Below are 72,089 nucleotides of genomic sequence, written 5' to 3'. Positions count from 1 at the left end.
ACATCAAAAATATAGTCGATTCCCATATACCCCACCCCCTTCCCTTCCCACACTTTCCCCCACTAACATCTCTCATTAGTGTGGTACATTTGTTTCAACTGATGAACACATGTAGAAACTTTGCTACTAACCATGATCTATACGTTACATTATGTTTACACTTTACAGTGCACAGTTTTATATGTTTTGACATAATGATTAATGGCCTGTATCCATCATTGCAATATTGTGAAGAACAATTCCAATATCCCACAAATGCCCCATGTTACACCTATTCTTCCATCTCCGTCCCCTCAGAAACTTTGATGACCTCTGCCTTTACATCAAGGTTACAAATTCTTCCATTACTAGAATAATAATGCCTACTTTGGTCCATAGTTGCATTCCCTCCTTATATTTGTTCATTCCTCAATCTTGAGGATTTGGGGATGGTGATGCCCACTCTGCTTCCATTGGAGAGGGGGCTTAGATCCCATGGGGCAGAGGGATGGAAGTGTCTTGCTTGCAGTTGTAGATAACACTCTGCTTTTGGGGATGGGCATTGTCCATCGTCATCCTTTTGTCAGTTGTCCTGGTGTGTCCAATGAACAGGATACTAAACATTGCAGTTCTGCTGAGATTCAGGACTCAATTGGCATATGAACAGACCAAAGATTAAAGCCTCTGGGACATATATTTAATGTGTATAGTGCTAACTATAAGTTCAAATAAAGGGCAGAAGAACCATGTGTAGGAAACTTATAAAGGACTCTTACTCTGATCTGTGGGGAGATAGGTTATCATATATTCAATGGTAAGGCCCACTGATGGGGTGCCAATTTGCTGAGGTTGTCTGCCCTGCCTGTACTGTCCACAAGTATCTAGAGCCCTCAGTAACCCCCTGCTTGAGGCACAGTTTACTATGGCAGTCAATGAGAATCTCCTGAGATTCTAGAGCAAAACCCCCTAGAATGACATCCCAACTCACTTTGAAATCTCTTCACCATAAAAACCCATTTCTTTTTAATATTTCCCCCTTTTGATCAAGGTCTTCTTACAAATGCATCACTAGTTGGCACTCGGTAATAATCTCTCGGTGCCAGGGAGGTCTATCTCCAGGAGTCATGTCCCACATTGGGGGAGGGGGGCAAGGGGAGGAGGTAGTGAGTTTATATCCTGAGTTTGGATCAGAGAGAGGCCACATTTGAGCAAAAAGGAGATAAAGTTTTTTTTAAAAAAGCCATTAGCCCATGAGTCTTTCCTGTAAACTCCAAGCCTTCTAAATATTTTAATGACCTTTGATTTTCATTCTAAATTTATTATTTCTTTATTCCAAAAGATTTAGAAATTTACAAAGGCACAGAATAGAAAAATAATCACCCATAACCATTCATCTAATTATAGCCACATTTAATATTTTGGTGACTCTATGTATCTCAAGTTCTTTCTTCTAAAAGATATACTTATTTCTTTATTTATGGTTGTTGAAATTGTCATTTTTCTGCTACTGTGTCTCTTTTTTTTTGTATGTTCATCTTGCTGCATCACCTCTCTGTGTGTGGGTTGCCATTCCTGGGTGGGCAGTACTTTTTATCACGCAGCAGTTCTCCCTGCAAGAGGCCCTGCTTGCGCATGGTGCAACCCCCTGTGGATATAATCCTGCATGTCACAGCACTCCTTGCACACAGCAGCTCTGCTCATGGGCCAGCTCAACACACGGGCCAGGAGGACATGGGTATTGAACCCTGGACCCTCCCAGATATTAGGACGAACTCTATCAGTTGAGATACATCTGATTCCCCACATTTCCAATCTTTAGCAAATGTCAGCCCCCAGGGGCTCTGAGTGGGCAGGAACCTTGGGTGGGAGAAGCAGCAAGGCTAAGCAGGAGGAGTAGGGGCCTTTGAGGTCTAGCCTAGCAGCATGACAGAGAAAAGATCATTTCCCATCTCTGGGTGCCAATTTCCTCATTTGTAAAACAGGGAAATGCCACTAGATCTTTGCCTTAACATTCCAGGAATCTTTGAATGTGGCAGGGCCTGTACTCAAACCATCTTCCCTCAGCAATGCTGGATTGGAAGCTGAGCAAAGCTACTGCAGAAGAAGAGTGATTCCCTTTTCTCCACCTATCGGGGGGGGGTAGGTGTCTAACTCCAAGAGGCTTGTCCTTTCAAAAACCCTTTGCTGCCAAATTCCCCTTAGCTACCAGATTGTAGCTCCTGGCTTGGTGCTGTCCCTCAGCACAGAGAGAACCCTCTCCTGAGGGGCCTCAGGCTGACACAGCCTCTGGCTCTGGCTACTGCTCTGCAACTCCTGGGAGCTGGGCTGTCCTGGGCCAGCCTCCTCTAACTAGGTCTCCCAGAGCCTCCCCAGCCCACTCCTGCTTCCACCTCCCTGATGCTCCTAAGATTAGGCAGTGAAGCAAGAGCCAGGGCTTGCAAAGGAGAGGAACCCAGGGAACCGAGGCCAGTATGGAGCTGGAGACAGTGGGGCTGGATGGAGGAAGCCCAAGGCTGGAGAGGAAGCACAGTCCTGGCAGGTCTGGTTGGGGACAGGAGGGGGATCAGGCGCTGTAGCACCGTCTTTCCCTCACACAGGCCTGAGGTCCACATGGTCACCTCTACACACTCCTCCACTGGCTTCCTATTGATCCATCTTCCTGAATCTTCAGAGCAGCCGTAAGAAGCCGGAAGCCCTTGGTACTACCCAGCCCCCACTTCACAGTGGAACAGCACAAGGGGATTCAATGATTCCCCCCAAAACAGGTCATCAGGCAACTCACACCCAGCCACAAATTCCAGACAAGAGCATTAGCACCCTCAAGTGCAAGAGCTTGAAGATATCAACGGCCTCTTCCTTCAGAGACATTCCCTCCAGTTGAGAAGACAGTTGCTTCAGGGGGAGGCAGGGGGGAGGAGGCTGTGAGAAGCCTCAGGGAGGGAATGAATGCTCCTGGCCAGCTGCGGGAGCAAAGCAAACCTGGCCTCTCAAGTGCAGTAGTTCCACCACCAAGCCAGGCTTCCCTGGAAGCCGTGGGAGACAGGGAACCTGGTTCTTCTTCTGGTTCTGAGAGTGATGTCAGGAGAGACTGTGGGAAACAAAGGCATGCTGTTTCCATGGAAGCAAGTTACTTTCTGACCACTGGGTCATGCTGTCCCTAGAGATATATGTGCAGGTGGCTAATCTCGATGGGAAACATAACATTCCAGCAGAACCCAGACTCGATATCTCAAGTAGCCTGGGCAACAAGATTGATGAGTATATTTGTTTCAATAATATAATAGAACATTATGAGTTTTAGTAATTATCTTATTCACTGTGCACTGTGTTATTTAGAATGAGGTAATGGGAATAGTTAGCTAGAATAGTTGCTGGTTCTCACAATTGCTTGGGGTATATAAAGAAGCCCCTGAGATTAATAAACTTGTCTGATGAGCTTGAGGCTTCAATGCTCACAGATCCCCTGAAACCAATCTTTCTTTATCTTTCATTCCAAATACCTTCGGGTCCGTCAACTCTAACAAGTGGTGCCTAAACGTGGGGCCCAAGGCAATAACTTCAGCAGAGATTCTTCCATGACAGTATCGGGAACATGGAAACAGAAAAGCCTTCTTTAAGGTGGAGCATCAATCAGTAAACCCCCATTTGGCATTGCCGTGTATAAATATATTTTAATATTGTTTCCACTAGCATCAGGGTATGGGTAATCAGCCAGGATGCTTGGAAGAATATACACAAGTTTTAAAAGTGCTTTTACATACAGTTGGTGTCACAATAAAAACAGCAGATTTACTTGAGCTTTTTGCCTTAGTTCAGAAACATGTTACTGGTTTCAGCCTCAGGGGCACAATGTTTTAAATTTGAAACAGTGGAAATGTGTAATGAAAGCTTTACGTAGAGTATATCAAAGAGGGGGATCCATTCCTTTATTTGTGTGGGCTTTGTGCCAGCAAATTGCTGCCACCTTAGATCCTTTACAGTCTGAAGAAGGAGACAAAGATGAAATTACTATATTTTCTAAGCCCATAAGTAAATTTAAAATGAAAGAAAGTAAATTGGAACAAAAACAGGAGGTTGAGGCGAATGGGGAACCATCACTTTTTTTTCCCTCATCCTGCTATTAACCCTTTCATCAATAAAAGCTCAGTGAAGTGTCCTAATGAAATATCTTCTGTGTATCCAGTACAACCCTCTGCACCTACTGAATTGCCTTCTGTTACTAAGCCTAAATTAGGAATGTTTTCAGATGTTGCCAATGCTTTGTCTTATGTTAAACAATTATTATCTGCTTTCCCCATAACATTACATATGATACCACCAGATACAAATAATTTGCAAGGGGGTGTCATGTTTCATCCTAAGCCAAAAACTATTAAACGATTGAAAGATTTAAAACGGGCAAAGATACTAAATAAAGTCCTTGTTAGTGATATCAGGCTTGTAAGAAAACTCTCTGTTAAAGTGTTAACTAAGATAAGGAAACTGTTCTGGCAGCAACTCTGCAAACCCCCTGCTGTCTACATAATAATGTAGCTGTGGGCTAGTGGGGGTTAATAGAGTTAAGCCCCTGAAAAAAGAGAAAAACATGTCAACATTGGTGTTCTGTTTTATTTCCATGCTAATTCTAATTGAGCTTATTTAACCAAGATATTAAAATTAGTACAAAATTTTTATCAAGGTTTAAAAAGGAATTTTCAGTTTTAAATCAATAGTTTACTACTGATCTTCAAGTCTCAGTATAGTCTTACAAAGTAATAATCCAAAAATGTGTGTTAACAGTCTGTCTAAACTGCTAAATAAGAGCTTAGCTATATTTATGCTGCTAAAATTATCTTAACTGATTGCTGATAACTAATAAAAATGTTTCCAAGCACAAGCTTGCATGTTACAGGCAACATGGATTCCAGAAGAAATCTTAATAAGAACTTAAAAGCAGCTATACCAAGAAAGTAAGAATTATGAGTTAATTGTAAACTGTATGTTTCTGTTACTGTGTTGTGATTGTTCTGTGTTTGTTCGTTCAATATCAGTGTATATTTTGATACCTCTGGATGGTAATATAAATTAATAAAAATTTATAAAAGGGCTCTATTCAAATGGCCAAAAATTAAATAAGCGCTTATATTAATACTTAAGTTTAAATGTTAGTAAGATCTCTACAATGATAAAAATTGTGAGTCTTGATTAACAAAATTACTATAAGTCATTTTATAAAAAGTTGTCCTTGTCTAGATTAAAATGAATAGCTTATTTTTCTTCACAGGATAATATGAAGGATGTAAAACTTAAATGAATATTAAAAAGTTTAAAAGTTCGTGAGAATGCTAACTGATATTTAATAAGTTTTTGCAAAAAGGTGTGTTTTGTCCTAAAGTAGGATGGCTAATTTTCATAAACTCTTGGAACTTAAATGCATGTGGCAAGTTATAGAAAGTATTGTAGTAACTTTAAGTAAGGAAATGTGTTCTGTAAAGGTAAAATTTGTCTTAAAATAATATAATTATAGCCAATATGATTATAAAATAATTATAAAAAGTCTTATGAAGCATTGTTTAAATTAAAGTGCTTAAGTGGCTAATTCCAAAAGGTCATTATTAAACAAACCTGAATTAATAATAATAATAATAATAATAAAAAGTAAATTTATAACAGAAAAGCTTGGCTGCAGCCAGCCTCCCTTGACAACTTGCTTCTAGGAAACTGTTTCTGATATTGCATGCTACTAAGTATTTAAATTGAAGAAAAGTTTATTATTTTAACAAGCTTTTTTAGTGTTTATGGTATTATATTATAAGAAGTTTGCTTGATAACTTTGTATGTGGGCTATATGAAATGTGTTTTTATATTAAGGAAACAGGAAATGATTTTGTCCTAAGATAAAATGATTGGTTATTAAGAAAGAGTAAAATATGGAACAAAACCTGAGTGAATACTGAAAGTGCAGAAGTTTCATGGAAAAGGAATTTTTATGGTTAAAGTTGAGTAAGATTTGATGGGTCTATCTATAAAGTCTTAAAGGCTTTAGTATCAAGTAGTATACTAATGCAAAGTTAAAATTTTGTTCTTTCTCAAAGCCTCTCAAATTATTAATCTGTTTTGGTAAAAGCTTTTATCCTCAATAATCAGTATACAAAAAAAAGTCTGTTTTATCAAAATAGCTTCTTGTGCTTTAACCTCATCATTTCCTCAGTGTTCCAAGAAGGAAAAGTTTTATCTCTTTTAAAGGAACATAATGTTCAAAATTGCTTTCTCAAAATCAAATCCTGAAAAGTAGCCTTTTATTCCAAACTAATTATAAAACATTTGTTCTTTTACCTTGAAAGAAAAATTAAAGTAATAATTGAGTTCATTTAATATGTTATAAGTTGAATAGAAGGTGTTTTAAAGTGCTATAAAATTAACAAGTTTTTTCTTCTTCTTTAACCCTCTGTTAATTAAAGTTGTATGAGTAAAAGGTTTCTATGAATGCTTAAAAGTGTATAAAGTTACCAATATTTCAACATAATATTAAAGAGAAGTACAATGTGGTTAATTATGGTTTTAATTATTATAAAAGAGTATGTGTCAGAGAAACAATCTCTTATCATAGATTAAAGTAACAACACTGTAGTATGCAGCAATCCCAAACACTGCTAGTTTGTTGTGAAAAGTTAATGTCCAGCTGTATTGCTGTCACTTTGTTTTAAAACTTGCTAAAACTTTCTTTAGTGTCTTCTTAAACAAGTCAAGCCAGCTGCATTCCTCTATCTGTAAAAACCCAACAATAGACTTTTGCAGTGCTTTTCAGGGCTATGTGCATAGCCCAACCATCTTGTACAGTATTTACTGATAGTAATAGTAATAAAAAAGCAGCATATGTTACTTCTCAAAAAACAGGTTTGGCAAACTCCTTATTCATCTGCTCAATGCACAGAGCTTTCAGCCGTCATTTACAAATGTTTTGAGAGCACTTGAACATTGTCTCTGACTCTGAATATGTATGTCTTACTGTCAAGCATATTGAAACAGCTCATATCTTTGCTTGTGATGAGTTATCTCAACTTTTCGCTACCTTGCAACATCTCCTCAGGTTAAAACAGCATCCTATTTACATTACTCATATACACTCTCATACCTCTTTCCCTGGTCCTATGACAGCAAATAATGCTCGAGCTGATTTATTAGTAGAATGTTTACAAAGTGCTCATGATTACCATGCTTTAACTCACATTAATGCTAAAGGCATGCAAAATAAATATCAAAAGTTAACAAGACTACAGGCACAATAAATTATTCGCACTTTTCCTACTTGTGGACCACTAAGAGTGGTGCCTTTTCAGGCTGGAACTAATCACAGAGGCCTGACTCCTAATCAACTGTGGCAGATGGATATTATTCACATACTATCCTCTGGTAAACTACAATATGTTCATGTTTATATTGTTTATATTGTTTATATTGTTTATATTGACACTTATTTTCTCATTTTATGTGGGCTACTGCTCAAAGTGGGGAATGGTATCATCATGTTCGCACACACCTCTGGTCTGCTTTTGCTGTAATGGGATGCCCTCTAAAAATTAAAACTGATAATGGACCTTCTTACATTAGCAAATCCTTTGAATCTTTCTGTCTAAAATATGGTATTGAACATGTTACCGGCATTCCTTATAATCCTGCAGGTCAAGCCATAGTTGAATGCAGCCATCATATCCTAAAAACTATGCTTTTAAAACAAAAAAGGGGAGATGATGGTATTATAACACCAAAAGATTAATTGGCAAAAGCTTTGTTTACTTTAAATTTTCTTAATGTTTATAATTCATTGACATCTGTGGAATGTCACTTTGGAAAATGTCAAACATCTACAGTAGATGCAGGAAATGAAGATCAACCAATATTCTGGAAGGATATTTTAAGCAATGAATGGGAAAAAGTCAGGACTAAAGTATGGGGGTGAGGCTATGCTCTTATCATTTCAGAAAATGGAGAAAAATTTGGTTACCTGTGAAGAGGATTAAACCCCAGAATGAAGAGATGGGGTCTCCTGCAACTTCTGATGATGGTGATCATAAGTAATGAGGAAGCTGCTGGTAACTACACTTATTGGAACTATATACCTAACCCCCCATTACTTAGAGTGTTAACCTGGAAAGATCCATTCTTTCATATATATCTGGATAAGACCCATATATTCCCTGGACCAATTGATGATCGATTGCCAATTAAACCCTATGAAGAAGGACAAAGAATTGATAATCTTGTATTACCATTTGATTATCGGCCATTATGCATGGGTAACCATCCTTCCTGTATGTATGTTAAAAATCGGGCCATAATTATCTTCAAAAATAATAATACTCAGTTTATTGTGACTTTGTTTCCCTCTTCCAATTTATTAATGACCTAAAATCCTGCGTATGATTTTCCACAAAAAGACAGTAGGGATAAAGAAGGATGGCAAGAGTGCCATATAGGAAGAGGATCTGTCATTTTTAATGATTCCTATGGAATAGTGTGGGAAAGTGCCTGTAAGGGGAGTCCCATTGAATATAATGACAGATTTATTTGGCATTGTCTAAATAGTAAAGGACAACAAAAAATAATTTTTACTAAAAATAATAATATTTGGAAACAGAAAGGGAAATGGATTCCTTCTCCTTGGTGTAATATTACATCTATACATAAACAAAAGAATCTGTGGAAAGTTTTTCTAGGAATAGCTCCTACTATAGAATAGATTGGGAATAATAGTAAGAATGGTCAATATCTGCATTTAGATCAAATTCATCATTTTCAATCATGTGTAAAAGATTCTTATGTGTTTGTGGTCGGAAAATTAACTATAAACAAGAATGCTCTATTTTATAAAAGTGGGACCTTGCATACTTGTTTGTCTGAGAATATTATACAGAATGGAGATTTCATTACAATGGCTCAAAGGTGGTAAGGAGTGTGGATCCCAGTGTGACTGAACCAAATTTGGCAATTGTCACCTGAGAGTCAACTGCTGTTCCATATGGCCTCAAGAAATCCTGAAGCACTTGAAGAGATTTGTGACACTGATAATAGCTGGCATATTAGGATTGATTGGTGTCATTGAAGCTGCTGCTAAAGCTACCATGGCCTTGCATGAGACAGTGCAGACTCAACAATACGTGTATGAATGGCATAAGAATTCTAATGACTTATGGCATAGTCAAGAACATATTGATGGAGAATTAAGCAGTAGAGTTAATGATTTAGAATCAGCTGTTTTGCATATTGGAGATCAATTGAATAATTTAAACTTAAGGGGATTGAAATGTGATTGGAACGAAAGTAACTTTTGTATTACTCCACTTGCTTATAATAGTTCTATGTTTGATTGGGATAAGATTAAAAATCATTTGATAAGTCATAAAGGTAATATGACATTAGAAATAGAAGAATACAGAAAAAGATATGAGAAATGTCTCATAATCAGATTTATGTAGCTGAAGATAAGGATATCTTTAATGATTTAATTTCTCATTTTAATAAGTTTAATCCAGTAGATTGGTGGAAGTCTCAACATTTTTTATCAGCATTAGGAATAGGATTTTGTGTATTAATCTTGTTGCTCATTGTTGTCACTTGCCTGGGATGAGAAGTATGCCGAAGACTGCACCATATTGACACGATGGGACAAGCTAATAATTTGGTACTTGCTAAAACCCTGATATAATTCCCCATGGTCAGAACACTTGGCTGGTAGGCAATGACGGGTAAGACTCTCAGAGGAGGGCAACCTAAGACAGGCACAGTCACCCTGACTAAAACAGAAAGGGGGAAATGTGGGAAACAAAAGCATGTTGTTTCCATGGAAGCAAGTTACTTTCTGACCACTGTGTCATGCTGTCCCTAGAGATATATGTGCAGGTGGATAATCTCGATGGGAAACATAACATTCCAGCAGAACCCAGACTCGATATCTCAAGTAACCAGGGCAACAAGATTGATGAGTATATTTGTTTCAATAATATAATAGAACATTATGAGTTTTAGTAACTATCTAATCCACTGTGCACTCTGTTATTTAGAATGAGGTAATGGGAATAGTTAGCTAGAATAGTTGCTGGTTCTCACAATTGCTTGGGGTATATAAAGAAGCCCCTGAGATTAATAAACTTGTCTGATGAGCTTGAGGCTTCAATGCTTGCAGATCCCCTGAACCCAATCTTTCTTTATCTTTCATTCCCGGTACCCTTAGGTCTGTTGACTCTGACAAGAGACAACAAAGGAAATAAGCAAAAGATATCTAGGGGGAAATGCCTTTGCCCTTGTGTACAAAGGTCTAAAGGATTTCTGCTCACAACAACTTTATTTCATTAAGCATTATAAAAACCATTAAATGCATCACCACTGAAAAGAAGTATAGATAAAATTTGATAGACAGATGATAGATAGATGTTTAGTTAGATATAGCAAAGTGGAGCCTGACCTACAGGAAGACTGAGACAGAGACATAGAGAGAGATACTTCTGATTGGGTATTAAAAAAAGAGTGGGAATAAATGAATGTGTAGGGGAGTTAACTTTTTACTTTATATTGTTTTATACTATATAAAATGTTTCTATGAGCATATGCTGCTTTTATAATAAAAAGACATTGTCATTTCCTCCCCACCATCCCATCCACATTTGTTTAGGGACAACCTCATTATCTCTTATGTGTCATTATAATTTTTGTGGCAATTCATAGAGCCTTAACAACCTGTTCATATCCCATTATAGCACTAACCAGATTAGATTAGAGGCATGTGCCTGCCTGACCATCTTCCCCAGTACACTGTGACCTTCTCTAGAATGGAAATCATTGGTTGTGAGTGTGGCATTGATGGGAAGCTGGGATGGACTAGTGATGGAGGTTGGAGAAGAAAAAGGTCAGTCTGAGAAAGATGTGAATAAGGGGAAAGGAGTGTTTCTAGTGCTTCTAGAATTCATGCAACACTGAAACAATTACTTATCAAGAACAAGGCATTTTACTCATGGTGGAAATAAATAGTAAACAGGACTAAACAGGTAATGTTATATGTTTTTATAAAGAGAGAAAGAGGGTTTATAGAAAGACAGAGTGAATACATTCATTACAGGTGTACATATATAGTGTCTATGTAGAATATGTGTACATAAATTGAGTGTGGGAAACAAAGGCATGCTCTTTCCATGGTAGCAAGTTACTTTCTGACCACTGGGTCATGCTGTCCCTGGAGATGTACGTGCAGGTGGCTAATCTCTCTGGGAAACAGAACATTCCAGCAGTACCCAGACTTGGTATCTCAAGTAACCTAGGCAACAAGATTTATGAGTATCCTTGTTTCAATAACATAATAGAACATCTTAGGCTTTAGTTACTCTCTTATCCGCTGTGCACTGTGTTTCCATTAATGAAGTTATGGGAGTTAGCTAGGATAGTTGCTGATTCTCATGGTTGCTTGGGGTATATAAAGAAGCCCCTGATATTAATAAACTTGTCTGATGAGCTTGAGAAATCAATGCTCTCAGATCCCCTGATCCCAATCTCTCTTTGTCTTTCATTCCCAATACCCTTTGGGTCCATGACTCTGACATCTGGCACCCAATGTGGGGCCAGAAGTAGTGACTGCAGCAGAGATACTTCCATGACAGTATCAGGAACATGGAACTGAAAACCTTCCTGAAAGTTTGAGGCATCCATCAAAGGATGACTCGAGTCTGACCACACAGTGGTAAGAATTTTAATTAATCCTGTTTTCTGCTAGCATCAGGGTATGGGTAATCAACCAGGATGGCTGGAAGAATATTCACAGGTACTAAAATATCTTTTAAATACTGTCAGAGTCTCAGTAAAAACTGCTCATTTACTTCAACTTTTTGCTCTAGTACAAAAGCACTGTTATTGGTTTCAGCCGCAAGGGAGAAATCTTTTAAATCTTAAACAGTGGAAACAGGTAATGAGGGTGCTACATAGAGTATATCAAAAAGGAGAAACCATACGTTATCATTTTGGACACTAGGGCAACAGATTGCCAGCTTTAGAGCTGCTGCAGTCTGAAAAGGGGGAGGAAGAAATTATCATCTTTTCCAAGGAGCCCCATGACACAGGTCATCAGAGTGAGGACAGGGAGGAGATAGAGGACAAGGAGGAGGATGAGCCTTCTAATGAAAAAGAAACTAATCCTTTTCTGCATAAACAGATGGCTAAATTGAATATTTCAAAAGCTAACATTTATCCTAATTTATGCAATATGGCCCCTACAGCTCCATCAGTTACTATGCCTGTAGCCCCGGGGATATTTACTGACCCCATTGACACCCAACCATATATTAAAAGCATTTTTATACCTCACCCAGCTCCTATAACTCAATGATGCATTGCTTACTACAAGGATCCTGACAAGGGGATACTGAGGCAATGCAATTATTGTCAGCTTTCCCAGTAAATATTCAACAAATTCCCTCCAATGCTGATCACCCCCAAGGAGGAATATATGCTCATCATGAACCATTGCCATTTAAAATTTTGAAAGAACTTAAACAAGCATGTGCACAATTTGGAACTAATAGCCCTTATACTTTTGGTTTGGTACAGGGGTTGGCTCAAACTGATCACCTTATTCCATGGGACTGGGAAATGTTCACTAGAACAGTTTTAGTCCAGCTGAATTCTTACAATTTAAAACCTGATGGACGGATGAAGCCAGTATGATTGTGCACCGTAATGCTGTGCAAAATCCTCCTTTTCTTATTTCTGCTGAACAGTTATTAGGTATTGGTGAATGGGCTGGCATTCGACGGCAGCTTCATTATGATGATTAGGCCATAACCCAGGTGTGCAATTCATGTTTGGCTGTTTGGAAATGGATTTGTGTTCCTGGAAAGCCAATGCAGTCTTTCACTAAAATAATACAGCGAGTTAATGAAACTTATGTAGACTTTGTAGCCTGATTAACTGACATTCTGATGAAAACAATTGAGATACCAGAAGTAAGAGAGTTAATTTTGTTAACACTCACATTTGATCAGGCTAATAGTGAATGTAAAAAGGCAATTTGACCCTTAAAAGCAGCAGGAGGCCGTGTGAGGTTGCTACAATTAAAGGGGTCTGATCCAGATAGAATTATTTGTAATCTTTCTTATGAAGAAATTCAACATTTATATATAACTAATCCTCAATGGCAAATGGCTATCAGTGATTTTCAAGGCATTATTGATAATCATTATCCTACTTCCAAACTGTTAACGTTCTTAAAAAGAACCACTTGGATTTTACCAAAGATAGTGAAAACTGTTCCTATTGAAAATGCATTTACAGTATTTACTGATGGTAGCAGTAATGGAAAATCAGCATACATTACCTCTCAAAAAGAAAAAGTTTGGCAGACTCCTTATTCTTCTGCTCAATGCACAGAGCTTTCAGCCATCATTAAGGTTTTACAAATGTTTCAAGAGCCCTTGAATATTGTCTCTGACTTCGAATGTTTGTTTAACTGTAAGCCATATTGAAACAGCTCATATTTTTATTACTGATGAATTGTCTCAACTTTTTGCTGACCTTCAAGCCCTTATTCAGCAAAGAAGTCAGCCCATCTATATTACTCATATCCAATCTCATTCTTCCCTTCCTGGTCCTTTAGCTACCCAAAATGCAAGAGCTGATTTATTAGTAGGATGTTTGTAGGATGCCAACAAATATCATGCATTAACTCATATTAATACTAAGGGACTTAGACATAAATTTCCTCAATTAACAAAACATCAAGCTCAAGAAATTTTCACACCTGTCCCACCTGTGGACCCATAACTACAGTGCCTTTTCAGGCTGGGACTAATCCCAGAGACCTGGCTCCTAATGAACTGTGGCAGATGGATGTTACTCACATACCATCATTTGGTAAATTACAATATGTCCATGTTTGCATTGATACTTACTCTCATTTTTTGTGGGCTATTGCACAAAGTGGTGAATGTTTTCATCATGTTCAATCCCATTTATGGTCTACTTTTGCAGTGATGGGATACCCCTTGAAAATGAAACCTGATAATGGCCCTTCTTACACTAGTAAATCTTTTACTTCTTTTTGTTCTACGTATGCTGTTGAGCATATTACTGGTATTCCTTATAATCCTACAAGTCAAGCCATAGTTGAATGCAGCCATCATACCCTAAAAACTATGCTTTTAAAACAAAAAGGGGGAGATGATGGTATTATAACACCAAAAGATCAATTGGCAAAGGCATTATTTACTTTAAATTTTCTTAATGTTTATAATTCACTGACACCTGTGGAATGTCACTTTGGAAAATGTCGATCATCTACAGTGGATGCAGGAAATGAAGATGAACCAATATTCTGGAAAGATATTTTAAGTAATGAATGGGAAAAAGGCAGGATTAAAGTATGGGGGTGAGGCTATGCTCTTATCATTTCAGAAAATGGAGAACAAATTTGGCTACCTGCAAAGAGGATTAAACCCTGGAATGAAGAGATGGGGTCTCCTGCAACTTCTGATGATGGTGATCATAAGTAATGAGGAAGCTACTGGTAATTACACTTATTGGGCCTATATACCTAACCCCTGATTACTTTGAGTGTTAACCTGGAAAGATCCATTCTTTCATATATATTTGAATAAGACCCATATATTCCCTGGACCAACTGATGTTCGATTGCCAATTAAACCCTATGAGGAAGGACAAAGAATCTATAATCTCCTATTTCCATTTGATTATCGACCCTTATGCATTGGTAACCATCCTTCCTGTATGTATGTTAAAAATCGGGCCATAACTATCTTCAAAAATAATAATACTCAGTTTATTTTGACTTTATTTCCCTCTTACGATTTAATCATGACCAAAAATCCAACTTAAGATTGTCCACAAAAAGACAGTAGGGATAACGAAGGATGGCAATAGTGCCATATAGGAAGAGGATCTGTCATTTTTAATGATTCCTATGGAATAGTGTGGGAAAGTGCCCCTATGGGGAGTCCCATTGAATATAATGATGGATTTATTTGGCATGGCCTAAATAGTAAAGGACAACAAAAAATAATTTTTACTAAAAATAATAGTGTTTGGAAACAGAAAGGGAAATGGATCCCTTCTCCATGGTGTAATATTACATCTATACACAAGCAGAAGAATCTGTGGAAAGTTTTTCTAGGAATAGCCCCTACTATAGAATGGATTGGGAATAATAGTAGGAAGGATCAATATCTGCATTTAAATCAAATTCATCATCTTCAGGCTTGTGTAAGAGATCCTTATGTGTTTGTGGTTAGAAAATTAACTATAACTGGGAATGCTCTATTTTATAAAAGTGGGGCTTTGCATACCTGTTTGTCTGAGAACATTTTACAGAATGGAGATTTCATTACAATGGCTCAAAGGTGGCAGGGAGTGTGGATTCCAGTGTGACTGAACCGAATTTGGCAATCGTCACCTGAGAGTCAACTGCTGTTCCATATGGCACGAGAAATCCTGAAGCACTCAAAGCAATTTGTGGGACTGCTAATAGCTGGCATATTAGGACTGATTGGTGTCATTGCAGCTGCTGCTACAACTACCGTAGTCTTGAATAAGTTGGTGCAGACTCAACAGTATGTGCATGAATGGCATAAGAATGCTAGTGACTTATGGCATAGTCAAGAGCATATTGATAAAGAATTAAACAGTAGAGTTAGTGATTTAGAATCAGCAGTTTTACATCTTGGAGATCAAGTATATAACTTAAACTTACTTAGGGGATTGAAATGTGATTGGAATGAAAGTAACTTTTGTATTGTTCCACTTGCTTATAATAAGACTATGTTTGATTGGGAAAAGATTAAAAATCATTTGATAGGTCAGAAAGGTAATATGTCATTAGAAATAGAAGAATACAGAAAAAGATATGAGAAATGTCTCATAATCAGATTTATGTAGCTGAAGATAAAGATATCTTTAATGATTTAATTTCTCATTTTAATAAGTTTAATCCAGTAGATTGGTGGAAGTTTCAACATTTTTTATCAGCATTAGGAATAGGATTTTGTGTATTAATCTTGTTGCTCATTGTTGTTGCTTGCCTGGGACGAGAAGTATGCCGAAGACTGCACCATGTTGACATGATAGGACAAGATAATAATTTGGTACCTGCTAAAACCCTGATGTAATTCCCATGGTCACTTGGCTGGTAGTCAATGACGGGTAAGACTCTAAGGTAAGGCAACCTAAGACAGGCACAGCCACCCTGACTAAAACAGAAAGGGGGAAATGTGGGAAAGAAAGGCATGCTGTTTCCATGGTAGCAAGTTACTTTCTGACCACTGGGTCATGCTGTCCCTGGAAATGTACATGCAGGTGGCTAATCTCTCTGGGAAACATAACATTCCAGCAGTACCCAGACTTGATATCTCAAGTAACCTAGACAACAAGATTTATGAGTATACTTGTTTCAGTAACATAATAGAACATCTTAGGCTTTAGTTACTCTGTTACCCACTGTTCACTGTGTTTTCATTAACGAAGTTATGGGAATAGTTAGCTAGGATAGTTGCTGGTTCTCACGGTTGCTTGGGGTATATAAAGAAGTCCCTGATAATAAACTTGTCTGATGAGCTTGAGAAATCAATGCTCTCAGATCCCCTGATCCCAATCTCTCTTTGTCTTTCATTTCCGATACACTTCAGGTCTGTGACTCTGACAATAGAGTGTGCGCCTATATATACACATATGTATAACACAGCCTATTGAGCATATATAGCATGTGTACATATTTATTCTATGTAATAGAATTGCACATATATGTGTATATTATATACTTTGTATATTATTTATTCATATATATGACATATACACATACATATAACTCATATGAGAGTAAATGATCATATAATAGTATGCATACATGTAGTTTGTGTGTATATTATATATACAGCATACATATGCTCATGTAAACAGTGTGTGTGCATAAACATGGTTATTTGTGTTGTTTGTGTGTCTGTGAGCTACAATGCAATTGCAATGCAATAGGATATTTACAGGGTGCATTAGGAGATGGTAAGAAGGAAATGCATTGCATATATTGCATAGTACATACAAAGTTATAGATAATTTTGAAGAAAAAGGAGAAGCACCTTGAGGCTTGCTTCCATGCTATGGAGAAAGATGACTCATTGAAGGGAGAAGAAACAGCTGGAGAATTAGGAATGAAAACAGTTTAGAAAAACATCAATGAAGCCAAGCAAGAAGTATATTCCAAGAAAAGAACAGTCAGCAAAAAACAAATATATATAAGAAATAAAAAAGAGAGAAAGAAAAGCCAAGGAGTGGAAAACCACAGAAGAAATCATTAGATGTCATTGGTAGGGATATAGTATTAAAGCAAGAAAGAAAAGTTTGAGGAAGAAGTCGGAGCAGATGATTCAGAGTTTAGGAAGTAGAAACAGACAAACACAGCATTCTGTCTCTTTCCAAAACTTTAGCTTTGAAATGCAGACGAGATGCTTATGAAAGAAGCAAGATGAAAACATCTGCTTTATTTGGCTCCACGCTTCACTAGTTAGGGTCCTCCAGAGAAACAGAACAAACAGGATATAAGCATGTGTTCCTATGTATATGTGTGTGTATATATATATTTAAAAGATTTATTATAAGGACTTGCTTCACACAAACATGAAAGCTGGCAAGTCTGAACTCTGTAGCACAGGCTGCAGGCTGGAAACTCCAATACAGGTGATAGTGGAGTCCTTAGTTTGACTTCCCCAGGGGAACTGGCTGGCTGGAAATTCCAGAAAGAGCTAGTGTTGATGTTGAGGCAGAAATTCTTCTGACCTCTGAAAACCTCAATTCTGACTTTCAGGACTCCAACTAATTGAATTGAATACTCATATTGCTAAGGGCAATCTCCACTGTAGATAATAGATGCAATCAACTGATTATAGAGGCAAATCCCATCTATAAAGCACCTTCAAATTAGCAAACAGGCCAGTGCTTGACCAAACAATTGGAAACCATTATCTATCCAAGTTGACTCATGAAATCAACAATCACACTAGTTATATGGGAGCACTCAGAACTGAGGACAGGAGGTTAGATTTCTGAACTGCACGCTGGTGCTCACATCATGAAGCAACAATCATAGTGAAGACAAATAGAGCCACATCTTCAACCAACCTAGCATTTTATATAAAGTAACTTAAAAACCTGCACAACAACCCTGTCAGATAGGTTCTTTGATTATCCACATTCTATACATGAGGAAACTGGGTCACAATGGTTAAGTATCTTGCCCAAAGTCACGCAGCTACTAAATTACTAAAGCTAAGATTCCCACCTAGGCGATCTAACTTGTGAACACCTCTTCTCTTCATCAATCTGCAGTGAGGGATGCAGGAAAAAGAGTCTTAGACCTGCCTCCCTGCTCGGCCAGCTCCTGCCTAGACTGACCGCGGCCTTGTTTCCCTGGCTTTCTCTACTGCACAGGCAGAGGCTGTGAATCCAGGGACAGCCATGTCAGAGCAGTTGGGCCACGTGGTAGCCATGTTTGAGGTTCAGTGGCTTAGGAGGGAACAAGTGTTGCAGGGAATGCATCTTTCTCACTGCTGTGATGATCACAAGAGAAGTGTGAAGGACACCATAAGAACTAAATTCAGGAACTGGCTTCAACACCCAGTATTTTATAATATGGAAAAACTCACTTAACTTCCTCATTATTATTACTTTGTTGTTCTGATTGTTATTGTTAGGGTTCAAATATGTGAAAAATTGTTCATCCTCTCCTCTCTCTCACTCCCACCCTCCCAAATCATTACAAACTGATAAGAAGTGATTTTGAGAAACAAATACTGTTCATATGGACAATCTGCCTGAAATCCCAAACTCCCTTTTACAATGAGGCAGCATGACACATTTTTGAAAAAGTCTCTGAAGGTAAGCTGTGAAAAACCCTCATTATCCAAGCTTAAAAAGGCAGTTTCAAGGTTCCTGGAGCTGCTCAAAATGACTAATAGCTGCACTTTCCATATATTCCGCACCTCTTGGTCCTGCAGGGGGCAGGCTGCTCATATTGACATACTGCCTCCAATATAGCACCCACCCCTCAGAGCTCACTTCCTGTGTCTGTGGATTTCACTCTCACACCATCAGTGCATGAAATCTTTAGCTACCAGCATGGTCCTGTGCTAACAGATGAGGAGGTGACCTCAAGCACAGAAGCCAGGGGAGCACATCCAGGGGGGTGTGAGGAATCAGGGGAGCAGCTGGGCAGCCTGGCTGACTTCCAACAACCACCTGTAGGGACTAAACATATTTCTAAGGAGACTCAATGGCAGACTGTGGAGACCAGCATTTTACATGGACTTCTTCACCTGGAAACAGGATAGTTTGGATCATAAGGAATAAGCTGAGCTACAAACCGGCCTTATTTACACTTTTCTATCTTAACTTCCAACTTTCCACAAAATAAGCTATATTCAAATGTGAGAAAAATTCAAAAGTGAGAAAAATTAGGCAGCAGCCAGATGTACTGTGTGCTGTGTGACACATGTGTGCTCTGTAATAGAGATATTTACAGTCAAGAGTAATCCATGAAAACATCTTGGAACCATCTTTAACAGACGAGGAATCAGAGATCTAGGGTCAAATTTCACTACATCATTTGCTCTCCTTTCTTTAAAAGAGAGATATGCATTTTGAATGATGTCTTAATTATGAAAGTTGAAAATTACAAAAATCCTGGATTGCAGACCCACAGAATTCAGTTATCGTTTGTATTACCCAAGGATGCTGGCTTCATGAAAAGAGGCTTACCACTCTAATGCACACATTTGACTTATCTGTTTTGCAAAGCAAGGTGCTTTTCTAATTCTCTTCACCTCCCCAGAACATGATCCTTCCACCCAGACAAAACAATCAGATGGCTGCCCAGTGTTTGTCTCTTTGTAAAACTTTCCAGATCAAGTCTACCAGTTGCCCCTTAGGCATAAGTCAGTTGAAAAGCATTCAGAACAATAGGAAATACAAATACTTACTGTTTTTCCCTCTGTGAAATCTTTAGACCAAAACAGACAACCCAGGCCTACAACCACCCACACGAAACCCAACCCCCATAGACAGCTGCTCTAGGCTCTAAAGGACACCCCACTCCATCTCCCTCTTCCTTCTGTACTTTTTATCAGTCAAAATGTTGGTGAAACAAGAGCCAGTGCTTGTTTTCTTCATGTTTTGCTGAAGCACAAATAACATTTATTTCATATAAATATATGTCTCTATGAAAAAATAGAAAGAATTACTATAATCTTGGTCACTGTCCAGCAGGAACATATTTCACAGTTTATAAAGTCAGAGGTCAGATCCTCTATTAAAATCTGTTCTCTTAGTCTGATGCTAGGACACTTTCAAACCTAGGACATTCCTTGTTCTACAAACAAACCATTTTAGAGATGATTTAAATATGCCAGTGACAATTAGCTAACTAACTCTTATCTAGGAATAAAAGCTACTGAAATGAGCTAGAATTCAACACCTAGAATACAACTGCATTGACATACAAACATGATATAAATTGATTGCCAGGTAGCAAAATAAATCAGATTTTATCTACAACAGTTTCCATCAGTTAAGAAGTGCCTGTTCTTTTTAGATGCGTAAGAAGAGAAACAGCTTAGTGTTCTTCTCCTGATGCAAGAGTGAAATGCACAGCCATCCCGGGTCTGAGAGGGCACCACCCCTGCCAGGCACGCAGCTACTTGGCGTAAGCAGACTACAGCGTCCCCAGCATTTTGTCCCAGGGTGTGAAGGAAGGTGCGAAGTTGCAGTTAAAGCGGGAGTGGTCGTGGTGCGCTACGCCCCCGTACCACCCAAAAGGCACCAGTCTGTGCGTGGACCAGGAGAAGTCGTAGCCCGAGTGGTCCTCCACGGACAGCCAGATGTTGACCACGTGGAACACCAGGACGGTGAGCGGGTGGCACCCGAGCAGCACCACGTTCACCATGTCGAACAAGCCCAGGGAAAACAGCTCCCCCACGCTCGTGTCCTGCGTGGCCAGTGCGAAAGAGGACACGTTCTGGTGTTGCACCTTGTGGAAGGTGCGATACAGCCAGGGCACCTTGTGACGCAGCAAGTGCCACACGAAGAACTCGACGTCGAAGAGCAGCAGACAGACCATGACGTGGCGCGTCAGCTCCAGCACCGCGGGGGCGTCGGCGGGCAGGCTGGGGGGCTGCGGGCCCAGTGCAGCAGCGTCGCGGGCAGCACGAACACCGCGTGCTGGTAGAGCGTCTGCCCCAGGCAAGGCAGCAGCTGCCGCGCCCACGGCGAGAAGTCGGGGTGGACCTTGTAGCGCCGCAGCGCGGGCCCCCAGGGGCACACGGCGTCCAGCAGCATGAATGGCAGGCAGAAGCCCACGTAGGTGATGATGGAGTGGACATCACCATCCCAGGGTCCACAGAATGGAGGAATAAAATATGGATTATAGTGACCTTACTGACATTCTACTACAAAACTGTTGTGACTAGTAATTAAAGAAATTATAGCTTTGAGGTGGAGAAAGTGGCCACAGTCGTGGCTAAGGGCAGGGAGAGGGAAGAAGAGATGTGATGTCGGGGCATTTTTGTGACTTTCAGCTGTCCTAAATGACATTGCAGGGTCAGATGCTGGACTTTATATATCCTGCCATAACCCACTGAATGTATTGGGGGAGAGTGTGAACTACAGGGCAAACTATTATCTATGTGGTACAGCAGTGCTCCAGGATGTGTTCACCGAGTGCGATGAGTGTGCCACAATGATGGAGGAGGTTGTTGCTGTGGGAGGAGTGGGGGGGTGGGGGAGTGGGAACCTCTTATATTTTTAATGTCACATTTTTTGTGATCTATGTATCTTAAAAAATATAAATAAAAAAATTAATGCCCATTAAAAAAAATGACCGGGAAGAAGGGCGACTGCAGGAAGGTGTCTTGGCTTCTCAAGTGCTCCCAGAGGGGCTGCAGGAACAGCTGGCCCGAGCTGCAGAGGACCTGGACGTAGGAGCTGTTCCAGTGGCTCATGGTGGGTCCGGGCCAGGCTGTGCCTGCCCACAGGACCCCCTGGCTTTTCTTGGGACGTGCAGCCTGGCCCCGAGTGGTGGCAGCTGCATTTTCACTTCCTGTCCTGGCTGTGCAGAGCTGGGATGAGCAGGTAACTCCCCAAAGAAGCTTGGCTATAAACACGTACACCTGAAGCTGCCTCAATGGGCCTTTACGTATGCACGCTAACTTTTCATATGCAGGCAATTGACATTTTCTGTCCTTTTCAACTGGCATACAATTCCATATAATACACAGCCTCTTCAGTGTGGAGTTGCCCTCAGTTTTGTTGTTGTTTCTTTAAAAAAATTTTTTTCCTATCTCGGCCCCCCACTGTCTACTCTCTGTGTCCATTCACTGTGTGTTCTGTGTCCCCTTGCATCTCAGCAGCACCTGGAATCTGTGTCTCATTTTGTCGTGTCATCTTGCTGCATCAACTCTCTGTGTGTGCAGCGCCATTCTTGGGCAGGCAGACATTTTTTGTGCTGGGCGGCTCACCTTGCAGGGTGCACTCTTTGCGTGTGGGGCTCCCTTACGCAGGAGACACCCCTGCATGGCAGGGCACTCCTTGTGTGCATCAGCACTGAGCGTGGGACAGCGTCACACAGGTCAGGAGCCCTGGGTTTGAATCCTGGACCATCCATGTGGTAGGTGGAAGCTCTATCAGTTGAGCCAAATCCACTTCCCTTGCCCTCAGTTTTGAAAGCTCAATTCACCTGTGTCATCACCACCCCAAGCAAGAGAGACTATTTCCACCACCACCAGAAAGTGCCCCTTTGGCAACACTTGTACTTTTTCTTAAATGAGTGGGTGTAACTGCACGTGTGTTTACATAAAGACGCAAACATGACTATATTTAAAAAAAAAAAACTTTTAAAAGGGACCTACCTTCTGTATTTTGGATCTTTTCTGCTCTACGCAGCCTTAATTGTAGCTCCAAGCGAAGACCAGCGGCGAAACTCGCCTTCCGCAGAAGGATCCGGGTCCCCCGGCCGCCCATGGGGCAATCAGCGCAGGAAATGGGACAGGACCAGTGGCCGGTCGGTCTCGGCGTCTCTGAGACGGCCTTTCCCGCCCTGGTCGCCGCAAACTGTGAACCCGCGGCGCTCAGACTCGCCGGGTGGGTCCCGCAGCCCGAGCCTGAGAGTCGACACTCCGCGGCGCCCCCGGGGCGCACAGGAGCAGCTGCGGAATCCCGGGGCACAGCGGCCCTGGAAAGCGGCCCCGGCTGCAGGGCTTCCTTTTAAAGTTAAAAAATAGTAATAAATAAAATAAAATAAAAATTTTTAATTCGGTTTAACACAGAGAGTCGGTGCTGGTCTGGGTAAAAGGCCACTGCATTTCAGGCTGGGGTGTAAGCAATGAAATCAGTAAACCGCCCACTTTGTTCCTCCAGAGAATGATGCGGGCGGTCCTGACGCTTCCCAGGAGGCTGGTGAAGGAGCAGATGATGTCGCGCTACCCTGACCTTCCCGTGGCAGGCTTCGCGGCGCCACCCTGCCCCGTGCCCTCCAGCCCCTTCCCCAAAACCTCGACCCAGAGAACCCGCTGTGGGGCCGCCCTCATCCTCTCTCTTTTTCGCCCCCGAACTGAGCGACGCTGAGCAGACGGAGGTCAGTACTGGAGACCCCCGGATCTGCATAAACGAGCCCCGCGTTTGACCGCGTGGCTGACATGGGTTTCGCGGGACGCTTAGAGAATAGAGGCTTGGGACAAAACTCTGGAGCCAGGACCCCTCCCAGTCTCAGTTTTGCCTCTTCTATCTCTGTGCTTCACTCCTTCCAAGCTCTGGTTTTCTTATCCCTACAAATGGGAATCGTAGTAGCAGCCATTTCATGAGGCTGTCGTGAGCATTAAATGGGAAAAAATAATATAGCAAAGCCAGCAGGTAATGTCTGCCTATTAGGTGCCAGGCGCTAGCTAAGAGCTTTACCTGAAGCGATTTCATTTACTCCTCTGCAGAGCTGGGTTCCCCACCCTGCCAACAAGTAGGTATTATTCTTATCGCTGAGTTTACAAAGGTGAAATTATAGTGCCTGGCACTTGGTAAACACACAAAATAACATACATATATAAATTTGTACTCCTTAGTTTTTCCAAAAATAACTGAGGAAGTTTGTAATTAAAATCAATATTATGTAAAAAGAAATATAGAGTCATATTGTATGAGGAAAGAATAATTAAACCATGAACATATAGGCCAATATATAGGCCTGGAAACATATCATAGCATAATTCATAACATAATTTTTAATATGTAGGATACATAAATTTATATATATTCACACACACACATATAGGCCAAGTCATGAATCAGAACTTCTCAGTTGGTATGTGGGCACCACTGGTAGAATACACAGATATTCCTTAGATGCCAATTCCCCACAGTCCTGAGACAGTAGCCTCTGGACCTACAGTAGCCCCCCCCTCCCCCCTTTTTTTTTGTCAACCCCAGGAACCAGGAATATTATCATATTCTGCTTGTGCCTGATGAGAAAATGTTCAGAAGTAGCTGTGAACTTCTTGACAGTCAATTCAAAAAAGAAAAGAGGAAAGATTTTTCTAATGCTCTGATATCTAGATGGTAGTAAAAAAGACAGGTGCAATTCAGGCTTCTGGCCTCCCTACTCTTTCTTTTCTTCCAGTTAGACAACCTGTCCTTTCTAGGTTACATCCTCCAGATACTGTTTCCACTTCATTTGTAAAAGTGGTAACCCAGGAATTTCTTTTCCTTGTAAAGATGGACCTGACCTTGAGCTGTGTGTGGCTCAGTCTTGTAGTGAAGAATGACTATAGGAGCTCATTTTTCAGAATTACAAAGGAATTCTGCTCACAAATTATTCTAATTTTCCCACAAAGGAAATCAGGCCAACCCTCAAATTGCATTTCAGCACAGGCCATCCTTTTCTTATGATTGTAACTATCATGGTTGGATGCTTTTGATTTCTTAGAGTGTTTTTTTTTAATTCCAAATATACTTCATTTATCTATCTATCTATTTATTTCTTTTATTTATTTCTTTAGATTTCTCTCCCCTTCCCTCCCCGCCCCCCCCCCCCCCCAGTTGTCTGCTCTCTGTGTCCATTTGCTGTGTATTCTTCTGTGTCGGCTTTTATTCTTGTCAGCGGCACCTGGAATCTGTATCTCTTTCTGTTGCGTCATCTTGCTGCATCAGGTCTCCATGTGTGCAGCGCCACTCCTGGGGAGACAGCACTTTTTTCGTGCTGGGTGGCTCTCCTAAGAGGGTGCACTCCTTGTGTGTGGAGCTCTCCTATGTGGGAGACACCCCTGTGTGGCAAGGGCACTCCTTGCACGCATCAGCACTGCACGGGCCAGCTCATTACACAGGTCAGGAGGCCCCGGTTTGAACCTTGGACTTCCCATGTGGGAGACAGATGTTCTATCTGTTGGGCCAAATCTAGTTCCCATCTTACAGATATTTTATGTTGGTGGCTGGCAGGTTTCCTTAACATGGGCTTAGATATTAGATTTGCTGCCAGGACTGTTTCTGTGAGCCCCACCACCAACCAAACCATTCTTTTCTTTCTTTGGGCTTCCATCCTCTATCACTAAGCCTGTTAGAATAATCTCCAGGGGCTAATTGCATAAAGCCCTCTGTGCAGCAAGACATGGAAGGCATGGCTTCAACCTGGTTTGTCCAGGTTCCCACCTCCTACCATGCAGGGCACTGAAGAAATGAAACCAGCTTCTCTGCCTTCCCTGCACAGGCAGACCACCAGGAGAGAAGTTTGTGTCCCATATACAAATGCTATCATTGCAGGGAAATGGATCCATTAAAATCTGTCAGTCATCCTCTCTACAACATGGAGGTTGCTGAAAAAGTAGGTAAAATATGTAGGGCAACCTAAATAAAGTCAACTTCTATCTAGTATTGACTCAATTGATGTCAGTTTTTTTAATTGACAAACATCTTTTATATGCACAAAATATATTTGATAACTTACTAGATGTTTAGGCCACTGGATGTGTATCTCTTATGACTTTCTGATTCTGTACCAACCATTATGCCTTGCCCATGAGCCTTTAAAAGGTATTTGTGGACTCACTTGTAATTGTGATAAAGATCATGTTAAAAGATGCTGGCAGAAATGAAAGTGGCTGAAGTGATTGGGCTTCCGTCTACCATATGTGAGAACCTGGGGCCTCCTGGTAAAAGATGTGCCCTCATGGTGAGCCAGTGTTCACATGGTGATCCAAGTGCCCGTACAGTGAACCATGCAGCAAAATAATGATGAAACTAAAAGAGAGATGAAGGGGAGAGTCAAGGTGAGAGGCAACAGAACCAGGAACTGAGGTGGGGCAAATGACAGGGAACCTCTCTCTACACTGGAAGTCCCCAGGATCTAATCTCAGTGAATCCTAGAAGAGAAAATGAGAAGACAAAAGGAGAAACAGACACAGAAGGTCACACAGCAAATGGACACAGAGAGCAAAAATAGCAGGGTGGGGGAGAGGAGGGAAGAAAGAAAAGAAAAGGAAGGGAAAGAAGGGAAAAGACAGAAAAGGAAGGAAAAGAAGAGAAGAGAAGAGAAAAGGAAGGAAAAGAAGAGAAAGAAGAGAAGAAGAGAAGAGAAGAGAAGAGAAGAGAAGAGAAGAGAAGAGAAGAGAAGAGAAGAGAAGAGAAGAGAAAAGAAAAGAAGTGAAGCTGGCTCTAAATCAAGCCTGCAAAATAGAACCCATTTTTTTCTGGAGCACTAATTGATGCAGTTGGAGCTACTCACCTACAGGGAGGTTTCCCACAGGAGGAAGTGTTTACTGACTTCCATGGCTGATAGGGTGTCAGTCTCACTATTTCTTACATGCTCCAGCTGATCCTGACTTCTTGTATATTATTTTTATCTTGGTATGATCTTTCTGACAAGAGTGGAAGATGGGAATCATTCCTTTTACTAGCTATCACAGTGATAAATCTGACAACTGAAAGACAGTAATTAAGTCTGTCCATATTTAATACAATCTAAATTTATTTTGTATCACCTCTCAAAAGACTTTGGATGCCACTCATCCCTTCCAAAAAAATTACTTGATATAATTGGCAAACACCATTACCAATGACATGAAGTTTTTTTCCTTAAATGACTTATGTGGTTTTGTTATTTTTCTTTCTTTCTTTCTAAAAGAGGGTGAGACCCTTTTGGCACCTATCAAACCAAAACAGTGCCTGGCTATCAGAGAGGAATGTTTATTATGGCGTGTTACACTTGAGACTCAGAGACAGTGGGGTCATCTCAAGTATCAGAATCAAACCCCTCCTTTGGAAGATGAAGACTGAGCTCAGGAAAGGCAAGATTCATAGTCAAAGAGAGAATAGAACACGGTCAGTTCCATGGTATCTCTACAGAAATTTGGGGTTGGAAACTGCATTTACCTGGTACTTTACCAAATAAAGTTTATCAAACTTTATTCCTATCAAAAACAGTAGGGGATGCTGATGAAGAATACGGGGTGTTAGCTCCCCTAAGGGACTCCTTATTGCCCCTATTGACCCAGATACTATGAACATTCACTTTGAACACTTTCATATTTTTGACCCATCTATGCTAGGCTTCTATTGAACTTGTTGCAACTACTATCACCCCCTTTAAAACATTTATAGTATATAGAAATCATTCCCAATTAAAAGGCATACCATTGCCTGTCAAGCAGAGATAAAGATACTCATCTCACCTTCAAAGATAGTGTTGCAAAGTTCACAGCCTTAGGAAAAGGCTTGAAAAACTCTGAAAGCACACTGTAAAAGTGCAAACATTATTTTAGTACTAGTAAAACCATCTGGCAGAGAAGTTTTACTTGTTTAATTTGGAATGGAACATGGAGTCTACAGCTTAGCACATTACAATGCATACTCTGAATGAATGTCTGACAAGTTTTTTTAAAAAATCAGAATTTTATTACCTGATGCTTCCTTTCAGGAGTCACAAAAGACCAGGGTTACTTTCGTTTTTCTAAATCTCTCCATATATTAAAAAATAAATTTCCAAGAGTTAAAAATACAGGATATTTTAGAAGTTTACATTGAATAAATTAACACCTTTATTCTCCACAAACACAAAATAACCTTATTTGGAGATCATTTCAACAATCTAAATTTTAGACCTTTTTACTTTGAGGTCTGGGCAAATGCCTTCTTCATTCCCCACCCACCGACCCATGCCTGTGGTGCTGGCATTTGTTCACCATCTAGGCAAAATTGTGTTTTCATATGTCACATTTGGGGGAGAGCTATCCTTTGGGAATTTCTCCAGATGTTATTCATTAGACAAGAATTAGTCACGATCCTAGACGGACATGACAGCTGACCTAGCTGATCCTATCAGTGTCAAACTATTAACTGGCTCCTAAAGCAGCCAAGTTCCTTCCCTGAGGAAAGCCTCCCTAAGAAATGAAGTCCCAGGTGCTGGGGAAGTTTTGCGAGCCGAGCCAAGCCTGCCCTCTTGTGGCAACAGGAAAAATGACTTTCTTCCTTCTCAATTGTGACATTTGGTGGCTCTTCTTTTCCCCATGTCTTAAAGAAGAATTCCAGGTTGACAGAATAACTAGTCCTTTATTTGCTCTGAGGATCTGTGGGGGAACACTGAGTTTTGTTCAACAGAATACACATCAAAGCCAGTTGAAAACAGAGTCAGATCCCTACCAACCTGTCCCAGGTCTTTTAGGCAAACTGCAACTGTGTCATGGATAAGCAGCCTCTAAAAAAGCCAAATGTGAAAGCTCGCCCTACTAGTAAGAACACATGTGCAACATCCCCACCTTTAGACTGGTCCACACACTGAAGGAATCCCCAGAGAAAAGTTTGGAAAAGTGGCAAAGAGCAAAACAGGTAAGTGGACAGCAGTCCCTATTCATTCTTCAGCTTATGGTCTGGTGTGTGGGAGCTTTACTGACCACAAAAGATACCCACTTACTATCTCTTCCTCCTCAGCCCTAAGAATCCTGCATGTGCCTGGCCAAGCCAGTTTGTCTTCATTCAAGCAGAAAGAGGAGCTGACTGGGGACATGTGGCCAGTGGGAGAGGGGGCACCCTCCCGCAGATGCACACCCTTTGCCTCTAGTACATTTTTACTCCTTCCTCTGAGTCTAACAAAAATCACTGATACCACTTCACTCCTTACACTTTTCCAGTTGTTACTTGAGCACCTAATGTTCTTTAGCTACATGAAGAAGTCCAGTCATTCTTCATACATTTAGTCTATCTACATATACCTAGTGAGACTCACTATATTCCAGGCCCTGGGCTAGATTCTGGGTAGACAGAGACAGGTAAGGTGTAGCCTCTTTCCTCAAACCACAACCTAGTGGGAGAGATCTTACTGGGGCTCCAAGTCTATGTTCCAGGGGCCCATTCGAGAGACCTACCTCCCCTGACTTTGGTTGCTGTGGCAGGTTGGTTTTGTTTATGAATTCCAAAAATAGATATTGGATGGTGTTTGTAAACTGTCTGTTCCTCTGAGCATATAGATTGTATTAGATTCAGAGGATTCACTTTTACCTTATTAAATCAAAATTAGGGCTTCTATTTGATCACATCATTAGGGCATGTAGGGATGAGTCCCCACCCCCTTGGAGAGACAAAACAGACTCTCACATGGAAGGAAATACATGGAGGAGGAGAGCACAGAAGCAGATACCCAGGAAGAGAGAGTGCTCTGTAGACATGGCCCTGGGAAGGGAGATGAGCATGATAGCCTACGGCTGAGCCTGGAAAGAAATGCATCCCAGGGAGAGTGATCAGTCTCCTGCCAGCCTACAGCTGAGATTGGAAGGAGTTGGGACCATGGAGCCTTAAGAGAAAAGAGGAAGGCTCAACCCTAGGAGAATTGTCAAACACGTTACATTTACAGATGGCAACAGACTTTGGGGGAGTAAGTATCTCCTAATGTACCTTGAGTCAGACTCTTTAGGGCCTGGTAAATGTAAGTGTCTACCCCAAATAAATACCCTTCCTGAAAGCCAACAGATTTCTGGTATTTTGCATCAGCACCTCTTTAGCTGACTACCACAGTTGCCTCATCTCTACAATGAAGAAGATGGACAAACTACTCAAATCCATGCTCCTGCCTGCAGGCCTCGAGCTACCTGCACAGGGTTTGAAGGCTGCCAAGTCTCCACCCACAGCCTCACTAACATGGTGCCTGCAGGATAACTTACGAATCTTGTGTTTCCAAACATCTCTAACCTTCCTTACTCTTGAGACTGTGGTCTCCTCCCCAAAAGAGAGGAACAGATGTTCATGAGCAGTAGCAGCAAGATTTACAATGAGTAAGGACTGGGAAAAGATGACAAAGAAAGATTTAAGTCCAGTCAAAAAAGAAAAGGGAAGAATAAAAAGGCAATTAAATTAAGGGCAAACCACATACACACATTTCTTCAGGCCTGAGATTCACTGAGTTTTATTGGAACCTTTAAATAAGACTCTTAAATGTTACTAAGTAGTAGTATTCTGCTTGCATATAATAATGAATACTAAATTCTGATATTGCAGCTCAGGTAACTCTATTACAAAAATATCTGTCCACCTGAGAGTACTGTAAGGCAACATGCATGAAAAGTATGTGAATATGGGCTTCCTGACATAGGGATGCAAATCAGGACTAGAAATATAAACACACAACTACAAAAAGAAAACAATTCCCTGAATCTTGGTGTGAACACAGTCATGGTCACATTTTTTGTGTGTAAAATTAAACTTGGATGCTCTTCTCATGGGCAGCCACAGGGTTTTTCTGCACCATGACATCATTACTGAGGTAGAGAAGCTGGTTAAAAGAAAACCAACTGATAACCAGAGATAAAGTCTCTATATGGGATTCAGTGCAATTAATTTTCAAAGATTTCAGCAAATTATTTTGCTTGGCCTGAGCCATTTAACCATTTACTAATTCACAGCTATCGCAGGTAAGTTTGATAAATAAAATTCATATGGGATCTTTGTAACTGGCAGAGCTGGGATTTCACTGGATTTAACTCTGTACCTACTGAATAAGCATGAAAAAAGTATCACTTAGGTGCATAAATACAAATCCTTAAATGGGAAAGCAAGGAGATGAAAGCTAGATACTTTTACACTGAGATTTTCTCAAGTTATTTATTAATGAACATCAGTTTAAAAAGCCAAACACGTGTTAATTTGCTTTGGATGGAAGTAAAAAGCTAATACAGTGCATTTTAAATTGCAAGGATAAACAGAATGATTATAAGTATCTTTTCACAAAGACTTAAAGAACAACACTATAGTTGCAACATTAATTCCTTAATCAGCTGGTGATTTCAGTTAAACAAAACCCAAAAATAGCTAGTGAGTTTCTAATCCTCATTGGAGAAAATTAGGCATCTTAAAAGTCTCACAATTACCTTGAATATAAAAACAAAAAGACCTGGGAAAGAACTCTACATCTTTTAAGTCTGGCTTTCATATTTCCTCATGAGATGAATAATTTCATTATACAACCTCCAAGGGGCATCCAAGCCCCAGATAAAGTCAAGATGCTCCCGTTCATGGAATAGTCTTGTGGTACACCAAGTGGGTGATTTGGGTCAGTAAGACATTGACATCTTTGATGTCTGCAAGCACATCATGTCCCCCATTCCAGACTGCAGTCGGCACCAGCATGTCTTTCACGTTGTAAGTGGGAGGGTAACTCTACAATTTAAAAAAAGAAACAGGGGGACTTATTTTTTTTTAATTTTCAAAATCACAGAGCACAGTCTCCATTAAACATATAGTCAGTTTGATGCAAGAAGAAGAGATTAACTTTTAAAAATCACTATCAGGTTACCTTTTCAATTACCATTACCAGAACAATCAAAAAACCCAAACCCACAGTGAAGGATAAAGACTGCTAATTATTGAGATGCTACCATATGCCACATGGGGCACCATGACAGAGGCTGGGTCCCCTGTAAGAGGCACAGCTCTCCCCACTTACCAGATGGCAGGTAGAGGAACCAAGGGCTTGGGAAGGTGCTTTGGCATTAAAGCCTCCCATGTTCTGCCTCGGGGATGGAAGGCAGGCTGTAAAAATTCTCTAAACATCAGGTTCCTCATCTGTACATCTGAGATAATCTGATTGTACAGGAGGCAGGGGAAATGCACCATACACTCAGCACTCAAAAATGGTAATTTTACCTGTGTGTGGAAAAGGAGGCCTAGGCAATGTAATGAGGCCAAGGCCCCAGAGCCAGCAGGTCACAACCCTAGGATGGTCTGACCACTTTGTCCATGTCTGGAGTATGATGAAATGACACATCACAGTGGAGATTTGTATTTACTGCCCACAACAGGGCAAGGAGGAGAGGCCCATCCCACAACACCCACCACAGGGCTTGTGTTGTTTTAGAATCAAATGAGGAAACACAAACACATTCCTGTCTAACTCCCAAATACTTCCCATAGTAATGACCCCTATCAGAACCCAGTAACCTAGGCTGGCTTCCTTGATGAGTTTTCTGGGCCCATTTTATTCTGAAGACTTTGAAGACTTTACCTGGTTGTAGCGGAAATAATTCTTGACACTGCTTCCCCAGTCAAAGGCTTGAAACTTGTGGGATTTAATAGTCTAAAAGGAAGACAGTTTGGGAAAAAGTTATCTGATGCAGAAGGTTGAGATAACCTCAGAGGTTGCTGGACTTAGTCACAGCCTCGAAAATCAATTTTATACAGATAACCAGATTTACTCTTTATTTCCAAACTGAAATTTAAAATTAAATAACTTTTTTTCCTTTCCTTTACTAAATGACTCAATTTCCCATAATATAATTGGAGAGTAGCTATAATAGGGCACAGAAAGTATCTGCAAACATAGGCTTTGAATTATACTCGATCAATAGTTGCTTCCATTGGACGAACTTTTGATGATGTTTTCTGCTTAAATTCTATTTGAACTTTTTCAGAGAATAACAGTTTTATTTGGGAAAAAATATATATTTAGTTAAAAAACTATCATGTGTTCTATATACTCATCCTACTTGTCTTGTAATGCTGTTTTCCTTATTTATCAATAACGTAACACTTTTTCTATTTTGAGTACCAGAGCCGGTGTAATCACCAAATTTTACTGCAGGTCAATACAACTTCCAACTTTTTGGGGAGACTAAAGCCATGGGTTGATATCGTATTTACAATTTAAACGTATGTATATGGACAAGAGTCTGATATAAAACTATTAAGAAAAAGTCACTTATTTTTAAAATTTGGAATAATGCAAAGCCATAGTTCCCCCAAACTCCCAAGTTAAAAATATGGCAAGAATTAAATCCATGACTGGCATTCCTAATGAATTGGAAACTATGTGTAAACTTCGGCCACAGGGTGGCGCCACATTAACTGGTACAAAGAGAGCCAACCTTGCTTCTGATGTATGTGAAGTTTTAGTCCTCATCAATTGCATAAAATTCTACTGTTTGATATAATAAAAGGTAGTGCCATTACATACCACAGAGGATTGCTAAGGGGGAAATTTTAGCATCTGCTTTTGTCATTTCGAATGACAGATATTAAGTATAGGTGGCACATTTAACAATCAGAATTAAATATGGATTTACAACACCTCTTAGGACACCTGTTCCCTCTGCAATTATCAGTGAAAATATCTCAATGCGAGCTTCTCTGCTGCTGTACTCAGACATGAATATTTTTACCACTTAGTCAAATCCATATTTCAGCATTTATAAAAAGCTAAGTATGAATGTAAAGGAAAAACTTGCCTAAAACTCAGGCTAAATTTCTTAGCTTGAAATTTGTAGTAAGAGAAACTTTCGTACGTCAAAAACTATCCACTTGAAAAGGCACCTCAGAAGGAGGGAAATATGGAAAAGCTTGTTTATAGGAACAAAAACATGGAAATGAGCTTAAAGTTCTTTAACAGATATTTGGTTAATTGCATTATGTTACAACAATATGCCCAAACAGTATGCCATGTCATAATAAATATAAATGTAAGACAGAAACAGAAAACTGTTTCTACAGAATGTTTATAAATAATATTCAGAGGGAAATAGTCAGAAATTGAAACACAATAGGTACTATGGTTACACTTATGTAATAACATGTGGCTGAAGAGCAGGAGGAAATAATTGTAATATTAGGTTACACAGTTTTAAAGTGACATTTAGAAAGTTATTTTTAAGTCTCAATTGCTAATAAAAATGTAAATAGTATTTTTTATAGTACAATATGTATCAAAGTCTTAAAAATAGTCTTGAAAAAAGTCCAACAATCTGACCTCTAAGTCTCCTTCTTCAAGTGTATCCTAAGAAAAACAATCTGCCTGATGTATAAAGACATATCTATAATACAATATAACACAATATATTCCCAGGATGGTTTGATATTGCAAAGAGACTATAATGAAGAAGAGGTGGTGGGGGAGTAAGTAGTGAGGAGCAGGAGGAGGTGAGGGAGGAGGGAGGAGGAAGAGGAAGAGTAGAAAAAAATTCATGCAATGGAAAACTTTCTCTGCATTAAGAATATTTTAAAAATTTAGTTTTGACCTGGACATTCTTACCCCCCAGTGTCCACTCTTGCTTTCCTGCTTTCAGTACTAGAACTGCTCAGGTGTTCACTGAACACCTGGCTACCCAGGTACAAAGCACACCTCCCACACCCCTTCACAACTAGGCATGGCCATCTGGCTCACTTCTGAGCTACCTCCTCAACATCAAGCCCCTCGCCCTTCCTCGCTCCCCACTTCCTGTGGGCTGGAGCAGACATGGAGATGACCCAGCTTCACCCAGGCAGAGGAGGACAGCACCCAGGGGTGGCAGAGCTACAGGGTGGAGTACACTGGACCCTGCATGACTTTGCAGCACACACCCACACCCCTCCACCACTACCCCAGACCACTGATCTCTGTATTATGAGAAAGAAAGAAATTGCTTCAGTGGCTGTATTTTTGGGTCTCTGATACAGCAACTCAGCCTGTATCTAACAAATACAATGCTATTTCATTCAATAAAAAGAAATGTTAGAGAAAGTATGTATCCTCTAATCCTACTTTAGTAATGAAAAGGAATGTTACAGAAAGTGCATGTCCTAAGATCCTACTTTAGTAATGGGAATGATTATACCAATCAATTATAAGATTATACCAAAATACTACTAGTGCCTACCCCTTGGTAGGATACACACAGGTGGTTTTTCTTCATTGCACTCACATATTTTCTAGAATATTATAAGGCCCGTACATTATATTAAATGTCCTTTTTATAATATTTTAAGAAATATTTCTCAGCAAGTCTTTTATTTAAGCATTAGGATGCAAACAATGGAGTATATCAGAGTCATCTGCAGGTACTTATTAAAAATGTAGATCCCAGGGACACACCACCTAGGAATTCTGAGTTTCATCAGATCTTGAGGAGGGCCCAAGAGTCTGCATTTTCACCTGCACCTGAAGTATTTCTAAACAACAATAAAAATGTACTAGAACCAGCCTTCACACAGGAATGAGTACCTGGGCTTTGGGCAGGGCTCCAAGAGGGCCAGAGAGAGAAACGAGAGTCTCAGCTCTGGGGCTCTTTGGAATTTGTCAGGCTCTAATGAGAATAACATTTGTAAGCTAAATTTAACAGCCAAGTAAAGATGTTGGTTTCAGAAATGAATAACTGAATGTTAATTAATCAAGCAAAAAGCAAACTTCTGAATGTACTGTGAATAAAATGGCCTTTGAGGGCACCTCCCACCTCATACCACAGGAACATCCAAAAATCCACATCTGACTTGGGGCTCTCAGCTGCCAACACCCAGGCCCCTCCCACCTTCAGCAGCCACTCCCAGCAGGCACTGGGGCTGCCTCTTGGAGCAGCCTGACCAAGGGGTCCCCAACAGGCAGGGTGACAGCCTCTGGCCAACAGCCCAGAGGAGGCGGGATCAAGGAAAGGGTCCTGTGAAGTCACTCTGTCAAGCAGCTATTTTACTGACAAAGAGATGACACAGAAGGCACAAGGGGCAAGGGCAAGGCTGCCTTCTGCAGGTGTGGTGAAGAATCTGTGACCACCCCCACCTGAGAGGAAAATTCCACAGCCCTCTAACCGCATATATCTCCCTTCTGTAACAAGCTTGCTCAACTGTAAAACCTTATCTCAGAGCCTCCTCCTGTAGAAAATCTCATCAGCCCCTGCCAAAAGACCAACATGACCCAGACCCTTGTAAATAACAAGAACTCTGCAACCACTTGTCACCCCTGATAGAATCCCCAGCACTTAATTAAACACAAACACCTGCTTCTGTAAATGCTTGCATGCTGAGCTATTGCCCCCCTTCAAACTTAAAGGCCTATATAAGCAAACTTACCCCACAACCTAGGGCTGCTCTCTCCTCTGCATAGAATGAGGCAGTTGCTGTGTGGCTAATAAACCTCTCAATTGGAACTTTACCCAGAGTCTGAGTCTGGTCGTTATCACTGGTCTATAACACAGGGAGTTCGGGCTTTGGAAATAGTTATGAAAGGAATTCAAAAGTAAGTAGAGCTTAAAGTCACAAGGTCACAAGTGGGCCAGAGAGCTGTGCTGGGAAACTCAGCCTGCAACCCTGACTCCAGTCAGCTGCCACATAAAAGGGGCCAGAACAAGAGCAGGGCTCCTGAAAGCTAAGGGGTGGTCATGGGTACTTTGCCAAGGACCTGAGAATTGGGTGCTTGCAAAGGCCACTGAGCTAGAGCATAGCCCAGCCTGCACCTTCAGTCAGCTGAGTCACCCTCCACACATCCTTAGGAGTGCACTAACTGCTGAGGTGACAGAATTTCACCCTGTCTGGCAAAACATCCTTTAGGGAAGAGAGGGGAAAAGGTTCAGAAAAGGTAGAGGAAAAAAGATTTAAAAAAAGAGAGAAATAAAATATCACAACTGCACATGCACACAAAGGTAGGAGAATTTGGGTGGTAGGTCTAGAAGGAAAACAAGTGACTGTAAACAGACATGTGACTAGGAGAAAAGCAGGAGCCTGAATGAATGTGTGAATGTGAGGATTTTTGAAGGGTCCAGGACACCTTACAAGGTGAAAGTGCTGTGCAGCATGTACTGCACTACTTTCCATTGCAGGTGCCCCTGGGCTAAACCTCAGCAGTCTGTCACTGAGTCACTGACATCTGAAGTGTGGCCAACCTTCATAACAAGGTGCTGAAGCCTCACACACCCCTTTCTGGTTCCTGAGTCCCAGGGAGACTCTAAGAACAGGACTCCCAGGGGAGGATATTTCTGAGGCCACTGAGTTCCCTAAAGTGCTATCACATGGCAAAGGTTCTCCAATCTGATGAAGCAGAAGAAGCTATTGGGCAGCTGTTAGTTCATTTCTTAAAATACAGATTCTCACTGCTTAGCAAACAAAGGGAGTGACAATTGATAGGTTAATAATAATAATAGGCTTAAGTTGTCTATCTACTGACCTTCCAGACATATTATGCTTACAAGATAAATACTGAAATAGAAGCTTCTATCTCCAAAGCTGCTCTAAAATCATGCTTTGTGAAGCAACATGGAAATTAAATAAATCTGAGACTCGATGAATAGCAGAAGATTGAAGAGAAGGGAAGAGAAAGGAAAAGAAATGAGTCAACACAATTACTGTTTGGTGAACCCACGGCATGGTGTAGTATGCTCCAGAGAGGACAGCAAAAGCCAAACTAACTCAATGAGGAATCCAGGACTCTGGGGAAGGAAATCAGCTCATACTTGTAAGCAGATTGTCCTTCTACATGGAAAACATTTGCAGAGAGGAATGTGCAGACCTTTCTAGCAATGATGCTACACAAACCCCAACTTTGCTCCTGGAATACCTATCTGACCCCAGTGTAACATGTTTTGCCCAGAAGTTCCAGCAGGACAGTGTGTTGTATATACAGCCACTCTAGCCTGCAAAATACGTTGAAATATGAATGAAAACAGCATTAAGGAGATATCAATAACACATATCTGTTATCCTTTAAAACATGAAAAACTACAGGTTGTAACCTCAAAGATATGAGAGATTATGGGTGGGAAAATGTTCTCGACTAAATAAGTCCTATAAAATATGTACAACACACACACACGGACTACATAGGAAGGAAATGAAAAGTAACAACATGATAATCATGCAGCCTAATGGGTTGTGATTATAGGTCATTTTTTTCTTCTTAATGCTTCTCTGAATTTCAAAATTTTACATACAAATTTCATATTACTTTTATCAACAGTAAAATGAAAAATGAATAACATTTCTTAAAATCCCTGCAGCCTTTACTCCAGAATTTTAAAACCTGTTTTCAAAAATACAATATTATAAAATACAGATATATTTAGGAACACCAATATATTGCTGGCCAAAGGATTACATATTATAAAACAAATACACATGCACATATTCTCACATGTGCATACAGATGGAAACAGTCCTTCAAATTTAAACACACAGTAATTTTTTAAAAGAAATAAATCACTAGACTATCAGAAATTGTGGGAAAACTTTTCATTCAATATTTCCATATAGACACAACATAGGAAGGTGATAACTGCCTGCCTGATGACCACAGCAAAGAGCATTGTAGGCACCTACTGAAATTACTCCCATCTCTGAAATGAAAAGCCCTTTGGAGCTCTAATGAGGTCGTTCCTGCCTCACCTACACCATCTAATCCAAATACATTCACAGACAAAATAAAGACACTGAAAGCTTAAAGTAGTCTAACTATAAATATACATACCATATTTAAATTTTTCTCATTAAATCCACACAGAACAAAAAGATTTCCACAAGCTCCTTCAGAATGATATGGGTACAAATATGAGTACAAAGCCACTTCAAAAATGCACTCTGGGGAAGAAATTCTTTGACTCCAAATAAATCCTATAAAAACAAACCCAAGAATATATTCGGTATCTCTTTCCAGTACAAAGATTTCCACGACCCACCTTAGAAGCAGAGACCAGAGGCAAGGATATCCGTGGATGAACTCAGGAGTAAAATGACAACCAGTGGAGATTCAAATAGGATACTGAGGCCATAAGTTTACTAAGGTAAAATCTGATAATCTACCCCAATGTTATAGACATGTGCCTAATTTCTCAAAATGAAGGAAAGGAGGCAGAAAATCTACTCATTTTACAGCTGCCTTGTATAGTGAGAAAGGGCCTTAATGCTCACTCATCCCAGAGCCAGCCCCAGACAGTTTTCACCTGACTGTGATGGACTGATCCTGACTTCTGAGAAAGACTTGAGGCTGTGATTGATTAGCAATTTCTGCTGAGGGTACATCCACCTAGTCCAATCAGGGGTCATCAGCCAAATCAGTCACCCTACCTGTTTTTGAAAATAAAGTTTAATTGGAACACAGACACACTTATTTATCTATGTATTGGTCCTCGCTACTTTCACACTACAACAGCAGAATTGAGTCATGGCAACAACATACATATGGCCCATGAAGCTGAAAATATTTACTATATTTACTATCTATCCTGTTACAAAAAAAAAAAATTGTCAACACATGGTCTACCTCCTTCCTGACCAATTGTCACTGGATCTGTGCTCAAGTAGATCCAGGGTAATTATTATGCCCACAAGGTAAACCTTCCCACACTTGTACAACAGGAAACAAATCTTCCTTATGTTGAACCCAAACCCATTTACAATTTACACTCTCCCTCATTCCTACCCTCTGGAGGGTCAAGCAGGAATGAAAAACTCCAATGCCTAAAAGGCAGTAGCATGTAAATAAAAATTAGTAAAACTGTGAAAGGAAAATGCCACCTGCCTCAGTGTTTATGACTACGGACTGTTCACAACTGCAGAGAACTGGAAAGCTTGTGCTCAGTCTACAGGGTACAACTGCAGCAGGCTCTGTCCTGTCTGGAGATAGGACTATGGGCCCAGTGGTGCATAGCTTCTTCCTCTCCCCCCCAAAATAAACAGCAATCAAGATTTTAATGTTAAATACTCCACTTTTTAAATGGTGGAATTTAAATTTAATACATGTTCCAACCATATTCAACCCTTCTTCAGGAAAATTTAACCCATGAACATACAAGCTTGTGCTTTCTATGAATTCTGTCTTCTACAAGACAGCCCATCAAGATCTAAAGACCAACACCATGTCTCCTTTCATTTTCCTTTTTTACAGTCTTATGACTCTAGTATTAGCTGGGGAGATCAAGAAAGAAAATTTGGCATGCAGAGGTCAAGTGACATGAAAAGGCATTTTCATAAATTCTTGCTTTGAGACTACATAATGGTCACATGTGACAAAAGCATGTTTGTGAGGCTCTCTGTTAAAACAAATGAAAAGAAAGATAAAAGAACAACAAGCATGGGAAATGGATTTGGCCTAACGGATAGGGCATCCACCTACCACATGGGAGGTCCAAGGTTCAACACAGGGCCTCCTTGACCAGTGTGGAGTTGCCCACGCACAGTGCTGATGCCATGCCACGCAGGGGTGTACCCCATGTAGGGGAGCCCCATGTGCAAGGACCGCACCCCATAAGGAGAGCTGCCCAGTGTGAAAAAAGTGCAGCCTGCCCAGGAATGGTGCCACAAACACGGAGAGCTGACGAAGCAAGATGGTGCAACATAACGAGATATAGATTCTGGATGCTCTTGGCAAGAATATAAGCAGACACAGAAGAACACACAGCAAATGGACACATAGAGCAAACAACTTGGGGGCGCAGGAAGGGGAGAGAAATAAATAATAATAATAAAAGAACATCAAGCAATCAAGTTAATAGGATGACCCATCAATGGCCTGAATCACAATAACTCATTTTCCTTTGACATGGAATGTGAGGTTGAATTTGTACTTCATAACTGCTACCCAGCACTAATGGGACAAACTCCACAAAATTACCCTGAAGGACAGAAAACACAGACAATGCAAAAATCAACTTATGTATATACAGATCTACACATATCAACTTTGAATTTTTTATAATTTGTGTTTTGAGAAAGAATTAGAAGGAAAATTTAATATTCACTGAAGGAACATGCACTTGTCAGAGCAGATAATTCAAAGGTTTTATGAATATTTGACCATTGACTTTGTCAATTTTCTGCAATACTACAAAACACAACCATCTGGAAGAGATTCAAAATCCAGGCTCTTTCACCTACATGGAAATCTAGAGGGTGATTTGTGAAGGACACACATCCCAAGGCCCCACTGCAGATTTAAGAAAACACTTTCTCCAATGCAGAGAGAGAAAGAAGGGGGAAAACAAGTTTGTATTTTTACACACTCCTTATTCACAATCTCCAAGAACTGAGGTATTCGGGAATTTTTATTGTTATGACGACCCCCCAGAATGGGGAAATGAGTTGCTCATAACCTGCTGATCAGGCATGAAACTGGTAGAGCCACTCTGAAAGGCATATGTCTTTAAGAAAAACCATTGTATTAGTCAGCCAAAGGGGTGGTGACACAAAATACCAGAAATCTGCTGGCCTTGATAAAGAGTATTTATTTGAGGTAGGAGCTTACAGATACCAGGCCATAAAGCATAAGTTACTTCCTTCACGAAAGTCTATATTTACATGTTGGAGCAAGATGGTTGCTGAAGACTGCCAGGGTTTAGGCTCCCTGGGTTCCTCTCTTTCCGGGTCTTGCTTCTCGCTGGGTTCAGGGCTCATCTCTTCCTGGGGCTTGCATCTCTTTTCTGTGTGCTTTCCTCCTGGGGCTCCAGCTTAAGACTTAAGCATCAAACTCCAACATCAAAAAACTTCTAGCAACAAAAAGCTTCAGCTCTGCCCTTTGTCATGCCCCTTTCATCTGTGAGTCCCCACCCACAAGGTGCGGGGACTCAACACCCTACTGACTTCACCCAATCAGAGCCACAATCATAATTTAATCATTCCCAGGTACAAAACAGTTTACAAACATAATTCAATTTTTTTTTGGAATTCATAACTACTTCAAATGGTGACAACCATGAAGAGAAAAAACCCTTCTGTTTTATTGACAACAAATTGAAGAGGAGGAAGGCCTGCATTTCCCACCACTGGCCAATTCTTCAAATCTGAAAAGGAGGGGTGATCACTGTACTTTGAAGAGAAGATCTGGAAGTTTTCTTAATGCAACTATAGGGCTAGTGCTGAACTGGAGTAAAGTCACAGGAAGCAGGGCAAAAAACATTTTAATCCTTTTGGCCTGCCAAGGGATCCATGAAAATGCTGTAAAACCTATGTAAACAAAAGGAAGAAAATAGGAATTCCATGTTGAGAATCTGTTGTTAAAGGCAAGGGCTGCCCTTTTGTGTCATGCTCTAGAGAAAGCCTGAGAACCATGCCAGCAATGCTGCAGTCAGGGAGCAAAACACTTGAATGGGGTTCATTTGAATTTCTACATGCAAAAACCCTAAGATTACACATGTAAAACAAAATTTTTCAAGTGCTTCTTCCAAATCTCAACCTAGAAATACACTGAAAGAAACCCAGACTGCCTGCAGCAGAAGACGTTCCCTGTTCCTTGAGCAATTTGAACCTTGCCATGTAAAGTCCATCCCCAACAGCTCCACCTGACCATCTTTCTCCCCCACTCCCCCTTCCTTCCATCCCTAAGGACTAGCAGGCCCTTCAGTTACATAACCACTTAAAAAGGAACTATGCACATTTAGAATCTGTAGCTTTAAAATATTTTTTCTTCCTTTCAGGCTGCTTCCTGCCTTAAACTAGATCCTAGAATGTCACCTGACAAAGAAGTAGGACAAAGGACACAAGTAGAGAGGTCAAAGAAGAGAGCCTAGCTCCATTCCTAAGATATGCAAATATATTCAAGTTGCTTTTTTGGTTTTAGCCTCCCAAATTAGCAAAGAGTGTTTGGTGGTGGTGAGAGTGAGGCAATTTAACTATACATACCAAGACACTGAAAAGCATTTGTACTTGCAGTGTAGTAATTCCTCTAGAACTTATTCTAAGGAGATCATGCAACATGACCACAAAGGTGTTACACACAGTAAACACTCAAATATGCAACAGGATTAAACAAATTATGGGGCAGGCTCTTAACCTCTTAACAAAGTTAAAAAACTTTGGATTCTGATGCTTTCATAATAGAATTTGTTGATAGAATCATGGGTAATTTTTATTTTCTTTAAATCAACACATTAATTTATAATCATCACAAATAAAAATGCTTATAAATTTTAAAAACCAGAAGCGGCTGTAGCTCCATCATTTGGGCTCCCGTCTACTACATGGGAGGTGCTGGGTTCACGCTGTCGGCCTCCTTGTGAAGGCAAGCTAGCCCACACCCAGCAGAGAGCTGACGGCCTGTATGCCATGGACAGCTGGCAAGCAACATGACACAACAAAGAGAGACAAGGAAATACAGAAAAAACGTGCAGTAAATGGACACAGACGAGAGACAGCAAAAGAAAGGAACAAGCCATAAGTATGGGGGAATAAATAATCTTTAAAAAAAAAAAGTCTAACTACCCTGAGAACATGCTGGAAAAAAAAAATTAGTTGGAAAAAAAATTTTTTTAACATTTTTAAATAATGTCAGTGTAACCTAGCAATCTTGCAGCTAGTTTTGTTCCATTTAACTTTAAAAGTCAATGTATTATTTTGTACATATTTTTTAAGTCTCTCAACTTATAAAACTTCTTTATTTCCATCTTCTACATTCCTATATATTGCTTAACTAGTAAAATATATAATATATAATAGGCTCATCCAATTTCGACAGAGCAATAAACCATGTGTATCCATTTTTATTAAAATCTGAATTTCTAGATAAAACCAAATATTACCAAAATTCCTTGCCCTAGTGTTTTTTCTGCTTGGCATAAAAAATAAATAAAAAATAAAAAATCTTGCATGTGAACCAACATTATTTCTTTATAGTTCACTTTTTTTTAAATGCATATTTCACTTTTAAGAACAAATGCAGGAAAGCAGACATGGCTCAACTAATAGACCATTTGCTTACCACATAGGAGGTGCAAGGTTCAAACCCAGGCCCCCTGGCCTGTGTGGTAAGCTGGCCCACACACAGTGCTGCCGCACACAAGGTGCACCATGCCACCCATGGATGTCCCCACATAAGGGTGTCCCATGCACAAGTGCTCACCACAAGGAGAACCATCCCATGCAAAAAAAGTGCAGCCTGCCCAGGAGTTGAGCCACACACACAGAGAGCTGACAAGCAAGATGACATGACTAAAAGAGAGTCACAGATTCCCAGTGCCACCGAGAATGCAATCGGACACAGAACACACAGAGAAGGAACACAAGAGAGCAGACAGATGGGGAGTGGGGTAATGGGGAGGGGGGAGAAATAAATAAAAATAAAACTTAAAAAAAAGAACAAAAGCAAATTCTGTAAAAAAAAAAAAGATATTGTATAAACTTTCCACTTTTATTACATACCTATTGAGGTGCCTTGAGAATGAGCCATATAATACAATTGTTTTTGGCCAGTTTTATTCAGAATGTAGTTAACTGAACCTGGTAAGTCATAATTTGCCATCTCATCATAACTGTAATCCAAAAAGGAACTGATTCACTGAAATATTACATACAAATAATACCGGCATATACATAAAGAATAATCACAAACTGAGCATATCTCAGTAAACCAGCGCTGAGCAGAGGAAGCAGAACATTACCAGAAGCCCAGAAGTTCCCTTGAGCCCCCTTCCTGTCATGCTTCCCAAAGGTAACTCCTATCCTAATTTTTCACACCAAATAGTTTTATCATTCTTGGAAATTTTATATAAATGGAATTATACAGGATGTATTCTTCTGTATCTGACTTCACCCACGTCATATAGTTATGGGTTGTTAGTTCTCATTCCAGTGTGAGAATATACCACATTTTAATTTTCCAATCCACTGCTGACGGGCATTTGGGTAATTTCAAGTTTTTCACTATTGTGAAGAGTGCTACAAGAAACATATTCCTGTTGTGTCTTTAGGTAAAGGCTCTCATGCTTATGTTTCAAGTCCTCGGCAAGCACGGTTTGACAGATGGGAAGCAAGCCTGGAGGAGACCATAGAGCTTCCTTCTCTAATGCCTGGTCCTGGGCACAGTACTCTGATGCCCTGCATGTGAGTAGTGCACACATGAGTGAGTGTCACCTGTGATTGAAAAGCTGGCTGTTCATGAGCACTTAGAATGGGCCAGACTCTGGGCCAGATCCTTCTCATGTATCTCCTTTAACCTCCCAATTACCTTGTTGAGAAATAAAAAGCATAATCTTGCAGAAAAGATATCTAATGAGCCACTCCTGCCCCAGCTTCTGTAAATCAGCCCATGAGAACATGGTCTTGCAGGAGAATATCACAGAATGACTCCTGCCCCCACTTCTGTAATCTAACAAACACTACAGCTCCCACTTCTGTAAATCAGTGGGTGACCTTGCACCTGCATTCTGCTTCTGTAACCACGCTTGCAAAATATCACCTAGTAACACGTTACCAATGAGGAAGAGTCATGCTGATCCCACATAAAATCCTATATAAACCTGTGAAAACTGAAAAATGGGTCTCAGAATTTGGAGACTGACTCTCCTCTGAGCCTGCACATAATAAATCTGTTCCTTACATCTCTGACTATCATTTTGGGTTTCTCTGTCATTCAGAACTCCTGGCTTTGCTCCAAAAACCTTATGAGATAAGGGTTTATTATCCCCATTTTACAGATAAGGAAACTGAAGCATAGACGCCGTAGGTTAAATTGTCCAATGTCATACTGCTATTAATTCCTAGAGCTGGAAGTAAGAGAAAGAAGAGAATTTCAGAGGTGAGAATTTCCAGAAAGAAGAAAAATGAATATTCAAATACATGTTTATGGAGGAAGGGGAAGGGGAAGGAGAAGGAATAAAATTTGCCCAGCAGCATCCTAACCAGTAAGAATGCCAAAATAACGTAAGAAATCCTAATTCCTAATCAAATCTAATGCTTATGATGTAATTATTTATCTATAATGCCCTCTACTGCTATTTATTCAATTAAGGAGGTGTAACATTTTCCACAAGATATCAGTTTCTCCTCTCCTAAGAGTTCAGAGTCACACACTCTATCTGCCTTCACTACTGAAATCCCCACATGTCTGAACTAAGGGCACTAAGGAAAGAGGCCCGTGTCATAATCAACTCAAGTATACCTGAAAGCCCAAAATTCATCCTGAGAAACTGAAAGAGTCCTGTGTTTCCAAGACCAGGTAGTCAAAACCAGCATCCACTAGAATGAAGCCCAGGCTGCTGTTGGCGAGGTTAGAGACCCAGATGCTGGAATCTGCAAGGAGGCCATCCTGCAGAAACACAACTGGCTTGGAACCTGAAAGACACTCACACTTAAGAGTTAGCAGTCCTGAATGATATTGCAGCAACAGATGCTAGACATTAGATAACCTGCCATAACCTAGTGAATGTACTTGGGGAAAGTGTAAATTACAATGCAAACTATAATATATGCACAGCAGCCATGCTCCAAAATGTATTCACCAAATGCAATGAATGTGCCACAATGATGAAAGAGGCTGTTGATGTGGGAACCTCTTTTATTTTTTAATGTAACATTTTTGTGATCTATGTGTCTTCAAAAACATGCAATAAAAAATAATCACTAAAAAAAAAAAAGATTTAGCATCGCCCAACTTCAAAACAAACATTATATATCGCTAAACAGAATATTCATAAAAGATTCCACAAATAAAGAAGTAGAAACAAATTAAAATGTTGAGATAGTAATGTACTTCTATATAACATTAGTAAGAATGTTTTTAAACTGCTGGAAGGGTGGCAGTAAACTAGACTATTTTTACATGCCTAGAAACAAAACACATGGGTTTGTTAATTTTTTAATATATTTTTAAGAAGTTATAAATGATGTCTATAATTTGATCCAGTAATTGGATTTCTCACAATGTATCCTAGCAGAATAAACCAAAAGAAAGAAAGCACAAGTTCATATATATTAATTCATTTGAATATTCACATACATATAGGTATATGTGAATTTATTTTCTTTTCACCTGTCCCTGGGGCACCATGACATAGTGGAAGTAATAGACTTGGGAGCCAAGAAACCCTGTTTCATCTGGAACCAAAGGGCCCTCGGCATGAGGGAGTTGCAGTGCATATAAATATATAAGACTCCTGGTTAGACTTGCCATGCACAGGGGCTGCTAGATGCTAGGAACGCTAAAACATCTCCCAGTCTCTACCTTCAAAAATTGCTGTAGGGAGAAGTTTAGGGGAAGGAGAAGTATACAAACAAGCAACCCCAAAGCAGAAAAAGAGAAGCATCTCAAGAGGCATTCATTTGATCAGAGGAAGGGGTTTCCTCTTCACTTGAGCAATCAGGAAGAACTGGAATTCAAATGGAGCCTGGAAGGATGGAAAGAATTACTACTTTTAAAAAGAGTCTTTCTGCTACCTTTCCAATCTACCACAATGCTTCACATGAACATCCTGCATGATGTGAGAGAGAACTACCAAATTATTATCATGCTGTGCTTCCAAATCATCAGCTGGTTTCTAACTGTGATGATGAAGCATGGCTACATTGGCATATTTGAAATCATTAATGATCAGAAGGCTGGGGAAATTGTTGTGAAACTCACAGGCAGGTTAAACAAGTGCCGAGTGATTAGCCCCAGATTTAATGTGCAACTCGAAGTTCTGTCAGTTTGGTTTCATTGTACTGATGACATCAATTGGTATCTTGGATCAAAAAGGAACCAAGATGAAAATGTACAGGAAAGAAAATCCTGAGATTTTTTTTTCTAGTGGTGTAATACATACACACAAATAAAATGTCTCAGCTGGGGAAAAAAATGATAGAACCGAGGATGGTAGGCATCGTTCCAGTGGTGTGGGACCAGTTGCAGTCCAGGGGGAAGTTTAGCAAAGAAGAAATAATTCACTTGGATTTGAGAGTTCCAGGGAGTCATTTTTTTTTTCTATTTATTAATATAACAGACCCAACTTCAATTATACTATTTATAATTTTTCTCTGGCACCAATTAAAACCTATACAACTAATAATGTTTCTTAGATAATGATTAAACATGGTTGACAATGGTTCTCAAGCACTCCTCAAAAGATCTTGAGAGAGAGAGATTCTTACCCCTACAGAGTGGGTCACCATAGACATTACAGCCTATCACGGTAATCACTGTCATCATGAACATGGTGAGCCTCAAAGTTCCACTACTACATAGAAAGGATGAATGGTACAGACAACAGCTAGAGGGAAAGAATATAAGTAAAGGTGGGTATCTTCATTCATTAGGGCCCTGAAGATGGTTGAATGGTCGAATCACATTATTATAGCTGGGCTTTGAGAAGCTTAACAGGTACAAAGAAAACAAACAAACAGGGAGTCTGTTCGAGAGGAGAGCAGAGCTGCTAAGAGGACACAGAGCTGAGCCACGGACCAGCCCTCTGCTCTTGAGAAGTCTCTAATGATCTTCAAAGGAGGTTACAGATAATCAGAGAGGCCCACTGAGGCAACACTGAAAGACGATCACTACTGTTGTCAAATCAAGTCCCATGCTGAATGAGGTACATGTAAATGAATAACGCTGTAATACAAAATCTAATTCTCTTGTAAATTGTATAGATATATAGCATTATATTTGTGTGTGTTAAAAGCACTGTTTTTCTAAATTATAAGCAGACTGAATTTCTATATTCCTGTTTGGAAATTGCTTTGTATTTCTTAATGTCTGGGGAGCCTCACAAATGGAAATGGTTCAAGTCTCTTGGTTTCTGAACTTCTTTCTGGTGCTCTGTGAGCAAAAGCCTAAACTAGGGTACTGGGCAGGGAAAGCAAAGGGTGGGGTGAACTGAAGCATATAACATGGGCAGCCTAGAGAGGAACCTGACAGCTACTTAAAGATGGGAGTGAAGAAATATTCTGTAGTTTCCAGTCCAGATCATTAGAGGACGGCAGTGCTATTAATACCCAGGCAAGTCAGGAGTGGCCTGGATGAGGAGATGAGTCCCATGAGTCCCACAAGTTCCAGATGCCACTCTAGGACTGAAGGACCTTCGGGATCCTTTTTGTCTCTTTGGTCTTAAAAGAGCCAAAGTAACACCACCACTTCCAAACAGGAGTGGAGGACAATTCAGATGGGAGGTGAAGGACAATTAAAACCCTCAATCTCGTGTACTGCCTGGAGTCAGGGAATTGCAAACCATCAGAGAAGTACCTATTCAGGTCTAAGGAAAATTACTCATACCCTTAGATTACTCAGCACTTTCTCACAGATTCCCTTTAAAACTTCCCTCTGAGTTGAGCTCACAGCAGGAGTTATATACATGTCACTTATCACCCAACTAGAGAGGCCTCTTCAGAACAGAGTAAGCATTTGGGGGCGCTAATATATGAGCACATTTAGCTCAGGCTACTCTCAGTTTATGCTCCCCATTCTGGAGACCAATGTATTAACCTACCTCCCCCCAAAACACACACACATACATACCCAGAAAGAAAGAGAGAGGGAAGGAAGGGAGGAAGGGAGGAAGGAAGGAAGGAGAGGGGAGAAATCACATGAGACCTGAGAGTGAAGATGACTAAAGGGGAACATGGAGATTGTCCTGGCCAAGTAACTGTTTTTACAGTTGAAGAATCTGAGGTTCACAGAGGGGGAAGCATATAAACAGTTGGCTGCAGACCAATATCTAGAACTGAGGTCTCCTAACTTTTCTTCCCTCCATCTGGGAGCAAATCAAAAATTTTCTTTCTTAGTATTCCATGGCAAGGCACCTGCACATGTGGCAGGAGCAATAAACACATGTGTAGGGCAGGTAGCACCACTTGCTTTAATTACTGTATGGAGAGAAAAGCCTGGAGGAGGATAGGAAAAGAGGAGCCACATTCCCTTAGCATGTTTTACTGAGGTCCTGGCCTCTCAACTATAACTCACATTACTGATTAGAATCATCAATTAATGACTATAATAAAATATCATTAAAATTATCAATATATATTTTTCTATATGCGGGATTGGAAATCAGTATACACCATGTACTAGGGTTTAAAAAAAAAAGGGAAGGAAGGAAACAAAGATAATATGCTCACTCTGGCATAAAATATATGCTTGTATGTGGGATTAGTTCTATCACCTCACCAAGGGCATGGTTAAATGATTTATTAAAGCTCAACTCTTTTTGCTTCAGAGCAAATAGAGCTCTGTCCTTGTTTATCTCTGCATAAGCTATCTCTTTGCACTTGAACTTTGAAAATGGCCAATGTTTGCCCTTTCTGCTACTAGATAGAATGTGAGTCTAGAGACAAGGTTTCTTGTTCAAAGACAAAACATCCTTGGGAAATTTATCTTTAACCACAGCCCTTTGGCTAAATCAAAAACTACATGATATACAAGCAAGAGAAATAAACCAGACAGAGACCTCCCTGCACATGAGTTTTGGTGTGTGAGTCTTTCATTCCCACAGCAAGTGGTGCCCAATGTGGGGCAGCTGATATTCCCCCAGCTGAGGGGCATTTTTCAGAACAGCCCCTGGGAACAGCCCAGTGGAACTACAGTCCTGACATTCATCGCTGCCAGCTTACCCTTTTGGTAAGCTGCTCCCTGGGTTCAGTCACAAGGACATGTCTGCATAGTAAGATTGGCACAAACCATGCTTCCTGCACAGACAGGACATCAGCTGCCTTGAGAGAGGTGAGCTGATCATGGACACTAGTATAACATGGGAAATACATTATCAAAACAACTAGGAGATCTATCTCCACACTTCACAACAACTATTGAAAGCAGCTAATTGTAGAGTGAAAGAACAACAAATTACTACATTGCTTCAAACAATACAGAACTTTTGTTCATACTTCCCAGGCAAGGGAGCCTTAAGTTTTGAATTATGGGAACTCTAGACCTAGAATTACGAGTCAAATTGTAAACTTTATGTTTCTGTTAGTGTGTTATCATTGCTTTTGTTTTTGTCTCTTTGTTCAATGTCAGAGTATATTTTAATACCTCCAGGTGGTAATATAAATAAATAAAATTTCCTAAAAGAGCTCTTTTCAAATGGCCTAAAAATAAATAAAAGCTTATATTAATAGATAAGTATAAATGCTAATAAGAGCTCTACAATGATAAAAATTATAAGTCCTGATTAATGGATTTACTACAAGTTTCTTCATAAGAAATAGTTCTTACCTCAATTGAAATGAATAGTTTTTTTCCTTCACAGGATAAAGTGAAGGATGTAAAATTTAAATGAATAGAATATTAAAACAGGTAAAAAGTTTGTGGGAATGCTAACTGAGATTTGATGTTTGTTCAAAAAGGTGTGTTTTGTCCTAAAATAAAAAGGCTAGTTTTCATACAATCAAAATGGAAATACACAGGACAAAACATGAATGCATATGGCAAGCTGTAAAAAGTATTGCGGTAGCATTCAGTGAAAAAATGTGTTCTGGGAAGGTAAAATTTGTCTTAAGATAAAGTAATTATAGTCCATGTGGTTATGAATAATTATAAGAAGTTTGTGGAAGCACTGTTTGAATCAATGTGTTTAAATACCTAATTCCAAAAATCCATTATTAAACAGAAACTGAATTGATAATAATGAAAAGTAGCTTCATAACAAGAAAACAACCTCCCCCGCCAACTCACCTCTAAAAAACTATTTCTAATATTGCATGCTACTAGGTATTTGAAATAAATTTGTATTTGCATATAACCAAATTGAATCATTATTTTAACATTTGTTTAGTGTTGATGATAATTGTATGCTGTAAGAAGTTTGCTTAGAGACAGTTTCCAAAATCATTTTGGTAACTTACGTATGTAGGGTGTATAGAACCTTAGTTTTATTATTAAGGAAACAGAAAATAATTTTGTCGTAAAATAAAATGACTAGTTATTAAAAAAAGAGTCAAATTTAGGACAAAACCTGAATGAACAGAGAAAGTACAGAAGGTGTGCAGAAAAGGAATTTTTGTGGATGAAGTTAAGTAAGATTTGATAGGTCTATCTATTAAATTTTAAAAGCTTTAGTATCAAATAGTCTACTAACACAGTGTTAAAATTTGTTCTTTCTCAAAGTTTCTTAATACAGTACTCTGTTTTAGTAAAAGTTTACAAAGAGTGTTTCTTTTGATTAATCAGTGTACAAAGAGTCTCTTTTATCAAAATAGCTTCTTGTACTTTGACCATATCACGTCCTTGGCTTTTTAAAAAAAAAAAAGTTTTATCACGTTTAAGGGAACATAATGTTCAAACATGCTTTCTCAAAATCAGATCCTGAAAAATGTCTTATATTTTAGGCTTTTGCAGAGGATTTGTTCTTTTACCTTAAAAAAAATAAAGTAATAAAATAGTTAAGTTCATTTAATATAAGTTAAATGAACAATATTTAAAAGTATTATAAAATTAAAGTGATACTTTTAACTCTCTGTTAAAATTGTATGAATAAAAAGTTCATATGAATACTTAAAGAGTATATAAAATTCCTGAAAATTTAATAATGTTACAACATAATATTAAAAATATATAATGCTGTTAATCATAATTTTAATTATTAAAAATTATATATATCATATAAACCACCTCTCTCCTTAAAAATCAAAATGTGTATGCTTTAACTCATACTCATCTGATTTAAACTAAAAGCTGCCATAAGGCAGATACTTTAACTCATACCTGTCCAATTCACATTAAAAACTGCCACAGGGTGATATATAACAGTAAGCTCTCATAAATTAAAGTAGCACCACTGATGTGTGCAGCAACCCTAAATACTTGTAATTTATTACAAAAATTAATAGCCAATTATGTCACTATCACTTTATTTTAAAATTTCTTGAAGCTTTCTCTGATATCTCCTTAGGCAAGTCAAGCCAGCTGCATTCATATGTGAACAAGCCAACAGTAAATTTTACAGCACTTTCCCAAAGCTGTGTGCACAACCCAATCATCTATCCTAGACTAAAAACAAAAACCTAACTGTATAAAAAACCTGTAGCTTTAACCCTATTTCTTCATATATTTTTTAAAGATTTTATTTATTTATTTCTCTCCCCTTCTCCCCACCGCCCCAGTTGTCTGTTCTCTGTGTCTATTTGCTGTGTGTTCTTTGTCCACTTCTGTTGCTGTCAGCGACACGGGAATCTGTGTTTCTTTTTGTTGTGTCATCTTGTGTCAGTTTTCCATGTGCATGATGCCATTCCTTGGCAGGCTGAACTTTCTTTCGCACTGGGTGGCTCACCTTATGGGGCACACTCCTTGTGCGTGGGGTTCCCCTGTGCAGGATCACCCCTGCGTGGCATGGCACTCCTTGTGCACATCAGCACTGCATGTGGGCCAGCTCCACACAGGTCGAGGAGGCCCAGGTTTTGAACCATGGACTCCCCATATAGTAGGCTGATGCCCTAACCACTAGGCCAAGTCCACTTCTCTATTTCTTTATATTAATAATATTATGTTAACAAATAATTTTTCTTACAAAATCATCTCACTCCACCTTAAAATTATGCTTACAAAACAAAAAAGGGGGAATAGGGTGTTAGGTCTAACCAGTCCAAAGGATGTCATACAAATAGCCTTATATACTTTAATTTCTTTTAAATTGCAATGAGGATGGTTATACAGCAGCAGAACAACATTTTCAAATACCAATTGTAAAATTTATCCTAAAGTATTATACAAACCCCTGGATGGACAAGAGGCTAATGGTAATTGGCATGCTCCAGTAAATTTATCCAACATGGGGAGGACAGTAGTCATGTGTTCTCTCCCTAGGAGGCCCTCTTTGGCTTCTAGCAAAGCATGTAAACCATACCATGGCTGATGGAATCTGCAGCACACCCCAAGACCAAGCCTGGAAACGCTCAACCTGCAATCAACCGACATCGCCCTGAGGACTACCCAAGGGGCTGAACTGGTTACGTGGGGAGTCTTAAATGATTGGGCAACCAAGCACAAGCTCTTATGGCATGAGTTGGGTGCCCTAAGATGCCTAAAAGTTGTTTTTTACCTTATTTCACAGTAGTCACTACTGCTTCTGCTAAGGTGGGAACATGGAAAATGTTCATATTGCTCATCCTTATGTTTTTTAACCCCTGCATGGCTAATCACACTTTTGGACCCATATAACAGATCCACCGGTATTTGCCCTGACCTCCTAGTGGGATCCTGAGGCCCCATTATCCTCAAAGGATTCAGTATGAATAGGAGGATACTGGATTCCTCCAGGACAGCCACTAATAAATGAAATTGACTGGAGGCGTTCCAACATTTGTGTCACTCCTTTAAAATGGAATGGCACCCAACATAATTGGAACCAAATAAATAAACACCTTCAGAGTGCCTTCTCCACTCATATATCGGATGAAGTTGGTAGCTTTCCATTTCCAAGTAAGGGGGCAATTATGAAACTTAAAAAATCAAACTCAACAAGTCACACTAAAAATCTTAGCTGAACAGTTACAGTGGCAGAACTGTTTAACATGGTTTTCCGATCTAAATTTTAAACAGTGGGCCACAGTAGGAAGACTAATTTGTCTCTGTCTTGTTATAGTTATAGGATACCAATGCTTTTTTCCAACTATGGGAGCATAACGAACAAATCTATGAATACCTGGCCACTGTATATACAGCTACTCAAGTAGAACAACCTGCTCAAAAAGAAAGGGGGGAGATGTGGGCATGAGTTCCAACACCTTGGCAAGGGCATGGTTAAAAGATTTATTTATTTATTTTAAAGTTTATTTATTTATTTATTTCTCTCCCCTTCTCTGCCCACCCCAGTTCTCTGTTCTCTATATCTATTTGCTGCGTCTTCTTTGTCTGGTTCTGTTGTTGTCAGCAGCATGGGAATCTGTGTTTCTTTTTGTTGTGTCATCTTGTTGTGTCAACGCTCCATGTGTGCGGCACCATTCCTGGGCAGGCTGCACTTTCTTTCACACTGGGCAGCTCTCCTTACAGCATGCATTCATTGCATGTGGGGCTCCCCTATGTGGGGGACACCCCTGCGTGGCACGGCACTCCTTGTGCAATAAGCACTGCACATGGGCCAGCTCCACACAGGTCAAGGAGGCCCGGGGTTTGAACCACAGACCTCCCATGTGGTAGACGGATGCCCTAACAACTGGGCCAAGTCTGCCGCCTGGTTAAAAGATTTATGAAAGTTCATCTGTTCTTGCTTCAGAGAAAAATATCTCTGTCTTTGCTTATCTCTGCAGAAGCTAAATCTTTGCTCTTCAATTTTGAAAATGACTTCCTCTTGCCCTTTCTGATGCTAGATAGGATGTGAGTCTGGAGACAAGGTTTCTTGTTCCAAGACAAAACATCCTTGGGCAATTTAATTTTAAACACACCCCTTGGCCGAATCTAAAAAGACATGATACGTAAGCAAGAGAAATAAACCAGACAGGGCCCTCCCTGCATATGAATTCTGGTGTGCAAGTATTTCATTCCTGCAGCACTTGTGTGTTTTAGCAAGAAGAAAAACTACAAGTCCTCAGTGCAGCTCACCACTCATTTGGTAAAATGTTTGTAAGAAGGAATCTTAGAACGTATACATATAAAAAGTTTGAAATTAAATTTCAAGAAGCCCATTGGTTGTCTTGTGAATTTATGAATTATTGAAGCCCTAATACAGCTAGGATTTATTGGTGGGGGCGGGGAGGAAACAGTTAAAGACCTACAGAATGATACAATGATACAAAGCTCACATTTACACAGAGGACTTTTTAACTTGCTTTGAATAGTAATTTGGGAAGGAATTGAGGCAAAAGAAGGCCCTTAGATGACCTTCCATGATATAAAAAAAAATTTTAAATTTTTTTTAAAGATCTATTTTTTGTTTCTCTCCCCTTCCCCCCCTCAGCTGTCCACTCCCTGCGTCCACCCTCTGCGTGCTCCTCCCCTGTCTGCAGCGGCACAGGAATCTGTGTCTCTTTTTGTTGCTTCATCCCACTGGGTCAGCTCTCCGTGTGTGTGGCACCATTCCAGGGCAGGCTGCACTTTCTTTTGTGCTGGGTGGCTCTCCTTACAGGGCACACCCCCTCTGCATGGGGTCCCCCACGTGGGGGCAACCCTGCATGGCACGGCACACCCAGCAAGCATCAGCAGTCCCAGTGCACGTGGGCCAGCTCCACACAGGTCAAGGAGGCCCAGAGTTTGAACCGTGTACCTCCCATGTGGTAGATGAATGCTCCATCCACTGGGCCAAGTCTGCTTCCCCATATAAAATTTTAAAGGAAGAGATACTTACTTTACTCTCAATCTTAATTTCTCAGGGAAAGTTTGTAGAAACAGAAAGTATTCAAGAATAAGCTACTTCTTGGTAGATGAATGAATAAGGATCAAATACCAACAGTTTCAAGTAAACTGAGTAGAAATTCCTGAATCTGCATTGGAAATGGCAGTTTTGCTTGAGTTATAAAATGAGAAACACACACACACAGACATACAAAAACTTTTATACATTACTAGCGAGAATAAATATCACTACAACTTCATATAGAAACAATTTGAAAATAACTATCGAAACCTCTAATGTTTACATCCTCTATCTCCAAAAAATGTCTATTTCTGGAAATGCATATAATCATTTCGCACACAAAGTTATTTACTGCAGCAATATTTGTTAGCAGAAAACTGGAAATAGCCCAAATGTCCATTAAGTGGACACCTGCTAAATAAAACTTGATATGGGTGCCCAGCACAATATCACATATATGTAGAAATGAATGATGAAGCACTCTACACAGTGTACAGAAAGATCTCAACAATATATCAAGGAATAAATCAGTGTGTGTTACGTGACATCTTTCATATAAAGGAGGGTAGGGAAAATGAGAATCTATGTTTGTATTCATTTTCACATATAAGAAGAGATTTTGAAAGAATACACACAAAAAATGGGGGAGATGGGGAATGAGATGGGAAGGAGTTCTTTTACTTTATTCTCCTATAGTTTTGAACTCTGCAAATGTACTACCTAAGCTATTTAATACTCAAAGGATTTCACTCAACAAGATGCTCCATGCTTCCCTATAAGAAGGACAGAGATTCTGGTCAAGACTCAAACAAATTTGCTTGGAAGCCTCAAGCAAATTATGAAACCAGATGACTCTTGTCCTTACTTCTTTAAAAGACCAAGTATTTTTTATGCCTTGCATGACTGTAACAGAAATATAACACTTTTAGTACATTGGTGTAGAAATAATCTCACTTCAAGTTGGTTACTGCCATAAAAACCAGCCAAATTCCAGCAGCACAATTACTTTTAAGAGCTTTCCTTTCTCTCCCAGGTAAGCTCCTTACCTCTGTCAGGGGGGTTCTGCCTCCCATGAGGGATTCGGTGAAGGCAAAGAATAGATCCTTCTTCTGTCTCAACTAGATGTTCCTCACTAGGGAATCCCCAGTAAGAGATCATTTCACTCTGTGGAGAAAAAGAACAATGGCAATGCTATGGACAGAATTGGATAAGGTCTCCCACAACAAAAGGCAAAGGAGAAGACAAAAGCCAATGATATTCTCCAGATTTTATTTTTAAAAATCAATTGTTTTTGAATTTTTGCTCTGCTGAAACTGTAGTCAACATCCTATCCCAATGAGCAACCCCCTTAATGTCCTCCAACTACTTTCCCACTAGCTCCCTCAGCCCTGAAAAACCCTGCTGTCCTTCTGATGACATTAGGTTCTAGGATCCCGTTCCTACAGTCATCTTTGAATAAAGTCATCCTTGTCTGCTCAACAATATCAGGTACAATTTTTTCTTTTACATTAATCAGGATCTCAGTGGAATAGGGATAACTCAATAATGCAGAAAACTTCATGTAAATGAGTAAGTGACCATAAACAACTGCAAGGTTTTAATTTTATCATTCTTACAAGGAGGAATAATAAAAGGGAGGTAGGGTGGAATGATATATGAAATATTTGGACGCAAAAAGACTTAACTTTAACATCCTGATTTCCGGTCAAACTCTTTTCACTCAATATGAATTGATCTCAAAGTCGCTAATCATGTTCTTAAGTTGTTTTCTTTAATAACAGTACTTTCCCATATTTTACACCAAAATGAGGCATGCCTAGATCTTATTGTTTACTTAAAATTACTAACTTTGAGATGTTTTAAATAATCGTGGCATTCTTTTTGCATATTTGTTCTAATAAAATTTTTTTCAGACACCTAAGATATTCTTAATCACAATCTTGCTCAATGTATTCTAAAACTAGCATTCAATAGTAACATTCTTGAAAAATTTTGACACTTTTTAGCTGTTTTTTAAAACCACTATAGTGTAATTTGAAAAGGAAATGAATTAATGAAAATGATTTTTCCTTATGAAGAAGTATCTATGATTTGGGCTATGGGAGGGAGGCTCTTTGTCTCTTCAGAGATGACCTAAGCTGTCTAACTTGTGGGTGTGAGATGGTAAGAGGCTGCAGTCCTGCCCTTGGTGACCATGGCAATGACTCAATTCCCAGGAAACAGTTTAGCAATGCAAAGTCTATAAACTTTAAGTATTCAGGGGAAATGCAGAAGTCCAAGCTAAAAGCTTACCTAAGATGTGAAAAATACATAAGCTAATTCAAGCCTATTGAAAACTGAAACAAAGAAACCATTTAACCTTTCCTCTCTATATAAAAGAAACTTGAAAGTCTTGTTCAGGGCTCGGGATTGAAACGGAAAGCTCCCAAGCTGGGCCAACCATCAATAAACCATTTTTCCTTCTCAAAATCATTCCTGAGTTCTGGCCTCTCTATACACAAATAATTGAACCTCTCTCAAGTTCTACAACATCTAGTCTTAACAATAAAAGGAGGTTTGTGAAAACATATTATCTGGTTAAAATAAAAATTTAGCAAACTGATTCTAAGATTCAGAGATAGTAAAAAGCATATGGGATAGATGCAGATTAGAGTTGGTGGCAAAACTTAGGCCACACAATTGGATTTAAGGAAATAACCCTTGTCACAAATGTATTTTAAAGCAGGTAACTTTGAACACTTACCACATTCATAAATGCTTCAGGATCCACACTTGTCAGCTTCCCTCTGGGCTGCTGGCAATGCACAGTCCAGAGGATCAATGAGACCACCCACCCAAAGAACCACATTTTCATTCTGTATAAAACAGTCCATTATTAATTGCTGACACTTTACTACATGATATTACATTGGCAGATTTGTGCTCCCATAACAAGTTCTGAAAAGGCACCCACAGGTACCCAAGGCAAATATGAAACAGATTTCTAGGACCATATAGTGAAGCCAAAAATAAATATACATTGTACTAGGAACAACTCCACCTCTACCTCCACCATCCCCCCCTACCCCCTTGCACCCGTTAATATGTGACCACAATATCAAACTCATTCCTGAAAAAATAACAGACAGGAAGGCTCAGAAGTAGACAGAGTGAGAAAAGGGGAGATCTGCAAAATTCCAGTCTATTAACCTCCCACCTCTTCCCTTCCACTTAAGATGGGACAATACTAGCTCTTGTCTCTGCTATCTTGCCAGAGTGATGGGGCAGGATTCAAATGTGTCAACTCCGAAAGAAAGTGAAATGAAAGGAGAGAGCCTGCAAGAGAAGCAGAGGGGGAAGGACAGCCCTGTCTCCTCCTGAGTCCCTCTGACCACAAACAAAAACATCTAGTTTCTGGCTATGACTCAAAACCACAGTGTAGCAAAGACCTTGGGGATGTTAAAGGCGAAGTAAATACTCTCCCAAGCATACCCAGGTGGTTGGTGGCAAAACTGGGACTACAGTCTAGTCCTTCTTTTTCTTAATAAATTTACTCCCTTAAAAAGATGCATGAATGTCCAAGGACTTGTATAAAAATGTTCATAGCAGCCTTTTTATGTTATATCCCAAAACTGGTAAAATCCAAATGCCCACCAATAGAGAATAGACACACAAATTGTGGTATATTAATATATTATAATACTATTTATCAATAAAAAGACATGGATGAATGTCAATATAATTATGGTGAGTGAAATAAGTGAGGCAAAGAAGAAAACATACTGTATAATCTCACTTTGACAGAAAGTATGTCAATGGTCACCTCATGAGAAGAGGGTTAGCAGGGGAGGAAAACCAATGAGCATGAGAAATTTGAGGGGGTGAGGGATAAATGTTCATCATCTTGATTGTACTTGGTGTGTATATCAAAATTTATAAAATAGTACACTTCCATTATGCATTATATTCTCCAATTAAGGCTTCAGCATCAAACACCAACATCAAAATTTCAATATTAGAAATCTTCAACTCTGTCCTTTGCCATGACTTTTATCTGTGAGTCCCCACCTTTTAGGCGCCCTAATGGCACAAGAGGTTTACATAATTACTTAATCAAGTAAACCTATGAATCCAATATATTCTAATATGCCCACAGTGGAAGATCAGTTTACAAACATAATCCAATATTTCTTCTTGGAATTCATCAATAATATCAAAGTGCTACAGTCATAAAGCAAAACAGCTCAAAATGCAACCCAGGGAAATTAGCTCCAGGTTGTCATCTAAGAATGATGGAAGGAAGGGAGAAAGGGAATACAAGCAAGAAGTTCCTTCATCCAGGTCAGGGAGGATTTCCACCATCTTTCCTTTTGTTTTAGCCCATTGTAACCCACATGACTGATGAATGACCTATACTCTTACTATAAAAAAATGAATATACAGAAGATGGGGGGTGACAGGTATTGTGTGTGTGTGTGTGTGATGGGCACAAGCCAGGCTAGTGGATCAAAGACTGGAGCAATATCCCCATCTCCACATCGACATGTGGTATGAAAGGATCCTCACACTTTGTGGCAAGTGTTGCTCGAGCCTTGGAAGCACCATGTGCTCTGCCTGCCACCACGGACAGGGTTGAGGCCATGATCAGAATTGGATCCACCACGATGTGAAGAGCTTTCCCACATAAATCCACAATAAATGCTATTTTGCTGACCACCCAAAAAAAGACTGGAGCAATAATACTAACAGTAATTCTGCCTCATGCCAAGATTCTGGAGCAATCATGACTTGATTTACTCTCTTACCTTAAACAAACAGAAAGTAAAAGGTGTGAAGCAATGGTTTCAGACATTGGACAACAGAACAACAGTGCAGGACAGTGCTTGCTCCCTGAGAGAAGGAAAATGCATGAAGGAGGATTTGCAGTTGCCCAGATTAACACCTGGAGAGAATTCCAGAGCAGGAAGCAGGGAGCCCAGGCCAAGACCAGCAGCTTCTGAATGGAGGAGAGATGAGGATTCAGGGAGGTTGAGGCAGAACGCTGCCATGGAGAGAGCTGTAACGTACAGGGCAATAGGCAGAGGATTCATTCGAGTATTACCTCAGGACTGGGGCAAAATCAGGCCTAGACTAAAGCTGCTTAAAAATGAGGTCGATTTTTCACCTAAGTGCCAAGAAAATTCAGTGGGGAAAGAATAATCTTTTCAACAAATGGTGCTGGTACAACTGAAGAGCTATAGGCAAAACAATGAACCTCAACCCTTACCTCACTGAATCTTACACAAAAATTACTCAAAGTGGATCAGAGTTATAAATTTGAGAGCTATAGTTATATAACTTTCAGGGAAAATATATGCATGCATTTTAGGGAACTTGGATTTGTCAAAGCTTTCTTAAATATACCACAAAAACACAATCTATGAAAAAATCAATACATTGGACTTCTTCCAAATTAAAGAAATTGCTCCTCTAAAGACCTTTTATAACCACAGTGAGATACTACCTCATACTCACTAGAATGGCTACAGTCAAAAAGATACATGTAGCAGTTTGATATTATGGATTGATTCCAAAAAGAAATATTGGGTTAAGTTTGTAAACTCATTTTTTCCTCTGGGCATTTTAGATTATATTGGAGTCATAGGTTAACTTGATTAAGTAATTAGGTAAATCTCTTGTACCAGTAGGGTACAAGTCCCCACCAAAGGGTGGGGACTCACAGATAAAAGGCAAGGTAAAGAACATAGTTGAGGGTTACTGGTTTTGGAGTTTTGATGTTGGAGTTTGATGCTGAAGCCTTAAATTGCAGCCCCAGGAAGTGGGAAAATGAAGCCAGTCCTAGGAAGAAAGTAACCTTTTTTTTTTTTTTAAGTATTTATTTATGTATTTTTCTCCCCTTCTCCCCCCACCCCCAGTTGTCTGCTCTCTGTGTCCATTCACTGTGTGTTCTTATGTGACCACCTCCATCCTTATCAGCAGCGCCAGGAATCTGTGTTTCTTTTTGTTGCATCATCTTCTTCTGTCAGCTCTCCATGTGTGTGGTGCCATTCTTAGGCAGGCTAAATTTCTTTCACACTGCATGGCTCTCCTTATGGGGCACGCTCCTTGCGTGTGGGGCTCCCCTATGCAGGGGACACCGCTGCATGGCAGGGCACTCCTTGCGTGCATCAGTGCTACACATGGGCCTTCTTCACCCAGGTCAAGTCCCAGGGTTTGATCCATGGACTTCCCATTTGGTAGGTAGATACCCTATCCATTGGGCCAAGTCTGCTTCTGGGAAACCTTGAACCCAGAGAAAAGCAAGTCCCAGGAATATAGGAACCCAGGAAGCCTGAACACTCACAGACATCGGCAGACATCTTGCTCCAGATAGACTTTGGTGAGAGAAGTAAGTTATGCTTTATGGCCTGGTATCTGTAAGCTCCTATCCCAAATAAATACCCTTTATAAACATCAACCAATTTCTGGCATTTTGCATCAGCACCCCTTTAGCTGATTAATACAATAGATAATAACAAGTGTTGGTGGAGTTGAGACTTCAGAACCCTTCATGCACTGCTGGTGGGAATGTGAAATAGTGTAGCCACTTCCTAAAACAGTCTGACAGTTCCTCAAAAGGCCCAACATGGAGTAACTTTATGACCCAGCAATTCTAATCTTAGGTATATACCCAAGAGAAATGAAAAAGGTTATTCACAAAAAAACATTCATACATGAATATTCACAGAATGATTATTCAAAATAGCCAAAAAGGGGAAAGAACCCAAATGTCCATCAACTAATGAATGGATAAATTAAATGTGATACATGCATACAATGGACTATTATTCAGCAGGAAAAGGAATGAAGAAATGATCCATTCTATAACATGGATGAACATTGAAAGTGTTATGCTAAGTGAAAGCCAGATATAAAAGATCATCCCATTTCTATGAAATTTGAACAATAAGCAAATCTATAGAAACAGAAAGCAAAATAGTGGCTGCCTAGGGGTAGGGTTGTGGTAGACTGGGGGGGTTATATCTAAGTGGTACAGATTCCTTTTGTGGGGTGATGAAAATGGTCTAAAATTAATTATAAGTACACAACACTTGGAAAACACTAAAAGATATGGAGTTGTATACTTTAAATGGGTGAAATTCCTGGTATGTGAATTATATCTCAAAAAAGGTGTATTTAAAACTTTATAAAAATGACAGGGCATGGACTCTACAGCTTAAAAACCAATAATGGTTTGAATTTTGTCCCCCAAAATATGTTGAAGTCCTAACCCCAGTATCTGTGAACCTGACCTTATTTGGATATTGGGTCTTTGCAGATATGATTAAAATGCAATTAAGATGAGATCATACTGGATTAGAGTGGGCCCTGAATCCTATCACTGGGATCCTGTATTACTCAGGGTTCTCTAGGGAAACAAAGTCAGCAAGAGATATATATCAATAGTATGCAATTCTATAAGAATCTCTCATGCAGCCATGGGGATGCAAAAGTCCAGGTTCCACAAGCAGGCTGTAACCAGGGGCTGCAATGAAAGACCAATGAAGGTTCCTGATGAGTTCAGGAAGATTTTAGCTGTCCAAAGATGAGCTGGGAAATTCTCTCTCAATGCTGGAATCACTTTCCCTTTTAAGACATTCAACTGATTGGGTTAAGCATCACTCATTGCTGATGGCAATCTCCCTGATTGATGTAATTAGAACCAGCTATCTATGATTTACCACTGCAGGAAGTCAATGGTGACCAAAGTACATAAATGCCCTTGTATTAAAATTAGCCCAGTGCTTCCTTGACCAAACAACTGTGCAAAATTACCTAACTTGACACAATAGCCTAACCATTACAGTCCACCCCTTGTCAATTTGGCAACCATACATATTATCTTAAACCATACTTAGTCTCTAAGTAAAAACAATAACAGACTTAACAATGCTCAACTCTCTTGCATACAACCAGAAACACATTAATTCCATACAGAATATGGTGCAAGTTCTTAGGTAATATTCACTCTCAAACTTGACATCCTCAAATATTATGACATGAAACAGATACAATTTGTTATATGATAAGGGAAAAGTTTGGGGAAGAAGACAAAGATGTTAGTTTTGTATACATATACAATCATTATCATAATGAAACAAGGAGGAAAGATTCATGACCATTATAGTCCTCATTTCTGTAATTGGTCACATGATTGAAATTCATATTTATCACTAATTTCTTCCTCTACCCATTCCATGTTTCCATTACCCTCAGTAAGCACTTCAGTTGGCCGTGGTTCTTTGCATGGTAGGGTGATCCAAACTTTCATTCCTGAAGATTCTGGGCCATCATTAGTTCCTACTTGGATTGGGTTGTTGCAATTTTCCATTGACTTTAATCATAGGACATGACAGTACTAAGAGATACCCTAGAGGATCTCCTGTATTCCAAGAAAACCCTTCTTTGCCCCCATTATGTAGAAGTAGTCCTACTTCCCCTTGATAGTCAGGATCAATCAACCTAGCCAGTATAGTGATTCCCATCTTTGTTGATTCAGAGGTAAGAGGAGCCCAAAGTGGCCAGGTGGCAGTTTTAATTTCCAGTTCAATGGACTCATTGTTGTGTTCACTGCTGACAGTCCTCCTCTTTTTGGGGCTAAAACCTGTAGACCAGCAGAGTTTGAGGTTGCGGGGACAGGAAGCAAAAATTTTCCTAGTGGGTCACTAGGGGTAATAGTGAGTGGTGCCAGTCCCATTTCCACCCCTTGATTCCTGGACCCATGGATCCTGATTATGAGAGAAACAGCACCATAGAGTGGACACTGATTTAGAGCATACACAGCCTCCTGGAGAACACTCCCCCAGCCCAGTAAGGTATTGTCTCCTAGTAAGCACCATAATTGAGTCTTCAAAAGACCATTCCACCATTTTATCAATCCAGCTGCTTCAGGGTGATGGGGAACATGGTAAGACCAGTGAATTCCATGGGCATGTGCTCATTCCTGCACATCATTTGCTGTGAAATGGGTTCCTTGATTGGAAGCAATGCTGTGGAGAATGCCGTGGTCATAGATAAGATATTCGGTAAGTCCACGGATGGTAGTTATGGAAGAAGCATTGCATGGAGGAAATGCAAACCCATATCTAGAGTATGTGTCTATTTCAGTTAAAACAAATCATTGCCCCTTCCAGGGTGGAAGTGGTCCAATGACCACTGGGTAGCAGGCTGATCACCTCGAGGAATGCTGCCATATCAGGAGCTGAATGGGGGTCTCTGCTGCTGGAAGATTGGGCATTCAGCAGTGGCTGTAGCCAAGTCAGCCTTGGTAAGGGGTAGTCCATGTTGCTGAGCCCATGCATAACCTCCATTCCTACCTCCATGGCCACTTTGTTGATGAACCCACTGGGCAGTGACAGGAATGGCTGGGGAAAGAGACTGAGCATTAGCCAAAGAGTGGGTCATTTTATCCACTTGATTATTAAAATCTTCCTCTGCTGCAGTTACTCTCTGGTGAGCATTCACATGGGACACAAAAATTTTCATATTTTCTGCCCACTCAGAATATCAACCGACATACCTCTTCCCCAGACTTCTGTCACCAATTTTCCAATCATGTTCCTTCCAAGTCACTGACCATCCAGCCAAACCATTGGCAACAGCCCATGAATCAATGTACTAACACACCTCTGGCCATTTCTTCTGCCAAGCAAAATGAACAATCAGGTGCACCGCTCAAAGTCCTGCCCACTGGGAGGATGTACCCTCACCACTGACCTTCAGGGATGTCCCAGAAAGGGACTGCAGTGCTGCAGCTGTCCACTTTCAAGTGGTACCTGCATATCGTGCAGAACCATCTGTAAATCAGGCCCGACTTTTCTCTTCCTCAGTCAACTGTTTATAAGAGACTTCCCAAGATTTCAAAGCTGTAGGCTGGGAAAGAGAAGGTAACATGGCAGGGGTGGTGACCATGACATTTGGGCTACTTCCTCATGTAACTTACTCATGCCTTCAGGACCCTTTTGAGCCCTATCTCATATATACCACTTCCACTTTATTACAGAGTGCTGCTGTGCACGCCCAACTTTATGGTGACACACCACTGGGATGACACCTACCATCGTCAATCCTATCATTTTTCCCACAGCTGAGGCATTTTATTTGTATGTCTGTATTACATCCCAGGGAAAAAATACCCCAGGATTTTCCTACCTGTGCATTTTCATCTTGTTTCCTTTTTGGTCCATGATACCAGTCAATGTCATCAGTACAATAAAACCAAACTGACAGATGGGAGCAGATTATGCTGCCATTTTTCCAGATCTTTGAGTTGCACATCAAACCTGGGCCTAATCACTCTGCACTTGTTTACCTTGCCTGTCAGTTTCACAACAATTTTCCCTTCTGATCATAAATGATTTCAAATTTGCCAGTGTAGCCATGCTTCATCATCACAGTTAGAAACCAGATGATGATTTGGAAGCACAGCATGATAATAATCTGGCACTTCTCTTACCCATCACCCAGGATGTTCATGTGCACAATTTGGCGGATTGGAAAGGTGGCAGAAAGACTCTGTCTTTTTAAAAATAATAATTCTTTCCATCCTTCCAGACTCCTCTTGAATTCCAGCTCTCCCTGATTGCTCAAGTGAAGAGGAAACCCCTTCAACTGATCAAACGAATGCCTCTTGAGATGCTTCTCTTTTTCTGCTTCAGGGTTGACTTGCTTGTGTACTTCTTCTTCCCCTAAACTTCTCCCTATAGTGATTTTGAAGGCAGAGACTGGGAGATTTTTGTAGCTCTCCTACCAACTGGCAGCCCTGTCCATGGCAAGCCTAACCACGAGTCATATCAGGGCACTCTTTGGAAACCTAATGAAGGCAATAAATATTAAGTAATGTCATTTTTTTCTGTCATGGTTTATTCCTTCCTTCTTTCACACCATGTCCATACTCTGAGTTAAATGCTATGGGCACAGCCAGAAAGAAGACAGACCAAATCACTGCCTCCATGGAGCTTAATGATCAGGTTGACTCTGGCTGGTGGTGGGGAGAATAGCATTCCAAAGAGGGATGGTTTCCTTCCCTGCTCTATGGTGCAGGTGCCATTGTGTTCACTCCTGCAGAGGGCCGTACCTTTGCAGCAGGACAACTGTGTAAGATGAGACTGCAAGAAGCAGCAGAGGGTTCAGACTCCTGAAAGCTGCTTTATAAGTGCAAAGTGCAGGACTTTGGGGTCAGTGGAGATTGTTAAATGAGTTTTCAGACCACTCAACATATTTCTCTTACTATCCTTCTTTCATAGATGAGAAAACCAAGCTTTTCAGGGGCTAAATAACTTGTGTAACTTGGTTGGTAGTGAGGATGGGATTCACACGGGTGCTGGACTAAGTTCCCAGCCTCTGGAACTTTTCTTTCTCTTTGCCCTGGTAGAGCCATCCCATAGCCTGGTGGACAGGCTTCTATTAACTTTCTAGCCAGAAGAGATTTAGAGATAAACTTTTATTCTCATTTACTCCAGTGGTTAAAAGACCAGTGGTTAAAGCAAGGGCTTTGAAAAGAGGAGGCTCAAGGTTCAATTCTGGCTTGCTCCTAGCCCAGGGCTGCAGGGCAGGTTACTTTCTGTCTCCAGACCTGAGTAGCCTCATCCTCAAAGCCAGTTGCTTATACCATCTTCCTTCTAAAGTAAACCATACAGTGCCTGCACATGCTTAGCAAGTTAGGCTAAACACTAGTAATAAGGACAATTCACCAGTTGTCAGAATTTCATCTTGAGTAGGTGGGGCAGGCTGAGGAATCCCCTTAGGTACCAGAGCTCACATCTGAGGCTTCTTACCACAGTTACTCATTTATAGTGTTTTTAGCTGGTTTTGGGGGTCACCTCTTCAAAATTAGAATTAGGCTGTAACAGTGAATTCACTAGCCTCCTTCTTAGCCTGTCTCAGGAATGGTTGAACCAGCCCTTGAACTTCAGGTTTGTACAGAGCTGAGTGTCTTATTTGATAGATATGAAGCCTTCCTCAACTGTTCAGATTCACAGACCATTGGAGAGAGGTCTGTCTTGGGGCAAATCATTGAATTTCTCAAAACAAAGTAATAAGAATGTGTGTGAACCGTAAGATATGTCCTTGTTGTCATTTTGTGTAGATCCTGCCATTGCAGGAGTTAAGGGGCCCCTTAAGCAACTTACAGCATATCTTCCAAGCTCTTCTAAAAGGCTGTGGGTTATAAGGCTCCTCCTAAATTAGCAAGGTGCAGGCCTTTTCCTCTGCTATCTGAGAGCACATGAACCTGGGCTGTCAGGCCAGAGAGGGAGCTGTGGTTCCAGGTAAGATAAAGACCTCGACTGCATCAGTGTCCTCTGGGGAACTATTTTGAAAATATAGATTCTTGGACCTCATCTATGAGCCTCTGGACATGGGCTCAGGAAGCTGAGTATGTAACAAGCTGCCCAAGTGGGTCTGGTGAGCAGCCAGGATAGGAGCTACTGGGTAGACTCTGAAAAAATGCTTGTACACCCAAGATATAGCACACAGTTTCATAAAGGGCTTTGTCCCCTCATGCCCACACAGGGGATGTCAGGATTTAAGAACCCTGAGGGTAGATCGAGGCAAAGAGGCTGAAAGGGACTTGTGGGGATCTGACACCACCTTGAAGACGCTCCCCAGGCTCTTTCTCTTTCAGGAGGCCATGCAGTGCGTAATTAAAGCCAGGTCCAAGAGTCATGCCATCTGCATCGGAATCTAGGTTCCACTGTTGCTGGCTTCTTGATCATGGACAGCTTATTTTTCTCCTCTGATCCTCAGAGTCCTTATCTGCAAAATAGGGGTAAAAACTGATCTCCAGTTGTATGAGTTTTCCTAGCACTGCTGGGAAAAAATACCACAGACATAGTGGATTAAACACATATTTATCATCTAACATTTGGAGGTCACAAGTCATAAATCAAGGTGACAGCAGGGCTGTGTTCCTTTTGGAGGTTCTAGAGGAGACCATGTTCCCTGGTCTTTTCCTGCTAGTGGAGACTGCACACATTCCTTGGCTTGTAGACTGTCGTTCCAAGCCCTGGTTCCATTGTCACAGCTCATTTTTCTGACTTTGATCCTCTTGCCTCTATATCATAAGGACCATTGTGATTACAATGAGTCCTTCTGGACATCCCAGGATGCTCTCTCATCAGGATTCTTAAGTTAGTGATATCCACAAAGTCCCTTTTACCATGTATCTATTTGCTGGGATTTGGAATGGACATCTTTGGGGGTCCAGGATTCAGCATACTGTGCCAACTCAGAAGCTTGTCATGTGGCTTATTGAGATAATGCATGAAAGTCCTTACAGGGAGCCTAACACATAGCCAACACTTGGTGTGGTCTTACGTTACTCTGATTTTCTGAGCTAAAGAATGTCACTTCATTTTATCTTTCTTTATAGTGCTAATACTATTTTATTATGTATTATATATTTATTATGATCATCATTGACTATTTTTGTTTTAAATCTTTGATAGGTATCAAGCACTCCATCATCCCCCCTTTAGGAAGGAAAACCTGTATTTCAGAGAGGTTGAGTAACCCTACAAATTTCACAGCTAGTAAAAGCCAAGGCCTGGCTCATGCCAACAGCTGTATTTTTGCCCCTACTCTTGACCTACTGCTTATTTTTCTTTTTGGTTCTTCCCTGGAGCACAATGTGGTTTATGCATACTTTTCAGAACATGGTGGAGGCTTGTTGAGACAAGTGTTGCAGTGGAGAAGGGCTTGGGAGGCAGGAGGAACTTCCCCACTCACCCACCCAACTTTCTCCTGAGGCTCCTGGCTAAAGCAGATTCAGTTTTGGAGCCTAAGTAATGGCCTCTTCACATCCACCCACATTAGGCCAAGCCAGGTGGTCACCATTGTGCTGCTTCTCTTTGCCAGCTCTGTGCTAATGACTTACTTGACCTGGATAAGGTCCCTTGCCCTCTCTGAACCAAGAAGTGATCCTTCTAGGCCTTGCTGTCAGCTCCCAGTCTTCCTAGAGCACATCTGAGGGGGGCAGCCCTTGTCTTGCCAGTTTGTTGCTCAGACAAATCTAGGCCTTGTGGAGCTGGGTTGCATGCAGTAGGCTGATCCTCAGAAGAACTGCCTGGGTGGGCAGGGTCAGGCAGACAGGATTGAGGTTGGTGTCCCTGCCTCCATTCTCTATTTCCTCCACCTACAAGAGATTATTTTCTTCCAAGCACTTGATGTGCATCCCTCTAAAATAGCTTTCCTCTGTTGGCCCATCATTCCCTGGGGTCCTTTTGTATGTTCTAGGATGACTTCTTTCTTGTTAAAACTTTTTTCCTATAGCAAAGTGGTTAAAAGCACAGAACAGGCATAGGATATACTTGGGTTCAAATCCCCAACCCCCCTCTACTAGCTGTAATTCTACCTTAGGCAAGTTGCTTGATATCTCTTAGCCACAATTCCCCATTCTGTTAATTGGGAATAGGACCAACTTCACAGCATTTTCAGCCCACTACCTACAGCAAATAAGCACTAAATAGCAACTGATTATCATTTCAGTCTTGTCTCAGCAAGGTGAGAAAACATTCAATTAAAACAATTCACCAGAACATGGGTTCTTAACCAGGGTTCCATGACTTGAATTGAAAAAGTAAATCAGGCTGTGGACTTGGCCCAGTGATTAGGGCATCCATCTACCATATGGGAGGTCCACGGTTCAAACCCTGGGCCTACTTGACCAGTGTGGAGCTGGCCCATGCACAGTGCTGATGTGCACAAGGAGTACCCTGCCACTCAGGGGTGTCCCCCTTGTAGGGGAGCCCCACACACAAGAATTGTGCCCTATAAGAAGAGCCGCCCAGTGTGAAAGAAAGTGCACCCTGCCCAGGAATGGTGCCACACACACTGAGAGCTGACACAACAAGATGATGCAACAAAAAGAAACACAGATTCCCATGCCACTGACAACAACAGAAGCGGACAAAGAAGATGCAGCAAATAGACCCAGAGAACAGACAACTGGGGGGGGAAGGGGAGAGAAATAAATAAATAAATAAAAAGCAAAAGAAAAAAAAAGAAAAAGAAAAAATAAATCAGCTTCTTTACTTTATTTTTCTGGCCTCTAACTGAAATCTATCATTTCCTTCACTTATGAATGTATGCAGTGAATAAATTACAGCAGTGACTGGCAAAGGGGCCTGTTGAACAAAAAATGTTAAGAACCCAGCACTAGAAGATGTGAATGCAGAGGGCATAACCCACCCCCAGAGATCTTCTTTTGCCAGCAAATCCTTTAATCCTTGATGGGTTTTGAGATGTGCAAGAGCTATATTTTGCCTTCCTTCAGTGCCTGCTGGGAGCAGTGAGAGAACTGACAGACAGGAGGGAGGCCTGTTTCCCATGCCCTCATCTCTTCTGCACGTTCTTGCCTTCATGCAATCAAGCAATTAGTGCCCAGTTTTCACTGATTTTCTACCCTGGGATTTAATATGTTCTTTGTGGATGGCACATGATGCTTAATAGAATTAGCACTTCTAAAGTGCAATAGGTTATATCCACTGCATCTCCCGCATGCCGAGGGCTCTTTTGTTCCAGATGAAACAGGGTTTCTTGGTTCCCAAATCTGTGTTACTTCCACTATGTCACAGTGTCTCAGGGACAGGTGAGAAGAAAATTAATTCACATATGCATATATGTATATGAATATTCAAGTGAATTAATACTTATGAACTTGTGCTTTCTTTCTTTTGGTTTATTCTGCTAGAATACATTTTCAGAAATCCAATTACTAGATCAAATTATAGACATCATTTATAAGTTCTTAAAAATATATTAAAAAATTAACAAACCAGTGTGTCTTGTTTCTAGACATGTAAAAATAGTTTCGCTGCCACCCTGCCAGCACTGTTTAAAAACATTCTTACTGATGTTATGTAGTACATTGCT

General features: G+C 40.2%; 1 protein-coding gene and 1 pseudogene across 1 annotated transcript; both read right to left on the bottom strand.

The window, feature by feature from the left end:
• Window positions 1-20,707: 20,707 nt before the first annotated feature.
• LOC101414027 (cholesterol 25-hydroxylase-like) lies at window positions 20,708-21,992 on the bottom strand. The gene is given in 3 exon segments (XM_023592220.1): window positions 20,708-21,159; window positions 21,162-21,367; window positions 21,865-21,992. Coding segments are annotated over 3 exon segments (786 nt in total).
• Window positions 21,993-31,086: 9,094 nt separating this feature from the next.
• LOC101414460 (lysosomal acid lipase/cholesteryl ester hydrolase-like) lies at window positions 31,087-59,052 on the bottom strand (annotated as a pseudogene).
• Between the last annotated feature and the right edge of the window lie 13,037 nt (window positions 59,053-72,089).

The sequence above is a fragment of the Dasypus novemcinctus genome, chromosome 6 (genome assembly GCF_030445035.2).
Source record: "Dasypus novemcinctus isolate mDasNov1 chromosome 6, mDasNov1.1.hap2, whole genome shotgun sequence".
In the NCBI taxonomy this organism is placed as follows: domain Eukaryota; kingdom Metazoa; phylum Chordata; class Mammalia; order Cingulata; family Dasypodidae; genus Dasypus; species Dasypus novemcinctus.
This window is presented reverse-complemented; position numbering and strand designations above follow the sequence as displayed.